The 60,948-nt window shown below is 41.8% G+C and overlaps 1 protein-coding gene across 1 annotated transcript; it reads left to right on the plus strand.

Annotated features, from left to right (window-relative positions):
• The first annotated feature begins 13,644 nt into the window (after positions 1–13,644).
• Positions 13,645–55,906, plus strand: LOC106604929 (alpha-1A adrenergic receptor). Its single transcript, XM_014200069.3, has 3 exons — positions 13,645–14,953; positions 53,983–54,124; positions 54,386–55,906. The coding sequence occupies exons 1-3, from the start codon at positions 14,011–14,013 to the stop codon at positions 54,810–54,812; spliced, it is 1,512 nt and encodes a 503-aa protein (XP_014055544.1). The 5' UTR covers positions 13,645–14,010; the 3' UTR covers positions 54,813–55,906.
• Positions 55,907–60,948: the final 5,042 nt, after the last annotated feature.

Raw genomic sequence — 60,948 nt, forward strand, 5'->3', positions numbered from 1 at the left:
CAGGCAGAAGAATAGGTAGGGAGACAGGGTTTCATAGTATCTCTCTTTCCCTTTTGGTCATCAGAGCTGAATGTTATCCAAGCCCCATTACCAATAACAAAGCTATTCATCCATATTCCTCAGCAGCCAAAACACTGCGGTGTCCTTTCAGCCCTCTCTGGCAGTGGCAAGAAAACAACATGATTGAACTTATTTTCCGGGTCAACCTCCTTCATTATTCTTAGCCTCAGATTCCCTAAAGCCATGATGAAATCAATAGGACAAGGCTGTCTTTAATTTTATCCAAGGCACTGGTCCCAGCTAACCCTCCACTCCGCAGCAGGTCCCACAGTTGTTTTCAACACATCTTCACAGCGGTCATCAACAGTTCAGTACTAGTGGACTCTTAGAAACCAAAAACCAAAAATACAAGTAGTTCTAATTGTTAAATAGCCATATAATCTTAGATAAACTCTGTGAAAGACAAAATGAGCAAACGAGAGAGTTGGAAAAAGGGACAAAGTGAGCGAGACAGACAGACAGACAGACAGACAGACAGACAGACAGACAGACAGACAGACAGACAGACAGACAGACAGACAGACAGACAGACAGACAGACAGACAGACAGACAGACAGACAGACAGACAGACAGACAGACAGACAGACAGACAGACAGACAGACGGGAGTAATTATTGTCTCCCTGAAGTGTGCATGCTGAGCAGACAGAGAAGCCAGAGATGATGGTATTCCCTCTGTTCTGAAAAGTGGCAACAACAGGGCCTCTGGGAGGAAGTTCATGTGGAGCTGTTAATGTGATGAGAACGTCCTGTCTGCACCGTATACCCTTTATAGTGCCCGACTTTTGACCGAGGCGTATAGGGCTTTGGTCAAAAGTAATGCACTATAAAGGGTGCCATTTGGAACGTAGCCTCTGTTAATGTGAGAAGGTCTTAACTGCTAATCTTGGAACAGAAACCTGAGACGCCACTCTGGACTTTAAAACGTCTAAAACACCTGTGATTGACAGGTCCAAAATCGATATTAAACTGGCGAACTAGGGAAAGACTAACATCAATACGTTAAGAGAGCATTGGCTTGGTGCCAATTGTCATAACCGCTTTTTCTTTCCTTATCTCCTTTTCTACATGACCACTGATCCTGTCGGGGATAGGTTAGGATAAGGAGTAAACCCCAATAATCCCTGAAGACGTTTTAGATCTCTAATCAGGAAACAAAAGAGTACAAGGTTAAAACCTGTTGGGGCTACAGGTTAGCAATGAACCCCGAGTCGGGATTGCTAACAAGGCTGGAAATTCAAAACATCAAAAATCTAATAATTTCAATTTCTCAAACAATCAACTATTTTACACAATTTAAAAGATAAACATCTCCTTAATCTAACCACATTGTTCGATTTTCAAAGAGGCTTTACGGCGGCAAAAGCATAAAGTTAGATTATGTTAGGACAGTACATAGCCACAAAAGTACAAACATCCATTTTCAATTCAAGGTCAGGCGTCACCAAAAGCAGAAACCAGCTAGAATTATGCACTAACCTTTGTCAATCTCCATCAGATGACACTCCTAGGACATTATGTTATACAATACATGCATTTTTTGTTCCATCAAGTTCATATTTATATCCAAAAACAGCATTTTACAGTAGCGTGAAATTCAGATTTTTTTCTTCTCTGAAATGCTTCCGGTGAACATAACAAAATTACTATTCGAAAACATTGGTAAATTATAATATTGTCATTCAAAGAATAATATATTATCATCTCGTAATTGCTACCGAATGGCCAGATCTCAAAATAACTTTACTGGGAAATCACATTTTGCAATAAACGGGGTGCTATGCTAAGAACAATAAGCTATGCTATACAGTTAGCATCATCTAATATCGATAATAACATTGTAAATATCCCCTTACCTTTGATTATCTCCATCAGAAGGCAGGCATCCCAGGTCCGGAAGGCATCCCAGGTCTGGAACAAATGTGGTTTCTTTTGACAAAGTTCATAATTTATGTCCAAATAACACCAAGTACTTAGCGTTCATTATGCTCCCACAAAACATGGTGGGGGGGGTGTAAAATCACGCCGAAAAGCAAAAAAAAAACTAGTAAATAATCTATTTACGTTCGTTCAAACATGTCAAATGTTGTTTAGCATTAATCTTTTGGTCCATTTTTAACGTTAAACATCAGTAATATTTTCACACAACCTATCCTATGTCTAGATAAACAATGATGACAAACTCACGCTTCTCAGATTTATGCGCAGGCGCAAAAAATGAAGTGATGACATGTCAACTTCCTTGCATTCTAATTTGCTCTCTGTTTATCATAGACGCTTCAAACAACTTTATAAAGATCGTTGACATCTAGTGGAAGCCGTAGGTGTTGCGAAATGAATCCTTTCTCACTATGGTAACTATAAAACAATGACACTAAATAGTACAGTCACAAAATTCACATTTTTTTGGATCTATTTTTCACAGGTTTTTGCCTGCAATATGAGTTTTGTTATACTTACAGACACCATTCAAACTGTTTTAGAAAATTCAGAGTGTTTTCTATCCGAATGTGTTAATAATATGCATATCCTAGCTTCTGAGTTGGTGTAGGAGGGAGTTAAAAATGGGCACATATTTGTTTCAAAATGTCTCAATACTGCCCCCGAGCCCCAACAGGTTATTAAAGAACTACAGTATATAATACTGCTGACACACTACCGTTCAAAAGCTTGGGGTCACTTAGAAATGTTCTTGTTTTTGAAAGAAAAGCTCATTTTTTTTGTCCATTAAAATAATATCAAATTGATCAGAAATACAGTGTAGACATTGTTAATGTTGTAAATGACTATTGTAGCTGGAAACAGAAGATTTTTTATGGAATATATATACATAGGCGTACAGATGCCTATTACCAGCAACCATCACTCCTGTGTTCCAATGGCACGTTGTGTTAGTTAATTCAAGTTTATCAATTTAAAAGGCTAATTGATCATTAGAAAACCTGTTTGCAATTATGTTAGCACAGCTGAAAACTGTTGTGCTATTTAAAGAAGCAATAAAACTAGTTTAGACTAGTTGAGTATCTGGAGCATCAGCATTTGTGGGTTTGATTACAGGCTCAAAATGGCCAGAAACAAATAACTTTCTTCTGAAACTCGTCAGTCTATTCTTGTTCTGAGAAATGAAGGCTATTCCATGCGAGAAATTGCCAAGAAACTGAAGATATTGGTATTGGTATTATTATATAGTATCTCCAGGGGTACTTCCACATTCATCAGAATAGCCATGAAAATGCAATAACAGTGTTGACTAAGCTGAACGCTTACAGACCACATTAACCACCTGAAATATCAGCATTCTTGTGTTATGAAGAGGGAAAATGTGTTCTATTCAGTGAGGACCATAACATTTTAGCTGAAATACATATTGTATAACTGTCCCTGTAAATGGTGTTACAGCTATTCCATCTCATACCAGTGCTCAATTGCTGGGGAGGTACAGTTGAGGTCGGAAGTTTACATACACTTAGGTTGGAGTCATTAAAACTCGTTTTCAACCACTCCACAAATTTCTTGTTAACAAACTATAACTTTGGCAAGTCGGTTAGGACACCTACTTTGTGCATGACACAAGTCATTTTTCCAAAAATTGTTTACAGACAGATTATTTCACTTATAATTCACTGTACCACAATTACAGTGGGTCAGAAGTTTACATACACTAAGTTGACAGTGCCTTTAAACAGCTTGGAAAATTCCAGAAAATGATGACATGGCTTTAGAAGCTTCTGATAGGGTAATTGACATAATTTGAGTCAATTGGAGGTGTACCTGTAGATGTACTTCAAGGCCTACCTTCAAACTCAGTAACTCTTTGCTTGACATCATGGGAAAATCAAAAGAAATCAGCCAAGACCTCAGAAAAATAATTGTAGCCCACGCAAGTATAAACACCATGAGACCGTGCAGCCGTCAAACCACTCAGGAAGGAGACGCATTCTGTCTCTTAGAGATTAACTTACTTTGGTGCGAAAGGTGAAAATCAATCCCAGAACAACAGCAAAGGACCTTATGAAGATACTGGAGGAAACAGGTACAAAAGTATCTATATCCACAGTAAAACGAGTCCTATATCGACATAACCTGAAAGGCTGCTCAGCAAGGAAGAAGCCACTGCTCCAAAACTGCCATAACAAAAGCCAGACTTCGGTTTGCAACTGTACATGGGAACAAAGATCGTACTTTTTGGAGAAATGTCCTCTGGTCTGATGAAACAAAAATAGAACTGTTTGGCCATAATGACCATCGTTATGTTTGGAGGAAAAAGGGGGAGGCTTGCAAGCCAAAGAACACCATCCCAACCGTGAAGCACGGGGTGGCAGCATCATGTTGTAGGGGTGCTTTGCTGCAGGAGGGACTGGTGCACTTCACAAAATAGATGGCATCATGAGGACGGAAAATTATGTGGATATATTGAAGCAACATCTCAAGACATCAGTCAGGAAGTTAAAGCTTGGTCGCAAATGGGTCTTCCAAATGGACAATGACCCCAAGCATACTTCCAAAGTTGTGGCAAAATGGTTTAAGGACAACAAAGTCAAGGTATTGAAGTGGTCATCATAAAGTCCTGACCTCAATCTTATAGAAAATTTGTAGACAGAACTAAAAAAGCGTGTGTTTCGAGCAAGGAGGCCTACAAACTTGACTCAGTTACACCAGCTCTGTCAGGAGGAATGGGCCAAAATTCACCCAACTTATTGTGGCAAGCTTGTGGAAGGCTACCTGAAACGTTTGACCCAAGTTAAACAATTTAAAGGCAATGCTACCAAATACTAATTGAGTGTATGTAAACTTCTGACCCACTGGTAATGTGATGAAAGAAATAAAAGCTGAAATAAATCATTCTCTCAACTATTATTCTGACATTTCACATTCTTAAAATAAAGTGGTGATATAAATGACCTAAGACAGGGAATTTTACTAGGATTAAATGTCAGGAATTGTGAAAAACTGAGTTTAAATGTTTTTGGCTAAGGTGTATGTAAACTTCCGACTTCAACTATATTTAGAAGCCATTTTCAAGCTGAAAATGCTAGACAAAAATATCTGCATGAAATGAGAAAATAAAAAAAATCATTATTTCCTAAATGAAAGCCATTTAGTTATACAGAGCTGATTCTTTCAGGGATGTGAAACAATGCTGAATGCTCTGTATTATAAGAAACAAAAAATGTCTTAACAATGGTGAAATACCATCATAATGTAACCATTCATGCGATTATTCTCTATAACTGTCACGCCCTGACCTGAGAGAGCCTTTTTTATGTCTCTATTTTGGTTTGGTCAGGGTGTGATTTGGGTGGGCATTCTATGTCCTTTTTTCTATGCTTTGTATTTCTTTGTTTTGGCCTGGTATGGCTCTCAATCAGGGACAGCTGTACATCGTTGTCGCTGATTGGGAGTCATACTTAGGCAGCCTGTTTTCCTTTGGGGTTTGTGGGTAGTTATTTTTTGTTTTGTACATTTTGTAACCTGACAGAACTGTTGGCTGTGTTTCTTATTATTAAATCATTAATATGAACACTCACCACGCTGCGCTTTGGTCACCTTCTTCTACAGACGACAAGCGTTACAATAACGTTATTCTCTCTGCGCCTGTGAAATTATTTCAAATCAAAGCCGCGAACAACGGCCTCAATTCAGTTCCCATTTAAAGTGTCATTCTCAAGACGCAGAGTGAGTAATTCGCATTTCCCTCCCTCTGTCACCTCAAGTCATTCTATAACACAGAAACATTCAACAGGACCCACAATGTCTATCCCTGGAGAGCACAAACTATGCATCCAACTTCCATCAAATCAAAATTCATTTGTCACATGCTTCGTAAACAACAGGTGTAGACTAACAGTGAAATGCTTACTTAAGGGTCCTTTTCCAACAATGCAAAGTTAAGCTAAAAATGTTAAATGTAATAGAAATGGTGACACAGGGAATAAATACACAGTGAAACTTAAAACAATAAACAAACAAAGTGTGTTTAATCTAATAACATACAAATGATTGTATTTTTCTTGTCTATATAGAATACATCATTTAAACATTCACAGTGTAGGTTGGAAAAAGTATGTGAACCCCTAGGCTAATGACCTCTCCAAAAGCTAATTGGAGTCAGGAGTCAGCAAACCTGGAGTCCAGTCAATGAGACAAGATTGGAGATTTTGGTTAAAGCTGCCTTGCTCTATAAAATACACTCACAAAATTTGAGTTTGCTTTTCACAAGAAGCCTTGCCTGATGTGAGCAATGCCTCAAACAAAAGAGATCTCAGAAGATTAAGAATCGTTGACTTGCATAAAGCTGGAAAGGGTTACAAAAGTATCTCGTAAAGTCTTGATGTTCATCAGTGCACGGTAAGACAAATTGCCTGAATATGGAGAAAGTTCAGCACTGTTGCTACTCTCCCTAGGAGTGGCCGTCCTGCAATGATGACTGCAAGAGCTGTGCGCAGAATGCTTAATGAGGTTAAGAAGAATCATAGAGTGTCAGCTAAAGACTTACAGAAATCTCTGGAACATGCTAACATCTCTGTTGACGAGAATACGATACGTAAAACACTAAACAAGAATGGTGTTCATGGGAGGACACCACGGAAGAAGCCACTGCTGTCCAAAAGAAGGTTTGCAAAAGTGCATCTGGATGTTCCACAGTGATTCTGGCAAAATATTCTGGGGACAGATTAAACTACAGTTGAGTTGTTTGGAAGGAGCACACAACACTATGTGTGGAGAGAAAAAAATGCACAGCACACCAACATCAAAACCTCATCCCAACTGTAAAGTATGGTGGAGGGAGCATCATGGTTTAGGGCTGCCTCAGGGCCTGGACAGCTTGCTATCATTGACGGAAAAAATGAATTCCCAAGTTTATCAAGACATTTTGCAGGAGAATATAGGCTATCTGTACGCCAATTGAAGCTCAACAGAAGTTGGGTGATGCAACAGGACAACGACCCAAAACACAGAAGTAAATCAACAACAGAATGGCTTCAACAGAAGAAAGTACACCTTCTGGAGTGGCCCAGACAGAGTCCTGACCTCAACCTGATTGAGATGTTGTGGCATGACCTCAAGAGAGCAGTTCACACCCGACATCACAAGAATATTGCTGAACTGAAACAGTTTTGTGAAGGGGAATGGTTCAAAATTCCTCCTGACCTTTGTACAGGTCTGATCCGCAACTACAGAAAACATTTGGTTGAGGTTATTGCTGCCAAAGGAGGGTCAACCAGTTATTAAATCCAAGGGTTCACATACTTTTTCCACCCTGCACTGTGAATGTTTACACTGTGTTCAATAAAGACATGAAAACATATAATTGTTTGTGTTATTAGTTTAAGCAAACTGTGTTTGTCTAATGTTGTGACCTAGATGAAGTTCAGATCAAATTTTATGACTAATTTATGCAGAAATCCAGGTATTTCCAAAGGGTTCACATACTTTTTCTTGCCACTGTATGTACATATAGGTAGGGGTAAAGTGACTAGGCAGCAAGGATAGATAATAAACAGTTGCAGCAGTGTACGTTGTCTGTGTGTGTGTGGGTCAGCATGCGTGTGTGTGCTATGTGTGGCGTATGTAGTGTGTGTGTGTGTTGGGATGTCAATGTATAAGTATGTGAGAGTGTGTGGGTACAGTGTGTGTGCACAGAGCCAGTGCAAGAGTTCGTGCAAAAAGGGTCAATGCAGATAGTCCGGCTAGCTATTTTATTAGCTATTTAGCAGTCTTGTTTAGCAGTCTTATGGTTTGGGGGTTGAAGCTGTTCAGGGTCCTGTTGGTTCCAAACTTGGTGCACTGGTACGGCTTGCGGTAGCAGAGAAAACAGTCTATGGCAGGGGTCTCCAATAGGTCGATTGCGAGCTACCTGTAGCTCGCAGCCCACCTATGAGTCGCTTTCTGAACAATTTCGAAAATGCATTTATTTTTCAAATGTTCCACCGCAAACTTTCATAAACAAATCTCACAAGTGTCAGATACCTCAAGTTCCCAGCTACTATCCAATCAAATCCACATTGACACTATCCCATCCCTGGTTAGCCACATTTGGCTTAAAAAGACAAACGTAACACAATATCTGCCAATTCATTTCTAGCAGTATTGCCCCTGTATGTCTATGTTTGTCTATCATTCAATTCATGTAGCCATTTAGTGTTAAATATTTCTGTCTTCTGGGTTGACAGACAGAAAGACTTTCCCCAAAACCTTCTCAATGAAATGTTAACTGCAAAGTAGGCTGACCTGGAATAATTATATCATGATTATTTGTATCAATCGGTCTTTTGTTTCACAAACTCTGTCATGACAAGCATCAGCAAAAACATCGCTAGACCAGCAAAGGGGTATTACACAAAAAATCAAAAATGTTCCTTTTTTTCCCCCATGCTCAAAAATGGTCTGCTGATGTGATTTAAGCATTGACATGGACTCACAACATCAGATGTCATGTTTATCTATGAATAATTGTAATTTTGAGTGAAAAACTCAAAAGCCTAGAAAAAATAAAACCAAGAAAAAAAAAATCTGGAAAATACATTGAGTGCCTATCTGAAAGCTCAGTAGCTTGTGACAAGTTTCATCATTTAAAAGATGGTCTCAAGCTAGAAAAAGTTGAAGACCCTTGGTCTATGGTTTGTATGGCTGGAATCTGACCATTTTTCTGGGCCTTCCTCTGACTACGCCTGGTATAGAGGTCCTGGATGGCAGGGAGCTCGGCCCCAGTGATGTACTGGGTTGTATGCATTACCCTCTGTAGGTAGAGCCTTGCGTTCGGGTGCCTTGCAGCTCCCATACCAAGCGGTGATGCAGCCAGTCAAGATGCTCACAATGGCGCAGTTATAGAACTTTTTGAGGCTCTGAGGGCATATGTGTCACGGTGGCATGAAGGATTCGGGAGACAGACGAAGGAATGCGTAATAGGGTTTTTTATTCATCCAAAATGACGGCGTGCCGTGTAAAGGCACGGGGACGAAGACCAAACAAACACGTAACAAAAACACGGGGTTGAAAACCCCCAAAAAAGAGCGAGGAATACCTCAAATAAATAACACACGCGAAGAATGATTAACACACGGGACGAGACCTGTAATCATCTGCGCAATCTACAAGGGCACGAAAGCCCAAAACACACGGCACAGGTACTCACACGCAACAATAATCGACAAGACCATGGACATCAAAGGGCACATATATACAAATACTAATCAGTGGGAATAGGAGACAGGTGTGCGTGATGAAAATTCCGGAGGGATCCGTGACACTATGCCAAATCTTTTCAGCCTCCTGATGGGGAAGAGGCCCTATTCACAACTGTGTAGGTGTGTGTGGACCATGTTAATTCCTTAGTGATGCGGACACAGAGGAACTTGAAGCTCTCGATCCGCTTCACAACAGCCCCATCGACGTGGATAGGGGCGTGCACGCCCCTCTGCTTCCTGTAGTCCACAATCAGCTCCTTTGTCTTGCTGACTTTGAGGGAGAGGCTGTTGTCTTGGCACCAGTCTGCCAGGTCTCTGACCTTCTCCCTATAGGCTGCCTCATTGTCATCAGTGGTCAGTCCTACCACCGTTGCATCATCAGCAAACTTGATGATGGTGTTGGAGTCGCTCTGGATAAGAGCGTCTGCTAAATGACTTAAATGTAAATGTAAATGGAGTCTTGTGTGGTCACATAGTCGTGGGTGAACAGGGAGTACAGGAAGGGACTAAGCACACACCCCTGAGGGGCCCCCGTGCTGATGGTCAGCATGGCGGATGTGTTGTTGCCTAACCTCATCGCCTGGGGGCGGCCCGTCACGAAGTCCACAATCCAGTTGCAGAGGGAGGTGTTCAGTCCCAGGGTCCTGAGCTTGGTGATGAGCTTGGAGGGACTATGGTGTTGAATGCTGAGCTGTAGTCAATGAACAGCATTCTTACAATTATATTATTTGTGTCTATGTGGATGAGGGCAGGTAGCGGCTTGGTCATCTTTTGTAATTCTGACGTTCCACAAGTCTGGCTTCCTCATCGTGGATGGAATAGTTCAATTGTTTAGCTGTTATAGAGTGGTTGACATAGCGATCTGAGGCTGGTGATAGAGGTTTATTAAATGTTTCGAGGTTAGCAAGTGGAGACTTTGGCTCAGGTAAGCTAACGTGGTCTTGAGTTGCGGAATATAATGTACATTACAAACAAAGGTTGTACCCCCCCAACCTACCCCCTATGGCTGAGCTCATGTATGCTGTGTTCTGATGTACAAAACATGAGCGTGGTGAGTGGTGTAGGGTTCTGATTGTTGAGGAGGGTTTATGGAGAGAGCTACAGTATGTGTGGTGGCTAAAATGGCGCCGGAAAAGAAGGCAGAGGTTTTACGTGCCCCCAACCCAAACTAACATGGTCTAAGCACACCAAGACAGTCGTGAAGAGGGCACAACAAAACCTATTCCCCCTCAGGAGACTGAAAAAATTTGGCATGGGTCCTCAGATCCTCAAAAGGTTCTACAGCTGCACCATCGAGATCATCCCGACTGGTTGCATCACTGCCTGAAATGGCAGTTGCTCGGCCACCGACCGCAAGACACTACAGAGGGTAGTGCGAACGGCCCAGTACATCACTGGGGCCAGGCTTCCTGCCATCCAGGACCTCTATACCAGGTGGTGTCAGAGGAAGGCCCTAAAAATTGTCAAAGACTCGGGTATGTTTTTATCCGGCCGTGCAAATACTGCCCCCTAGCCCCAACAGGTTAACAAACTATAGTTTTGGCAAGTCGGTTAGGACATCTACTTTGTGCATGACACAAGTCATTTTTCCAACAATTGTTTACAGACAGATTATTTCACTTATAATTCACTGTATCACAATTCCAGTGGGTCAGAAGTTTACATACACTAAGTTGACTGTGTCTTTAAACAGCTTGGCCAACCTCCAAACTCTGCCTCTTTGCTTGACATCATGGGAAAATCAAAAGAAATCAGCCAAGACCTCAGAAAAACATTGTAGACCTCCACAAGTCTGGTTCATCCTTGGGAGCAATTTCCAAACACCTGACAGTACCACGTTCATCTGTACAAACAATAGTACGCAAGTATAAACACCATGGGACCACGCAGCCGTCATACCACTCAGGAATGAGACACGTTCTGTCTCCGAGAGATGAACATACTTTGGTGCGAAAAGTGCAAATCAATCCCAGAACAACAGCAAAGGACCTTGTGAAGATGCTGGAGGAAACAGGTACAAAAGTATCTATATCCACAGTAAAACGAGTCCTATATCGATATAACCTGAAAGGCCGCTCAGCAAGGAAGAAGCCATTGCTCCAAAACCGCCATAGAAAAGCCAGACTACGGTTTGAAACTGCACATAGGGACAAGGATCATACTTTTTGGAGAAATTTCCTCTGGTCTGATGACACAAAATAGAAAAGTTTGGCCATAATGACCATCGTTATGTTTGGAGGAAAATAACATTTGTGGGCATAACTGAAAAAGCGTGTGCGAGCAAGGAGGCCTACAAACCTGACTCAGTTACACCAGCTCTGTCAGGAGGAATGGGCCAAAATTCACCCAACTTACTGTGGGAAGCTTATGGAAGGCTACCAAAACGTTTGACCCAAGTTAAACAATTTAAAGGCAATGCTACCAAATACTAATTGAGTGTATGTAAAACTTCTGAGCCACTGGGAATGTGATGAAAGAAATAAAAGCTGAAATAAATCATTCTCTCTACTATTATTCTGACATTTCACATTCTTAAAATAAAGTGGTGATCCTAGCTGACCTAAAACAGGGAATTTTTAATCTGATTAAATGTCAGGAATTGTGGAAAAACATAGTTTAAATGTATTTAGCTAAGGTGTATGTAAACTTCCAACTTCAACTGTATCTTATAAAGCTTAAATTCTTGTTCATCTAACTGCACTGTCCAATTTACAGTAGCTATTACAGTGAAAGAATACCATGCTATTGTTTGAGGAGAGTGCACAATTTTTAACATGAAAAGTTATTAATAAACAAAGTAGGCACATTTGGGCAGTCTTGATCAAAAAAATTTAACAGAAATTAAATGGTTCATTGGATCAGTCTAAAGCTTCGCACATACACCGCTGCTGTTTAGTGGCCAAAATCTAAATCGCACCTGGGCTGGAATAATACATTATGGCCTTTCTCTTGCATTTCAAAGATGATGGTACAAAAAAATACAAAAGAACGGTTGGTTTTTTCTTTGTATTATCTTTTACCAGATCTATTGTGTTATATTATCCTACATTCCTTTCACATTTTCACAAACCTCAAAGTGTTTCCTTTCAAATGGTACCAAGAATATGCATATCCTTGCATTATGCCACCCTAGAGGCTAATGCATCATCAGTTTGAAAAATATATTCTGCTTCTGTTACTGATGAGCAAGGATACCAATCAGTCTTGATGGGATACATTTTTACATCTATGCATTGCATACATGTCTTCTACGGTTTCAAACACAGGCCAAATTCCACCATTGATCCTCTTCAACTCTTGACAACGTTTCCGCTCCATTTAACTAAATGACAGATCAAGAGGCACATGCAGTGCTCTATTAAACCCTTATTAAAAAGTTAATCTTTGGAGGAAATATGTGACATTTTCCTCCCATCTTCTCACCTGAGGCACTTTCCACTTGGCAACACACAGTGTTCTAAAGCAGACAAACCTTCACTTTTTTGAATGCCCAAAATATTAAATCTAGCATGATGCCAAGTGGAAAGTCTACCAACCACTAAAATCCAGTTTAGGATATGTAGTGATAGACTTTTAGATGATTTATTTCTGAACATTGTTCATATTACCTGAATATTGTGGAGTTTCTTGGCAGATAGAGATATTGAGGGAATAATACCTACTGAAAACATAGATCGATCCCAAGAAAAATTTGAACGAAACCATTTTTAGATCAGACAGCTATTCCCCAACAAAATGGTCTGTCGACAACACATAAGACGCATGGTCATGATAATGTCCTGAGTGATTTGTTCAAAAAAACGATTTGACAAAAATAGGGATTTGTTGCATAACAGTATCTGCTCTTATTAACGCCCATTATGGACATAAAGGCATAATTGTTTGTTTTTAGGTTGACCCTTGAATGAAAGCTTACTCGTGTTTTATATCCTCTACTCATATTGGGCCAAATTTGTGAGTGAATTTAAGCCTACCCACCCAAAAGGAAATTAAAAAGTATGTGTTAATACTGAGAGGGAACAGCCAGAGCAGAGCTTGAACCAGCAACCCTGTAATTATGGTGCAAATGCCCTACCACCTGCCATGAAACTTCAGACCTCTTGGCAGAGGCAGTAAGTACACAGTCACATAAGGAGGTTGTTGTCTATATAGCATCTCTCTATATATTTTTACCAGGTCATTTGGTCATTATCCGAAGTGGTGGGGGTCAGCCCTGAAAAGTTTCATGTATAAACCTCGCCACAAAACCAACAAAGAAATCCATGCATTTTCTGCAGTGCCAGAGCCATTTTCCCAGTGCGTTATTCTTGAGCTATATATTTTTGTTTGCCAGTATATCTGCCAATTCATACAAGCTGTGTTTAGGAGAGAGCCTCTGTAGCCTATACAGCATTGCGTGCTCCTGTCAAACCTCAGTGAGGTTTGACAGGAGCAAACAGAGGGACGACTGCCCGCCCCCTCCGTACTTTTCAAGCAGACAGTTAAGGGGAAAAACAGAGAAACCAAAAGAAAGCGAGACTGTACTGCAAGTGGACGGATGTGACAAAACCATTATCATACAATTTCATCCAATTGGTTTCATAATTGAAAACGCACCGGTTTGCAAACGGAATTTTAATCCTTGATAACTTCTCCACTAATCATGTAGCCTAACAACACTTGGCCGAATTGAGTAAATGTATTTTGGCATGGTGTTGCTCGTTTTCGTGTGCTACAGCTCCATGTGATTAGAAACCTGCTATGGAGGACCTCTTTAGTCAAAATGAATCTGACCACTGACGATGCGGCACATTTATGGGGAAATTATTCCTTATTGGAACAATACGACGCGACAGTGGGGACACCGTGGTTGTCAGAGTCGCCTGGTGAAGTGGACCTTACCCGTGCCATCCCGCTTGGCTTCGTCCTGGGGGCTTTCATCGTGTTCGCCATTGTGGGCAACATCCTCGTCATTCTAGCGGTGATGACCAATAGGCACCTGCGGACCCCGACCAACTACTTCATTATAAACCTGGCCATCGCTGACCTGCTGCTGGGCACCACAGTGCTGCCGGTGTCTGCCACCCTGGAGATCCTTAACTACTGGGTGTTCGGCCGGATCTTCTGTGACATCTGGGCGGCAGTGGATGTTTTGTGCTGCACAGCGTCCATCATGAGCCTGTGCGTAATTTCTATCGACCGTTACATCGGGGTGAGCTATCCGCTGCAGTACCCGAGCATAGTGACCGAGAAGCGGGCACTGCTGGCCATGCTTGGGGTGTGGGTGCTCTCGGTGGTCATCTCCATTGGACCCCTCCTCGGGTGGAAGCAGCCGCCGTCGCCGGACAACACTGTGTGCCTCATCACCGAGGAACCGTTTTACGCACTATTTTCCTCCCTCGGTTCCTTTTATATACCACTGGTGGTTATCTTGTCCATGTATTTTAGGGTTTATGTAGTCGCCAAACGGACCACCAAGAACTTGGAGGCCGGGGTGATGAGGGAGAGGATGAACACGAGTGAGCTCACGCTCAGGATCCACAAGGGATCTCAGGTGCAGGATGACAGCAGCAGCACTGGGAAGGGCCGTGCAAATCAGGCAAGGAGCTCCCTGACGGTGAAACTTCTGAAATTCTCCCGGGAGAAGAAAGCAGCTAAAACGTTGGGAGTCGTGGTTGGCATGTTTACGCTTTGTTGGCTGCCGTTCTTCCTTGCGTTACCCATTGGTAGGTATATATATATATATATATTTTTAAAAACATATTTTATTGACACCTTTCCAAACGAATATCCAAGACACAGCAGGCCAGCAGTTTTAATGAAATACGATAATAATCCTAATAATAAGCTAATATAGCCAAACATTTAAAACAACGCTCAATATGTGATAAGACACATGATAAAATATTAATATAAATGAATATACATGTTGCTGCCATATTCAATTTAACAAGCCATAATAGGTACAAACCATAATATACCCACACCCAAAACAGAATAGTGGTGCAGGGGATGCTGGAGGCAAAATGCAAAACTGGAGAAAGTCTCAGTGCACTTTCAGTCAGATGCAAATGTATTTTATTTACCAAGGCTGACAAGTGTCTGAGAAGCTTTTTCATGAATATCTGGAAGTAAATCTAAGTGGTCCTTCAGTTTCATAAATTCCATCTCTAGACAGTTGGCACTGATGCAGACAGTGGCATACATATGATAATATTCATCCATTGAATTACTGCCCTGATTTATCAGCATGATGCTGTGTCCCAAATGGTACCTTAGGTGGGGTCCAGTGGGACCCGGTAGGGGCTGGTGGAGGCCGGTAGGGGCTTGTTGGGGCTGGTGGAGTCTGGTAGGGGTCTAGGGGGGCCAGTAGGGGCCCAAGCCAGACTTCACTGACTGACAGCAGTAAAGAGCACACTACCACCGTCATGGCTGTAGAGAAAACATCTCAGAGGAAATGAAACAAAATATGTTGTGGAGAGGGGACTCGTGCTGCTGGGCACGTTGTGGTGAGGGACAGAGCAGTGCAGACCGATGAGGGAGGCTAAGAAAACATGTATCTTTATTTACTGCTGTTGTTTTCAGAGTAGAGCTCGCTGTCTATCACGTTCTCTTGGGCCTCTCTCTAAGAGGTCTGGTCCAGTATGGTATTGTACTGTATTAGTTACCTCTTATAACCCACAATGAACCAAAAATCACTTAAATTCCTTATACATGCATTGGCTTGGGACAGTTGTGAATGCATGCACTAAACCAGATCATGCAGATCTCCATTAGAAAGTATGTAGAGCACCTGAATTGTGAATGAGTTTGTACTTATCCATAGTGTTTTTCATCAAATTGGATGATATTTGGTGGAAACCAGTTCAAAGTAGAGTGACCCAAGTATGAATAATGACTGTATCTGGTACTGCACATTGATAAAGTTTGATCATAAAGTTACTGGTCCCCTCCCCCCATGTCAAAGACTTGGATTTAGGAGGCAGGCATTGTCAAGGATTTACTTCCGGCTTTATGCAACACCACATAAAGCCAGAAATGTAATACGGCAATGATAGCATCTTACTGAACTAATTTAAATATGTACCACCTTAAAACCGTCGTCTCATGTGCCCCTACGCCTTGCTTTGGCTTTGTTTACAAACCTTAAGCTAGCTACTAGTAGCTAGCTCAAGCAGAAGGTATGACCAAAGATACTGCTAACCTTTCATCTGTGGTATGACTGTTAGCTACAGTAGCAAGCTACTTACCAGCATGCCGGCAAAAGCACACTGTGTCGTAACTAGTGTAAAATGTGTGTAAAATGAGTGTAGAATTAACCTTACATAGTGTAACATTAACCTTACACTATTTCCCAAAGAATGAAGACATCCAACAGCAGTGGTTGCTTTTCATTTGTTAGCTAGCTTACACTCGACGGGATGACTGAAAATTACGATCATGTCACGCGTGTGCAGTGCACATTTCGAGTGAAGTTGCTCTATCAATTTGGGGAGAACATTCGATGGGTCTTGCCAGGAAGCTAATCCTTAAGACGGATGCATCATTGACAGTGGATCTTGCAAGCACTGACCATAATGTAAGTATCAGAGTTTGATGAGTGTGACACAGTAGCCAACATTTTTTTTTTTTGGGGGGGGGATCACGTTAGATAATGCAACTGTGGCTGTGACTGCTTTGACTTGTGAACTGTATATTTTCTGTAACACACCTGATAGTCACTATATGGTTTTTGTTCCTTCATCCCTAAGACTCCTACATTGAGTCTTACAACTGCCAGTACACAGCTGACACAAAAGAATGTTGTCCACAAAAGGGGTTGTGTGTGTGTGTAGTATTTGTAATTTACCCCTGTATATATATATATATTTTTTTTTTTACAGTTGTGTAGCTTGTGTCATTGGGACTAATCATGATGATGAGGGGGAATATTATTTCACTTTCCATCTCCTTTTGTCTTTCCAATTTCATCAAGCTGTAATGATAGACATTGTAGAAAAATCAACATCTCTCTGTCTGCACAGCTTCCCAGGCAACTGCAGCAGGATTGATGTGATACAAAATCATCTTTACCAAGGCAAAGAATGGGTGATATGCAGTGAAGTCTGTGAAGACAGACCTAACATACTGTAAGTCATAGTTATTCATTTCAAATCTGCTTTAATTGAGCATTTCAGGCACAAAAAAAGTCAATTAGAACCATTGAAAAGTTTCACAAAAAAGTGCAGAACCAAATATTGCATATTTAAAATTGAATACATCAAAAACACCAGGAAACACATTGTAGAATGAGTAGATAACTACATCAACGAATTGAAGCATCATCTCAGAACAGTAAATAGAAGGAAATTAAATTCACTACCCATTTAACAAACATCTCCCTTTTCAAAAACATTACAGGCTATGTTGACAGGCTCCTGGATCTCCTCTTCAACGAGATCACCCTTGATAGAATCACAGCACGTCTTATTTGTCCCATGCTTCATAAACATCAGGTGTAGACTAACAGTAAAATGCTCCAGCGAAGTATGTGGGGAAGCTGTGCAATCTGTCCATCTCAGGACCGCTGTCTGCCCATTCTGAGAGGCCTGACTAGAAGGAGGAAATGGATTTGTCTCCCACTTCATTCTTGGGGGTGACTGAAGCCAAGTGGGTGACTGACACCTGATTAATTGAAGCAGGGTTTATGGGTCCCCCTCCTCATCAGTCTCTGTAGTTGTTGCATTTCCTAAATTCACTTTTACCTCATACTTTATGATATCACATTGTTTTTTATACCTTTATTTAACTAGGCAAGTCGGTTAAGAACAAATTCTTCTTTACAAGTACAGCCTACCCCGGCCAAACCCTCCCCTAACCCAGACGACGCCGGGCCAATTGTGCACCACCCTATGGGACTCTCGATCACGGCTGGTTGTGATACAGCCCGGGATCAAACCAGGGTCTGTAGTGACACCTCTAACACTGCGATGCAGTGCCTTAGACCACTGAGCTACTCGGGAGTTACTTTGTCTAGTTTCTTTATTCAAGCATTCGGATGGGAGATGAGTGTTACAAATTGTACAAATCAATGGGTCCTGGGACACTGTAGGGTGGCCTAGTGCCTATATTAGGCTTATGGCTGAAGTTTTGTTTTTTAATATCAAACTATTTCTCACCTTTATTTCTCATGATTGTTCATGTTGCTCAATATTTTGGCTAAGCTGGCCTATTGTAAAATATTTAATAAATGTCTGATCAATATACACAATTACAAACATATTGTCATTTCTAATGCTAATTGTCCGGTACACTTATTGTATGCTGTTTTCGTGTACATTCCCTTATATCTAAGCTTCTAAGGTGATTCAGGCTTTACAACATCTTGTGAAGAAGTGTATCAGTTAACTGTATTCTGTAATTAGTTACAAAATAATCAAAATGTTTGTCTGATATCCAACAGTCCATGAACAGCTCTGTTGACCATGAGAGCATTTTGCAGATAAAATGGGTTGAGGCACGCTATTTAGGCTCAGAATGACATGTGGCCCATTGTTTACCTTCTTACCTGGCAATGACCACAAGGGCATTTCAAAGAGCTCAGTTAAGGTGAGCTCATAAATATAAGCTCCCCGCCAACTCAGCCTGTTATTTCAGGCTTCCTGATAGTTAGAGATGAGAGAAAAGGTCAAATGTATTCAATTTGGACCATTTTAATAGCGTAAAAATATTATGGGTGATGTTTTGGTCATTCAAAGGCTATTTTTACTTGGGAAATAGGATGACTGTGTGGGGCCTTTAAGTTGTTTACAGCAGCCATGTGGGAACGTGCTTGGTGACAGGCCAAGTTCTTAGGCCACCCCTCGCCACTACACACACACAGGAACATACTGTACGCAGGCAGGCGCAACCTCACACACACATTCTCTTTCTCTATAAGTCCAGGATATTATTATGAATTTGCAAAGCATGTATTCCTATCTGGGATGAGGTCGCTGGTCACTGAGCAAGGTCGGACAGCAGGAGATTCCTCCAATCGCTCCATGGAACGTTAAATTAGAGAGCAGAAGCATGGAACTCTGGGAACGTTCTGGGGTTGTATTCCGTTGATCGTCAGGGCTCTTTGGAGATGGAGGAGGGGGATGTGAGAATTTGGATGACTCTGGACTCTGTTTATTTAAGACCAATCAACAGAAAACCAAGCGTTCATACTTGCGAACTCTTGAAAAACGTTTTGTGTCTCAAAATCTGCATCAGCCAATTAAAATAATCTACGTAGTTGCAAGTGATATAATGCTACAAGTAAGCTTTTCCCATGAGATAACCTGACACACTTAGCCCTATTGCTAACAAGACCAGCTGGCCATGATTATTTCCTATGACAAATTCCACATCAGTCAATCTTAGACTATATATCCACGAACCAATGTCATTCAAAAAAATGTAAACTTGGCCACCAGAGGGATATGTTAAACCTCCAAATTCAAAGTAGAATTTTTTTGTTGTTGTAACAAGTCAAGTGTCCCAATGTTGCATGATGCATCCTTGACTACGCTACTACTAACATTACACAAGATTCAAAAGGCTCGTTGTCGCACATATGACTAAAAAGTGTAATACACTGTTTATTAAGGGACAATACAATGCAGTGCATCATGCTACTTAACAGTACAACCTTATCCCACCTTACTGCTTACTTTAAGCTGAGCTGCAAGAGGTGTGAATCCAAGCATAAATGTGACCCGTTTCAGGAAGCTAGGTGTATGTCGCACGTCACTACTTCACGGGTGTGGCATTTGAACGCTTTTTTAAAAATTTGATCAAAATGTGTTTTTGGGCAGAAATGCCTTCTGGAACATATGAACCTTCATGTGCCTTAATAACAAATGTGTATGCCATCTGTAAATACTAATACAATTGTTAAATTACAAGTCTAGTTGGTTTAGCCACGGAAAAAGTTAGGAACCTTCCCACCATGATTGGCTGAGAAAATGGCTGGGCTGGACATGCTGAGAGATGAGTTCGGATTGGTCTGTCATGTAGCATGCATCTGTCTATAACATGAGCTGCTCAGTATGTGTAGATAATCCTTACAACCATGGCTTATTTAAAAGATAACTTTAGCCCTGGAGGACTGCAAAAGTTTTGCTACTACTCTCAACAACATTGCTGCCCTGAATTTAGCAGGTGCTATCGACAAAGACCAGTGGGAAAAAGTTTTGATGGACTACTTTCTGCACACGGTCAGTGTGAAAACAAACAAGCTGTACAAACAAAACAGAAACGACACAGGACGTCTTAGTTAAACGGTTTCCAGTCTGCCGTGAAGCGTTCATCCATCTATATGGGTAAGAGTCTAGCTATATTTTCAGATATTATAAGTTTATAATTTTGTCAGAAATTAATGTATGGTGGCTAGCTATAACAATGTGTTTGTGATGCTAGCTAGTGCTGTATGGGTTGGGATTATGGTTAATTATTTAGCTAGCTAGCTACATGTCTAACAAAAGACTCCACTTCACCAGATGATTACATGACCCAAGTTAGCCAGGTGTGTCTGGGAGTGATTACGGCCATCTATTGTATTTCATCAACATGTTTACATGTCTAGACAACAGTGACCCATCCGCTTAGCTAGATGTGTCTGGGGGGTGGTTATAGCATTTCTTTCACATGACCCATCAATTTAGACGTGTGTCTGGGTAAGTGTCATCTAATAATTATAAAAAAAATTGTCTGGATACTTTCTATTTTTGATATTGCTACTATGCAAATATGCAAGTAACCATTTCACTGTACCGTTTACACGTTCTGTATCCTGTGCATGTGACAAATACATTTTGATTTTATTTGATATAGTGTGTGTTTACCAGAGAAGGCAATGTGAAGAACAACATGACCTACACCAAATTCAGATTAGGGTATAGGCGAAGGACTAGATCGTGTATTTTTACCTGGAGTTTTTCTTTTGTAGGCTACTACTTTCACCACTTTTAGTCTTGAACTCTTGTTCACTACACTACCTTATTCACTCTGTTTAGCACATGGCCTCACGTGAATCCTTAAAGAGATGGGTGGGACTAAGGCTTAAGAGGGTGTGAATGATGCTGAATAGGTGTAGACAAAGAAGAGCTCTCCACTAGGTGTACCAAAACATTCAAAGGCAATTTTCTCAAAAGTGGAGTTACAAGTTTATCAACTTTCAAAGCAGAATTACTTTCCCATTGTTCCTCAACTGCAGTGTATGATATGCCATTTTGTAGCTTTAAGTCTCTACTTTTATCTAATGTAAAAAAAACTAATGTTGCAACAAAAGACCGAATAGTGGTGGTCACACATACAGTACGAATAGTGGACCACATGCATCCATATTGTTTACATACTCAATTTTTTTTTTAATATCCAGTATATTATGACAATCCCATAGGCTTTTCCTCACCCATGCTTCCTCTATTCTTCCTATCCCATAGTCTGAAAATTGAGGGTTAAGGATGGGTTGTCATTTAAAAATAAAATAAGCTCCTGATCCTAATAAGCTCCTGCTTCTTTTCTGAGCCCTGCTTAAATGTCTTGCTCATTGGCTCAATGTCTAAGCCCCAGTAATAGGAGCCTGATAGGAGCAGACAGACAGACACGCACGCACGCACACACCACACTCACACACACACACACACATCCTCTCCCTCCCAGCCCTGCTCCCACAGCCTTCTTCAGCCTCCGTCAACCCACTGTGGGGGATTTCCTGTGAGCCGCTCATTTCACCCAACCGTCCCCCCCAACGCATACAATATCTGCCCAATGTTATGTCTGAGTACATTCAGTTGGATAACAAATAACAAAGCAAGCACTCTATCATGTAGGAACTATTTTCCTTTATTTGCAATCAGTGAAAGCCTTACCATGGTGATTTAAATGAGTTGATACACTCTATGTTAGCATTCCAGAACACGTCAATACACTCCAGCAGCTGTTATACGCTGACTGCACTGACTGCTTTCTAATTTTACAGAATAAAATATTGACTTTTCACTACGTTCAGACCACATAATAGGGCAACAATATGTGATTATACTGATATACTAATCACAATATTTCACATTGTTCGTCTGCTTAATTGAAATCTAACATTCATTTTGCATAAGACAAAGTCCACTTGATCAATAGTTACGTAGATACTTCGGGATTTTTGCAATGAGGCCCTTTATCTACTTCCTCAGCATTTTTATGACACTGTGTGCAGTTTGAAGGAAGTTGCTAAGTAGTGCTAGCGCAATTGCTAACTAGCGTTAGTGCTATTACTTCCAGTCCTTGCACTAAAGCTAGTTAGCATTGGCTCGTGAAACTACATTAACTTCCTTCATACTGGACAAAAAATGGTATCCATTACTTCATCTGACTCTGGGGAAGTAGTTCAATGGCCTCATTTTCAAAATCCCGAAGTATCTCTTTAACCAAATGGGAATTTACAACATACAACTGGGTCAAATCTACTTGAACTGCTCTCCAACTGGTAATTACTAGTGGGAATCTCATCCAAAGATTGTGGGTAAATGAAGATGGTTCACTCAGGCTGTTTACCATTGAACAAAATGGTCAGTTCCAGTCTACTTAACGGGGTGGGTCTCCCATAGACACCAATGCAATAGCAGCTGGGTCTGGTCTACTTAGTTAATTGACTTTCATTGAACCAGAAAAAAAACAGCGAGTGGAGTGTCTGGCTTCCTCTTCCGTCTCTGACTCATCTATCATCCTGAGCTCCCACTTCTCCCACATGATGACCTCTGATGTCACCGACTAAGGAAATGACCTTGATAACAGCATTTTTGACAGTTAAATGCAACAACAAAACATCATTTAAAAAAAGCATCCATGAATATGTTTTCTGAACACTATCATTTGTTTACAAACATGTACTTTTAATTTATGGTTTACGCAGCTTGTTGGCCATTAGCCAATCAGCGTTTCTCAACGGGTTCAAATCGCATGAATGCGTCCAATTGGTATTTACGACTTCACAACTGCTAAATAGACACCTCCCACTTGGTTATGACTGCAGTATTATTGCCATAGTTTTCTATGGTGCCAATGACATCTATAGTGGCATCAACTGGTCTGGTGCAGCCATCTATGGTTGCAGTAACTTTATATGCACACAGATTCTAAGGACATATAGATACATAAAAAATGTCATGGCCCCATGTCCATCGGTTCAGTTCTAGTAGTCAGTTGTTGTTGCCCATAGTGGAATCATCTAACCCGCTGGTTCCTTAAGCCTACATGATCTCCCGAGTCTACAAGCAGTCTAGCTAACGCGTTAACTAGCTAGGGTCGTAAATGTGCATTTCTCTAGCAAGCTGGGCTGTTTTACAAGTAAACGGCTGAAATGACTCAAACACTTGTAGCTAGATAGCAAGCCCTTTGCGGAAATGTTATTGGTGCACGGGTATGTTCGATTTTTACATTTATTTTAACTGTCATTACGATGGCTTTCAGCTCCAAAGCGTGAGAAACTGTCCACCATTATTTGTGTTTTGGTAAGGGCTCGGAGTGATGACACTCACTGAAGAATCCTCAACAAATCACCCGACAGATATTAATGACTTCCGGGTACTTTTAGATTTTTTAAGTGAATTGTTAATAGTTTCCTTATTTTTTAAGGTATCAATGCCAAACTTAAAGGGGAACTTCACCCTGGGGAACCCTGGGTTTGTTTTGATCATGTCTGAGGGATTTCTAGGTCAGTGAGATGTGTTTCACACATAATTGGCCATGAAGAGGGCTTCACGTGCCGAACGGTACACCCTATGATGACTTCCGGTGTATTGAGAGGGGGTTGCGAGATCTGAAAATAAATGTAGTCCTGCTTTGTGGCATTTCGCTAAGCCTTTATGTTATACCGATTGCACTATGCAGTTTGTGTAGATATGGTTTTCCTTGTTTGATCGAGCCATTGGACGTCTTTCAGCGATGTTCCTATCGGCGGAGTCATTGCTAAGTCAAATCAAATCAAATTTATTTATATAGCCCTTCTTACATCAGCTGATATCTCAAAGTGCTGTACAGAAACCCAGCCTAAAACCCCAAACAGCAAGCAATGCAGGTGTAGAAGCACGGTGGCTAGGAAAAACTCCCTAGAAAGGCCAAAACCTAGGAAGAAACCTAGAGAGGAACCAGGCTATGAGGGGTGGCCAGTCCTCTTCTGGCTGTGCCGGGTGGAGATTATAACAGCACATGGCCTAGATGTTCAAATGTTCATAAATGACCAGCATTGTCAAATAATAATAATCATAGTAGTTGTCGAGGGTGCAACAAGTCAGTAACACAAGAGTAAGTGTCAGTTGGCTTTTTCATAGCCGATCTTTGAGAGTATCTCTACCGCTCCTGCTGTCTCTAGAGTTGAAAACAGCAGGTCTGGGACAGGTAGCACGTCCGGTGAATAGGTCAGGGTTCCAGCAGGTCTGGGACAACAGGTCTGGGACAGGTAGCACGTCCGGCGAACAGGTCAGGGTTCCATAGCTGCAGGCAGAACAGTTGGAACTGGAGAAGCAGCACGGCCAGGTGAACTGGGGACAGCAAGGAGTCATCAAGCCAGGTAGTCCTGATGCATGGTCCTAGGGCTCAGGTCCTCCGAGAGAGAGAAAGAGAAAGAGAGAATTAGAGAGAGCATATTTAAATTCACACAGGACACCGGAAAAGACAAGAGAAATACTCCAGATGTGACAGACTGACCCTAGCCCCCCAACACATAAACTACTGCAGCATAAATACTGGAGGCTGAGACAGGAGGGGTCAGGAGACACTGTGGCCCCATCCGATGAAACCCCCGGACAGGGCCAAACAGGTAGGATATAACCCCACCCACTTTGCCAAAGCACAGCCTCCACACCACTGGAGGGAAAGCTCCAACCACCAACATACCATCCCGGGACAAGGCCGAGTATAGCCCACAAAGATCTCCGCCATGGCACAGCCCAAGGGGGGACGCCAACCCAGACAGGAAGACCACGTCAGTGACTCAACCCACTCAAGTGACGCACCCCTCCCAGGGACGGCATGGAAGAACACCAGTAAGCCAGTGACTCAGCCCCCGTAATAGGGGTAGAGGCAGAGAATCCCAGTGGAAAGAGGGGAAACCGGCCAGGCAGAGACAGCAAGGGCGGTTCGTTGTTCCAGCCTTTCCGTTCACCTTCACACCCCTGGGCCAGACTACACTTAATCATAGGACCTACTGAAGAGATGTGTCTTCAGTAAAGACTTAAAGGTTGAGACTGAGTCTGCGTCTCTCACATGGTTAGGCAGACTATTCCATAAAAATGGAGCTCTATATGAGAAAGCCCTGCCTCCAGCTGTTTGCTTAGAAATTCTAGGAACAATTAGGAGGCCCGCGTCTTGTGACCGTAGCGTACGTGTAGGTATGTACGGCAGGACCAAATCGGAAAGATAGGTAGGAGCAAGCCCATGTAATGCTTTGTAGGTTAGCAGTAAAACCTTGAAATCAGCCCTTGCCTTAACAGGAAGCCAGTGTAGGGAGGCTAGCACTGGGAGGCTATACAAGGTGACACATTCTTTCCAATCTCTGAAATACTACAACTCGTGTGGGGTGGTGCTTCCTGCTCTGACCTAGTCTCTGCTTAATGCAGGCTTTTTTGAAAGAGAGGCGGACACAAAACAAAATCCTCTGGGCAAAACTGAAAGAACTGACCAGACCTCAATGGCTTCAAGTGAATCCTCTCATCAACACGAATTTGACTTTGAAGCATTTTTTAAAATGTTTTATTAACTAGCAACATGGGGACATTCAACCATGTACGTTTCAATCGGAATATAGCAAAGAGTATTCGAAACAAAGCTTTGAATTTAGCTAGAACTCAGCTACAGCTGATGCCAGCACCAAGAGGGCAGATAACAGGTACGGTAGTTAGCTAACTTTAGTTTATTTATTGAAACCCATATTGTGTATTGCTGGCTAATATTCTACTGTGTTACAGTGGGGGTACGTTTATCTCTTTGCTAACTTACGTAGCTAGTTAGCTAGGTAGCTAGCTAGCTAAGTTAGCTAGACAGCTACTGGTAGACATCTATATGACAAAAAATATAAGACGTTTTACAATTGAAGATTTATTGTACCTCGATTGTAAAACCTCAACTTGTTAGCAAATTAGTAAAATAAGCAACTGTAAGTCATTTTACTCTCTAGCTAGCTATGTAACTCAATTTTTACAAAAGTTGACATTTAAATGCATCCACTGTCATAATCATAACCAATCTGACAACATTACAGGCATGACACAAGGTAGGATTTCAAAAAGATGCAAATAACAATTATTGGCAATCCAGCAAGCTAGCTAGCTAGCTAAGTTTGCCTACCTGTCTGCCTACCTAGGTAAATTTGTACGGTCTGGTCACTGTGAAAACAATGAGGTTTGTGCCTTATTTACTTATTTATATTAGGCTAAATATTGTTATAAATGTAATCTTTGTGCATGTGCACATGTATGCATATTCAATTAGCCTACACTAATGTTGATGTTATGCTGGCACAGTTCAACTGTAGTTCAAACTGTACAATAGAGTATAATTTAGTATATGTTTTGTCTTAGAGACAATACCATGTGGAGCCTGAGGTTCTTCCTGCAGTGGACTCTAGTTGGAAAGAAACATAATTCCTTTGCCTGCGTGCGACATTGAAGCAGAGCTGTATCCTGTGAACTGTATCCCTATCGATGAATTGGACATTATGCTGGAACAAGCAGCAGGCCTAGATGACTCAAGAGGAGCTGCATGGCAGTTTGATCATGACAACACCCATCCCATAATGTGCTGATCAACAGATGTCTATACTTTACATCTCAGACACACACAATATATTCCCTGAACTTTAATACACGGATCACACTATTTTCTTACTGTATGTTTCTTTGTGAATGGCAATTTCATCATGACCACTTCTTTCATCATCTGCTGATCACTAGTTCTCTGCACTTTACTACTCCTGAGACAAACTGAACTGTACTATATTGTTCATACTATATTTGTTTTGTATGTTACTTTTACCATATAACATTCTTGTTAAATATGTAGTTCTGGTTTTGAATCAACATTAAATAGTTTACACTCCCCTGTATGTTAGAATGACAAATAAACATTATTTGAATATATCTGAATTTCTAACACCTGTTTGATGCTACAGAGCCCTGTACAGCATACATACATATCTTCTGTGGGTACATAAAGGGAGACAAATGTAGAAGTTTGATAGAAAATATCCCTATTTATTTTATGGTTGTTCTGCATGGTCTTATGTTCAGCCACACTGTCCTTTATCTGGCTTCGGTAGACTGGCAATGGTGTTTGGTATGGTGGGCAGGGGAAGCTGAGACTCTTTGTGCTTGTGGCGAATGGTCTTGTCCTGTCTGCGGTGTATGGCCAGCTGGATAAGACTCTGACGGAAGTGGTGAGTGCAGGGCTCGTAGACCTTCTTAACCACTAACTTCCTTAACCTCTTGCAGAAGATTTGCTGGTGGAAAGACATGGTTCTGGTGTTAAAATTTTACACTCAATTGGGGAAGGGGCGTAGTGAAACACGCTTTTGATGGTGAAGGTGTCAACCAGTCAACAAAGTCAATTGGGGGAATGCAGAAGGTGTGGAAAGTCTTAGGAGGACAATTCTTACTCAGTATGTATTGGTGTGTATGGGAAATTAAGGAGAAATGGCACATCAATCAGTATCATATACAACAATACATTTCCTGTCTTTAAGCACAAACCTGCTCAACCAAAACTCCCTTCATCATCTCAAAGAGCTGTCTGTAAACCTCACTCAGCCCATTGACTTTGAAAGATCATTCTTGTCAATAGTAACCCTTGGCAGGGGATTTTTGTAGACATGTCTTTGTATTACACTACTGTTCAAAAGTTTGGGATCACTTAGAAAGGACCTTGTTTTTGAAAGAAAAGCACATTTTGTCCATTAAAATAACATCAAATTGATCAGAAATACAGTGTAGACATTGTTAATGTTGTAAATGACCAATAAATAGTACCCGTAAACACCAGTCTCAATGTCAACAGTGAAGAGGCGACTCCGGGATGCTGGGCTTCTAGGCAGAGTTCCTCTGTCCAGTGTTTGTGTTCTTTTGCCCATCTTAATCTTTTATTTTTATTGGCCAGTCTGAGATATGGCTTCTTCTTTGCAACTCTGCCTAGAAGGCCAGCATCCCAGAGTCGCCTCTTCACTGTTGACATTGAGACTGGTGTTTTGCAGGTACTATTTAATGAAGCTGCCAGTTGAGGACTTGTGAGGCGTCTGTTCTCAAACTAGACACTCTAATGTACTTGTCCTTGTCACAGCTGTCGTCATGGAGAGAAGTGGACCAAGGTGCAGCGGAGTTAGTGTTCATAATTTTAATTCAAAAACGATCACTGGAACACTACAAAAACAAGAAAATACCGACAGCTAAACAGTACTGACAGCATATCACACTGAACAGAAACAATTACCCACAACCCCAAAGAAAAACACACACTACTATATAGGACTCCCAATCAAAGGCAACTCAACACACCTGCCTTCAATTGGGAGTCCAACCTCAATTAACTAAACACATGACACAAAAACATCTCTGCCACGTCCTGACCAAAACCAATACAATTGCTCCCTCTGCTGGTCAGGACGTGACAGTACCCCCCCCCCCCTAAAGGTGCAGACCCCGGAATGCACCTAAAAGAAAAAACAAACCCCCAAACAACAAAAAATATCCCCCTAAACAATAAGGGAGGGAAGGGAGGGTGGCTGCCGTCAACAACGGCACTGTGCTACACCCCCCCTCCCCAACCCACCTATATAGGAGGCGGCTCTGGTGCTGGACGTGGACCTTGCTCCACCTTCGGCGTCGCCCACTTCGGTGGCGCCGATAGCTGCGCCTGGCAGACGGACCACTCGGGCTGGGCCGGAGGACAGGCGGGCCACTCGGGCTGGGCCGGAGGACAGGCGGGCCACTCGGGCTGGGCCGGAGGACAGGCGGGCCACTCGGGCTGGGCCGGAGGACAGGCGGGCCACTCGGGCTGGGCCGGAGGACGGGCGGGCCACTCGGGCTGGGCCGGAGGACGGGCTGGGCCGGAGGACAGGCGGGCCGCTCGGGCTGGGCCGGAGGACAGGCGGGCCGCTCGGGCTGGGCCGGAGGACAGGCGGGCCGCTCGGGCTGGGCCGGAGGACAGGCGGGCCGCTCGGGCTGGGCCGGAGGACAGGCGGGCCGCTCGGGCTGGGCCGGAGGACAGGCGGGCCGCTCTGGCAGACCCGGGCAGTCGGGCCGCTCTGGCAGACCCGGGCAGTCGGGCCGCTCTGGCAGACCCGGGCAGTCGGGCCGCTCTGGCAGACCCGGGCAGTCGGGCCGCTCTGGCAGACCCGGGCAGTCGGGCCGCTCTGGCAGACCCGGGCAGTCGGGCAGCTCTGGCGACTCCTGACTGGCAGGCAGCTCTGGCGACTCCTGACTGGCAGGCAGCTCTGGCGACTCCTGACTGGCAGGCAGCTCTGGCGACTCCTGACTGGCAGGCAGCTCTGGCGACTCCTGACTGGCAGGCAGCTCTGGCGACTCCTGACTGGCGAGGCTGGGCTGACACACTAGACACCTGATGCGTGGGGCTGGTACTGGACGTGCCAGCCTGGAGACACGCACCTCCATGCTAGTGCGGGGAGCTGGCCTGGGGCTCCATTCTTGCCCCGCAAAACTGCCCTTGTGCCCCCCCCAAAAAAAATCTTGGGGCTGCCTCTCGAGTTTCCTAAACTCTTCCATCGCCCTGGAAACGCTCCTCCTTAGCTCTGCCCACGTCCATCCTTCCTCCTCGTTCCTCTGCTGCTTGGTCCTGGTTTGGTGGGTAATTCTGTCACAGCTGTCGTCATGGAGAGAAGTGGAACAAGGTGCAGCGGAGTTAGTGTTCATAATTTTAATTCAAAAACGATCACTGGAACACTACAAAAACAAGAAAATACCGACAGCTAAACAGTACTGACAGCATATCACACTGAACAGAAACAATTACTCACAACCCCAAAGAAAAACACACACTACTATATAGGACTCCCAATCAAAGGCAACTCAACACACCTGCCTTCAATTGGGAGTCCAACCTCAATTAACTAAACACATGACACAAAAACATCCCTGCCACGTCCTGACCAAAACCAATACAATTGCTCCCTCTGCTGGTCAGGACGTGACAGTCCTCTTGCTCAGTTGTGCACCGGGGCCTCCCAGTCCTCTTTCTATTCTGGTTAGAGCCACTTTGAGCTGTTCTGTGAAAGGAGTTGTACACAGCGTTGTATGAGATCTTCAGTACCTTGGCAATTTTTTGTATGGAATAGCCTTCATTTCTCAGAACAAGAATAGACTGACGAGTTTCAGAAGAAAGTGCTTTGCTTCTGGCCATCTTGAGCCTGTAATCGAACCCACAAATGCTGATGCTCCAGATACTCAACTAGTCTAAGAAGGCCAGTTTTATTGCTTCTTTAAACAGCACAACCGTTTTCAGTTGTGCTAACATAATTGCAAACAGGTTTTCAAATGATCAATTAGCCTTTTCAAATATTAACCTTGGATTAGCTAACACAACGTGCCATTGGAACACAGGAGTGATGGTTGCTGACAATGGGCCTCTACACCTATGTAGATATTCCATTAAATAAATCAGCCGTTTCCAGCTACAATAGTCATTTACAACATGAACAATGTCTACACTGTATTTCTGATCAATTTGATGTTATTTTAATGGACAAAAATTTGCTTTTCTTTCAAAAACAAGGATATTTCTAAGTTACTCCAAACTTCTGAATGGTAGTGTATGTTTTGAGACTGCAGAGAGAATAATTAGGTGGTTGTGTCAAAACTGTTGTAGTCTTGATTTTATACCTTTCAGTGTCCCTTGCTGGTTTCTGCCCCACAACTACAAGGTGTGTCCGCTCCCTCATGCTTGTGTATTTTTACAAAGAGAAAATGTAAAAAGAGAAAAAGGGGTAGACTAAATTGATTACATGGTCTGGAAAGCACATTGTGGTCCACAGGCTACCTCTAACCACTTGTAACCTCATAACACAGACACAAACCCGTACAAACACTAGCCAATTCATGTTAATACTATGCTTACTGTAAATTGAGCCATCTTAGCCCTCAGCTTGCAAATATTTTTGCCAACTTACCTTCACCTTGTGCAGAGCTAGGGGTTGGACGCACTTGCTAGTGGAATCAGATTCTGTACCACCTACAACAAAATACACAATTTAACCAATTGATCTCTATTTGACTGGCTATTTTAGCACACCTAACATGGAAATTCCAATGTTGTCACCTTGCATTTAGGTAGCTAGCGTCACTAAATTGTCAGTAAGATTGCTAGCCAGCTGATTACTAACCAACCATAGATGATTTATACACATTCATTATTGCTACCAACACACAGACTGAGTTAGCTGTATCGGCAAATATATGTTTCAGTAATGGTGTGATTTTCAGACAAGAGTCGAATAGACGGTTACCACATTGAGCTACTCTTATTTGCTAATGTTAGCTAGCTTACGTTAGCTAACGTTTGTCAAAGATAGAACAAACAAATATGTTTGCTATGCTGAAGGTAGCTACCAGACTATAAGTGACCATGGCATAGGCGAAATTGATTGACAGTCTGTATCCCAAAGACTTTCAGAGTTCCACTCAGGACTGTAGCTAGCTAACTTAGTCCAGCTAACGCTAGGTTACCTCTAATATCAAATCTTCTGTTTTATTGTGAAGAAAAAAAAAGTGTGGTATCTCTTCTCAGCTGGCGTCAAAATGGATTCCCCATCAGTTCAGCCTGAAAATCCCTCTAGTAATCTTTGGTCACATCGGGGTAAATCTCTGGTATGCAGAACAGTGAAAGATAACGCCTTTTTGCACTTGTTTGTAATTAACACAGCCAGGCAAAGAACACAACACAGGCATGATGATAAACATGAAAAGAAATGTAAAAAAAAAAAAAAATCCCTAGAGAAGTTATGAGATTACTGTGTGTTGTTCAGCAGAAGTAAACAATGCCATCTAAATCCAAGTTTGTGGGCACGCCTCATCTACCTAGCAGGGCGGTATCTGCATTTGCTATCAATGCCGAACTTTGTGGTTTATTATGAGCATACAAATACACAGGCAGTCTGTTCTCGCTCTGCGCTCGTTCTAGCTTGTAGTGTGGATAATTGTTATGTTTATGACAAAAAGGTAACATTGTTAATATTGCCATGACTATATGCAGTGGCAGGGTGAAATTTCCGTTTAACATGTCTCATCATGGTAATGTCTTTTATGACCCTAAAAAGTTTCAAATTGATAGGCCATTGTGAAGTGGATTTACAACTCGGCCATTATAACTGGACCATCTTTTAACTAATCCCTTAGATTTTCTAAAACGGTAAATTTAAGAGCTGTACTATGGGCCTACATACCAGATGTTGCGTTATCTGTAGTTATGTTTCATGATAATATGTTTTTCAAAGGTTTTCCAAAAGGAAAATCTATCCTGGTAGACCATATTGTTCATTGAGGCATATGTGTTGAGCATAAAGAAAGAAAGACACCTATTTACAAAGTCTAGGTCAAATGGGGCGGCAGATATGAGAGTTTAAGTGAGACTGCTATAACAGCGCGACCTATAGGCCAATCTCTGCCATTCTTTTTGACCAAGTTACTCATGGCCTCTAGTTTCTGTGTGCCAAATTAGAAAAAAAAGCTACCAATCTATGCTCCAGTTATTTGGCTTCGCTGTGAATCCCATATAAATTCAACAGTCGGACAATGAATGAAGACACTCCAAGTATTTCATTATTTTTTTTAATCATTCAGATATTGACTGAATTGTAGCACATATGATTGTACTAGCAAGGACAAATAATGAATGGAGTTCATGCATTTGTGGGAATTCAGGTTTTCAATTTATTATAAAATTGTACTTTTTTTCTTAAATAAAAATGTTCTTAATATATCAGATATTTTTTGTATACATTAATGAAATAAAGAAAATAATATGTGCCTCATTTGCATAATATACACTGGATGTATTTGCACACATTAATCTAATAAGGGTAGAACAGGGCTACAACTGCGCTGTCTCTTGGCCTATCTGCGCTCAACTGCGGTGTCTAGACTGCATTATTAATTATTCATTACTGTTGTCATGTTCTCTTGCATAATTCAACAAGTGTGTCAAGCGAAGTATAACCATGTGATTTCATATCAAAATCCTTGGCTCTAGATTACACCTATCTGTACATATCGTTTGTGAGATTAAACATAATATTACAAGTGTTCCAAGTGTTCATTTTCGGGAAGGTACTTTCATTTCAGGGCATCTAATTTGTAAATTTTTCAACTGTATTAAACAGATTTTTTTTTCAATTGTACACCAAATCAACACCCGTCAAAAGAAAGTTATTTCAACTCTTTCTTGTGATGTAACTGTCGAGACCGTGCGTTAAATCCCCCTGACGCAGCATTGGTGTTTTTATACATGCAATGGAAAGCCAATGTATTCCACTGTGTTTACCAGGTCATTACAAACGTTTCAGCTGTCGTTACGTTAACAGGAAAAAACGAATGGCACAAGCAGGGGTTGGAACAGAAATCATTTTCCAATCGTTTCTTTCTGAACGGAACCATCATTTTTTTCTTTACATTCCAGTGTTCCAACCAGCAAAATAATGCTCTGAACCGTTTCGAACCCCCCCAAAACGAATGGTTTATATCGTTCCTTTCCGTTCATTTTTAAACCTCTGAAATGAAAATAGTTTGTAAGACATAGCTTGACATGAAATTACTTCACCAATATCAGTGTGGATAGAGAAGCCTGTTATGGAGTGGGTGAGCGATTTCATCTGTATAAGAAAGTCATTAAGAGCACATTGTATTTTACCGTAACAGCATGGTTTAATCATTATGAAAGAAACAGACTGTACTGCCAGTCAAAACAAATCAAATTGTATTGGTCGCATTCACATGTTTAGCAGATGTTATTGTGAGTGTTGCGAAATGATTGTCTTCCTAGCTCCAACAGTGCAGTAATATCTAACAATGCGCAACAATAAACACAAATCTAAAAGTAAAATAATGGAATTCTAGGAAGAGCAATGTCGGAGTCCGGAGTATAAATATATTTATATATATATACGAACCAAAATATAAACGCAACATGCAGCAATTTCATTGATTTTACAGAGTTACAGTTCATATGAAGAAATCAGTTAATTGAAATAAATGATTAGGACCTAATGTATGGATTACACATGACTGGGAATACAGATATGCATCTGTTGGTCACAGATACCTTTAAAAAATGGGCCTCAGGATATTGTCACGTTATTTTTGCGCATTCAAATTGCCATCGATAAAAATGCATTTGTGTATGCATGGCCTTACCATAACCCCACCGGCACCATGGGGCAACATTGACATCGGCAAACCGCTCGCCCACACGACGCCATACACGTGGTCTGCGGTTGAGACAGGTTGAACATACTGCCAAATTCTCAACAAAGACATTGGAGGTGGCTTATGTTAGAGAAATAAACATTAAAGTATCTGGCAAAAGCTCTGGTGGATTGCACGCTCACTCAAAGCTCTGGCCAATTGCAGCTCCCTCAAAACTTGAGACATCTGTGACATTGTGTTGTGTGACAAAACTACACATTTTAAAGTGACTTTTTATTATTCCCAACACAAGGTGCACCTGTGTAATAATTATGCTGTCAGGTGGATGGATTATCTTGGCAAACGACATGTAAAGTAATTTGTACACATAATTTGAGAGAAGTAAGCTTCTTGCGTATATGGAGAATTTCTGAATATTTTATTTCATCTCATGAAACGTGGGACCAACACTTTACATGTTGCTTTTATATTTTTGTTCAGGATATATATATATATGACGGGTTGTATTGACATTATGTGGATAGAATCAGTCACAGTGTAGTGCGTGAGATGCAACTGCAATTTTGCTGGTGAGGAGAGGATGGAGGAAGCTTGCCTTGAAGCCCTGAGCATCTTGATATGACATGAATTATCTGAATTATGCCCACAGAATTATACCTACGGAGGAGCGGCTTCTATTGAGGAACTTTGAAAGTCTTTGAACTTGAGAGTTGGTTTAACTTTGGACCAGAGCAAATGTCAAGGATTTTCCTGTATTTGGCTCCATTCATTGTTCCCTCTATCCTTACCGCTTAAAAGTTTCCCCATAGCATGATGCTGCCACCACCATGCTTCACGGTAGGGATGGTGTTTGATGGGTGATGAGTCTGGCCAAAGAGTTAGATTTTTGTCTCAGCAGACCACATATTATTTTGCCTTATGCTCTCAGTCTTTTACATGCCTTTTTACAAACACCAGTCGTGTTGTCATGTGCCTTTTTCTTAAGAGTGGCTTTCGTCTGACCACTCTCTCATAAAGCCCAAATTGGTGAAGTGCTGTAGAGACTGCTGTCCCTCTGGCAGGTTCTTCCACCTCAGCCAATTAACTCTTTAGCTCTGTACAATATTTTCACATTATCTTAAAAAAAATATTCAAGCTCTGTCAAGTTGGTTGTTGATCATTGCTAGTCTTGCCATAGATTCAAGCCAATTTAAGTTAGAACTGTAACTAGGCCACTCAGGAACATTCAATGTTGTCTTGGTAAGCAACTCCAGTGTATATTTGGCCTTGTGTTTTAAGTCATTGTCCTGCTGAAAGGTGAAATTGTCTTCCAGTGTCTGTTTGAAAGCAGACTGAACCAGGTTTTCCTCTAGGATTTTGCTTGTGCTTAGCTCTATTCCATTTCTTTATACAAAAAAATCCCCTAGTCCTTGCCGATGACAAGCATACCCATAACATGATGCAGCCACCAACATGCTTGAAAATATGAAGAGTGGTACTCAGTGATGTGTTGTGTTGGATTTCCCACAAACATAACGCTCTGTGTTCTGGACATAAAGTTAATTTCTTTACAACATTTTTTGCAGTTTTACTTAAGGCCTTATTGAAAACAGGATGAATGTTTTGGAATATTTTTTATTCTATACAGGCTTCCTTTTTTCACTCTGTCATTTAGGTTAGTATTGTGGAGTAACTACACTGTTGTTGATGTATCCTAATTTTTCTCCTACCGCAGCCATTAAACTTGTTTTTAAGTCACCATTGGTCTCATGGTGAAATCCCTGAGCGGTTTCCTTCCTCTCCAGCAACTGAGTTAGGAAGGACGCCTGTATCTTTGTAGTGACTGGGTGTATTGATACACCATCCAAAGTGTAATTAATAACTTCACCATGCTCAAGGGATATTCAATGTCTACTTTTTATTTTACCCATCTACCAAAAGGTGCCCTTCTTTGTGAAGCATTGGAAAACCTCCCTGGTCTTTGTGGTTTAATCTTTGTTTGAAATCCACTGCTCGATTGAGGGACATTACAAATAATTGTATGTATGTGAGGGATACAGTCATTCAAAAATCATGTTAAACACTTTTATTCCATACAACTTATTATGTGACATGTTAAGCAAATGTTTACTACTGAACATACTTAGGCATGCCATAACAAAGGGGTTGAATACTTATTGACTCAAGACATTTCAGCTTTTCATTTTTTATTAATTTGTACAAAATTCTAAAAACATAATTCCACTTTGACATTATGGGGTATTGTGTGTAGGCCTGTGACGCAATAATAATAAAAAACAATTCAGGCTGTAACACAACAAAATGTGGAAAAAGTTGAGCGGTGTGAATACTTTCTCTGTGTCCCTCATCACAATTATATCTCAGAGATTTAGGGACAGTTCCTTAGGCTTCATGGTATAGTTTCTGCTCTGACATGCACTGTCAACAGTGGGACCTTATATAGACAGGTGTGTTTCTTTCTAAATCCTGTCCAAACAATTGAATTGTCCATAGGTGGACTCCAATTAAGTGTAGCGACATCTGAAGGATTATCAAAGGAAATTGGATACACCGGAGCTCAATTTCGATTGTAATGGGAATGTAAATTAGATATTTATGTATTTAATATATCTCTATATATATTTTAAATGTTTAAAAACATGCTTTCACTTTGGCATCATGGGGTATTGCCTGTAGATGGGTGAAAGATTTTATTTTTATTTAAGCCATTTTGAATTCAGGCTGTAACACAACAAAATGTGGAATAAGTCAAGGAGTATGAATACTTTCTGAAGGCACTGTATATATTACCACTAGTTTATCACCGTAAGTATTTATATATCCCTGCTACCAGTCACTTTTCATCCCTGTTTACATGTACTGTCACTATGGCACCCACCCACCCACCCACACACAGCACCATGACAAATCCACCCACCACTTATGCTGCTGCTGTACTGTTTACTATTATTATTATTATTATTATTATTAACCCTGCTACCAGTCACTTTCTCCTAATCCCCACCTACAGGTACACACAGTATCTACCTCAAATACTCCAGCAGTCTTTTTAGACCTTATCAATAGCCAAGTAAATTTTATCTTGCTTATAGACTACGTTTGGCATGTCCATGTCTAGACTGCAATTTACAGTAGGCCTAGCCCCTTTATTAGTAGGCAATCTGTAGCTTATTTTTAACAATGTATTTCCATATTGAAGCAATGCAATTATAACATTGTGGACTGCAAAAATGTTCAAAATATTGGGCAGGTTATTTAACCAACTAGGCTATAATGGACTAACATTCGAATTAGAGCTGATGACAATGCAATACATAAAAGACTGTAAATACGCAACTTGAAGAAACTACATTTCTCCAGCCATGGAGTATGTTCTGATTGGTCAGTGAGTAGCCAAGTCACGACACACCCACAACTTGTTTATTCATCAAAACCCAGTCACTGCCAGCTACTGCACCCACAATTTTGGTTGTGAAAATAGCAAAAATACAACGCTACTACCAGCACTAAGATTTACATTTGCGTTAGGTTTGTTAAAATGGAGCCCAGTATGTAAAAAATGTCACCTCTCAATCGCTCTAATACACAACAATACATGTCTTTAAACACAATCCTGCACAACATAAACCTCCCTTCCTCATCTCAAATACCTATCTGTAAACCTTCCTTAGCCCATTGACAGATCAGTAGCCCTTAGCAGTGGGACTTTTGTAGACATGTCTTTGTATTGTGTTTTGAGAATCTGCAGAGAGAAGAATGAGGTGGTTGTGTCGTTACTGTTGTAGTCTTGATGCCATACCTTTCAGTATCCCTCACCGTTTTTTGTCCCACAATGTTGTTGTGCTCCATAACGGCAAGTTGTGTCCACTCCCTCATGCACGTGTACCTAAAATACAACCGCTTTAGGGTATATTTCAGCAGGGCACTGTGGAAGGACTCCAGATAAACCAAGTTTTACAAAGAGAAAAGGGGTAGACTAAATTGATTACATGGTCTGGAAGGTACTCTATGGTTCACAGGCTACCTCTAACCACCTGTAACCCCATATCACAAACCATTACAAACACTACCCAATTCATGTAAATTGAGCTATCAGGTCATAAATATTTTTGCCAACTTACCTTCACCTTGTGCAGAGCTAGGGGTTGGAAGCACATTCTGATGGAATAAGATTCTGTATCACCTACAACAAAATACACAACAATATACAATTTAACCAATTGATTTCTATTAGACTGGCTAGTTTAGCACACCTAAGATGGACATTTCAATATTGTCAGCTTGCTGTTAGCAAGATTGCTAGCCAACTGAGAACCAACTAACCAATCATAGACGATTTCAACAAATTCCTCATTGCTACCAACACACAAACAGAGTGAGCTAGCTTTCTCGGCCATTCTATTTTTAGTAGCAGTGTTTTCAAGGTAAGAGTGGAATAGATGACTACCAGATTGAGCTACTCTTATTTGCTAACATTAGCTCACTTATGTGAGCTAACGTTAGAACAAACAAACAAAGTTTACTCTGCTGAAGTTGGCATTGGCGAAATTGATTGACAGTGTGTATCCAAAAGACCGCTATATGATTTTGTTGACGGCTTTCAGAGTACAATACAGGACTGTATCTAGCTGGTCCAGCTAGGCTAGCTAACTTTAGGTTACATCTAATAGAGAATCTTCCATTTTGTTGTGAAAGAAAAAAAATAGATGGTTTCGCATCACTTCTCAGCTAGTGTCGAAATGGATTCCTCATCAGTTCAGCCTAAAAATCCCTTTGATCATCTTTAGTCACTGTAAGCATAATTCTTGATAGCAGCAAGCAGGTTAGCTTTTTTCGTCATGAATCTTGTTCTGAACGCCGCTCTGCAGAGTGGTCACTAGTTAGCACAGCCACAAAGACAAAACATCAGATTTTAAACATAACACTAACCACACTAACCATAATGCCTAACCTTAAATTAAGACCAAAAAGCTTATTTTTTTCATGAATTTTTACAATATAGCCAATTTTGAATTTGCTGCTGCCTTATTTAAAACCTGTTGGGGCTACAGGTTAGCAATGAACCCCGAGTCGGGATTGCTAACAAGGCTGGAAATTCAAAACATCAAAAATCTAATAATTTCAATTTCTCAAACAATCAACTATTTTACACAATTTAAAAGATAAACATCTCCTTAATCTAACCACATTGTTCGATTTTCAAAGAGGCTTTACGGCAAAAGCATAAAGTTAGATTATGTTAGGACAGTACATAGCCACAAAAGTACAAACATCCATTTTCAATTCAAGGTCAGGCGTCACCAAAAGCAGAAACCAGCTAGAATTATGTACTAACCTTTGTCAATCTCCATCAGATGACACTCCTAGGACATTATGTTATACAATACATGCATTTTTTGTTCCATCAAGTTCATATTTATATCCAAAAACAGCATTTTACAGTAGCGTGAAATTCAGATTTTTTTCTTCTCTGAAATGCTTCCGGTGAACATAACAAAATTACTATTCGAAAACATTGGTAAATTATAATATTGTCATTCAAAGAATAATATATTATCATCTCGTAATTGCTACCGAATGACCAGATCTCAAAATAACTTTACTGGGAAATCACATTTTGCAATAAACGGGGTGCTATGCTAAGAACAACAAGCTATGCTATACAGTTAGCATCATCTAATATCGATAATAACATTGTAAATATCCCCTTACCTTTGATTATCTCCATCAGAAGGCACTGCCAGGATTTCCCAGGTCCGGAACAAATGTGGTTTCTTTTGACAAAGTTCATAATTTATATCCAAATAACACCAAGCAGTTAGCGTTCATTATGCTCCCACAAAACGTGGTGGGGGGGGTTGTAAAATCACGCCGAAAAGCTAAAAAAAACTAGTAAATAATCTATTTACGTTCGTTCAAACATGTCAAACCTTGTTTAGCATTAATCTTTTGGTCCATTTTTAACGTTAAACATCAGTAATATTTTCACACAACCTATCCTATGTCTTGATAAACAATTAATGACGAACTCACGCTTCTCAGATTTATGCGCAGGCGCAAAAAAATGAAGTGATGACATGTCAACTTCCCTGCATTCTAATTTGCTCTCTGTTTATCATAGACGCTTCAAACAACTTTATAAAGATCGTTGACATCTAGTGGAAGCCGTAGGTGTTGCGAAATGAATCCTTTCTCACTATGGTATCTATAAAACAATGACACTAAATAGTACAGTCACAAAATTCACATTTTTTTAAATCTATTTTTCACAGGTTTTTGCCTGCAATATGAGTTTTGTTATACTTACAGACACCATTCAAACTGTTTTAGAAAATTCAGAGTGTTTTCTATCCGAATGTGTTAATAATATGCATATCCTAGCTTCTGAGTTGGTGTAGGAGGCAGTTAAAAATGGGCACATTTCAAAATTTCTCAATACTGCCCCCGAGCCCCAACAGGGGGAATCATTCAGTTCTGCCTCCAGGATAAGACTCATGGCAATACACATCAACATGCTAGCAGCAAGGCCACGGGAAGCATCATGGAAAATATCAGGTCGGTAGAATGGTGAATGATAACTCCTTTTGCACTTGTTTGTAATTAGCACAGCCAGGCACAGCACATCACACGGGCACGATGACAAACGTTAATGAAAAAGAAATGTAAAAAAGATATTGCCTAGAGAAGTTCTGAGATTTCTGTGTGTTGTTCGTTTGAAGTAAACAATGCCATCTAAATCCAAGTTTGTGGGCACACCTCATCTACCTAGTGGGGCGGTATCTGCATTCGCTGTGAATGCCAGACTTTGTGGTTCACTATGAGCAGATGAATACACAGAAAGTCGAAACTTCCTGAATCTACCAGTTAAATTAAAATGCACTCTTACCAGCTTGTGGTTTGTGTAATTTTTATGTATGACAAAAATGCAATGTTGTTAATATAGTAATGACTACATGCAGTGGCAGAGCCAGGGTGAATTTCCCTTTAAAGCTAAAGATCACAAATTCCTGAAACCTGGATTCATCAATTACAAAATGTAATGTTCCATGCATTCCAACACCTAGCTGGACAGCAAGATTAGCATGGATTCTCAAACACTTTTCCTAAGTAAGCTAATGAGTGCAGCTGGTTTGTGTTATGTTGTCACACTCCCCACTGTGCACTCCTTCCTGCTACCGTCAAGCATCGCTGGTGAGAGGGAATCTCATAGGCTAATGAGGTGAGAGTGGACGCTAGGAGCTACGCCTTAGGAATGAAAACACTGAGTTGCGAATCAGACAGGAAGTATGGAATAAGTGGGCTGTGTATTTGTGTGTGTTGGGTTTACACAGTTGCTGTGTGTATTGATTCAGGCACTGACCCATGGTCATGGCCCCCAGGGGCCTCTCTCTGTGTGTAGGGCCCAGTCCTGAGGGAGAGGCGGAGAGGCACACAGCTGTGTTGGCCCGGGCAAATGCCAGCTTTACGGCCCCTCTGAGGCTCTGTGCAGGAAGCAAAGCTTCCCAGTACACACTGGTCCCCCTCTCAGTCCCAGTACACTGCTCCTTTCATTTGGCACAAAATCTTTAGCTCAGGCCAAGGTGGCACAGAGAGAGAGGGCTGGAGAGGAAGAGATAGACCAGCTACCAGCAATTCTCTATGTGTGGCAAGGAAGACATGGCTGCAGTGTTTACAGTGAGGCTTGAGTTGCAGGTGGCACAATGCATTTGCAATTAAGGTAATGTCCCTACATGTGTGTTTTGGTCTGACAGACTGAGAGTGAGAGAGAGATAATGTTCTCTGTCCGTGTCTTGGCCTCCTGTTCAGTAGATGAATGGCCCAGTGCTTAGTGGTTGGTATTTTCACATGCTATTTTCAACCCTAGACATCAACCCTAAATGGGATTACGTAACCTAGAGTTGATGCAGAGTAGGACTGCTTGAGATGCAGAATAGGTTGGGATTTAATATCTCTCCTCTCTCTCCTGCTCCCAGAGAGGCAGATTAATACCACTCAGAGCTAATTGTCTAGTGGATGCCATGTATCTGGGACTGGTAGCGTACAGTATTATGGAAAAAGACAGTATGTCTGGGCCCAAAGTCGGATCTGGGGTAAGAGTTGGACTGGATCCCCTTGACAGGGTCCAGTCTGGGGTAAAATATGAATTGTGTCCTACCACTGTGCACTTTCTCAGAGTCCAGATCCTAGAGGGTACCTACAGTAGCTAGAGTGAAATAATACCATGCTATTGTTTGAGGAAAGGGCACAGTTTTGAACTTAAAGTTATTAATAAACTAATTAGACACATTTGGGCAGTCTTGATACAACATTTTGAACAGAAATACAATGGTTCATTGGATCAGGCTAAAACTTTGCACCTGCACTGCTGCCATCTAGTGGCCAAAATCTAAATTGCACCTGGGCTGGAATAATACATTATGTCCTTTCTCTTGCACTTCAGACTTGCACTTTCTTTCAAATGGTATCAAGAATATGCATATCCTTGCTTCAGGTCTTGAGCTAGAGGCAGTTAGATTTGCTTATTTTTTCGTAGCTTTGTCATGCGCTATGAAGTGGTAGAATTTTGTGTAACTATACTCTAAATGCTTCACTCAGTTGTAGTTCGAAGACAAGTTACCACTAACAGATGCCCTCGCCTTGATATTGCACTGTAAAAAATATCTAGTCGTTTTAACTCATTATTATTATTATTATTAAGTAAGCGGTTCCACAGCCTTTGATTTCTTTTTTTTTTACTCAACTTTTCGGTCCAAGTGTTACCTGAACTCAAAACAATTTGTGCCCAAACTTAGTTCCAACTTGAGAACATAAAATGTGTTTGCTGGAATTGTCTCATATGTTTAACTAGAAATTAATATGTTGGCATCTTAACTCGGCTGTGGAACTAGTTACACACACACACACACACACACACACACACACACACACACACACACACACACACACACACACACACACAAAGTGCTTTTAACATACAATGTTTTCAACTTACATATGACACATGTTGACAGACACTGAGTATACAAAACATTAAGAACACCTTTTCTTTCAATGACATGGAAAGGTGAATCCAGGTGAAAGCTATGATCCATTATTGATGTCACTTGTTAAATCCACTTCAATCAGAATGAGACAGGTTAAAGAAGGATTTGTATGCATTGAGACGTGGATTGTGTATGTGTGCCATTGAGGGTGAATGGGCAAGACAAAAGATTGAAATGCCTTTGAATGGAGTATGGTAGTAGGTGCCAGGCGCACCAGTTTGTGTCAAGAACTGCAATGCTACTGGGTTTTTCACGTTTAACAATTTACCGTGTATCAAGAATGGGTGGTGGACCAAAGGACATCCAGCCAACTTGACACAACTGTGGGAAACATTGGAGTCAACTTCCCTGTGGACCGCTTTCGAGGTTGCAACTCAATTTTAGGAAGGTGTTCCTAATGGTTGATATACTCAGTGGACATGATAGCATTGTGCATGTTCATGTATATAGCACTTAATATTTATCTTAGCCCTGTTAAAAGTACACCCAAGAAAAACTATTTTTGTCATTTTAAGGAGTAATATGCCCCACCAACATTGGACAACAACACAGATAATCCTCAAATTGCTAAAATAAGTAAAATAAATCAATGATAAGAGAATAGTCAGATTAACTGGTAAATGACACAGACATGGTGACGTGGCAGGAAGATCAGAATTCCATAAACCAAGAGGTTGTGAGATAAAACCATGTTCAATAATTAATGTATAAATGAAGATGCACAAAGTAAACATGTGTCATGTAGAAAATAGTAAAAATGCATAAAAACCCTGGAATGAATAGGTGTTCAGACTTTTGACTGGTACTGAATGTTGAAAACATTGTATGTTAAAAGCACCGTGTGTGTGTGTGTGTAGCCAGTTGCCTTTTTTCTTAAGATGCCCAAATAATAATTTTAGTTGAATGAACATATGACACAAGTTGAGCAAACACATACTTGTAAGTTTGGGCCAGCAATTTTATTTTGTCCAGGGAACACATGTCCCGATTAATTGAGTTAACAAAAAAAGGCTGTGGAACCAGTTACTTAATAATAATTAGTTGAAACAAGTAGATATGTTTTACAGTGTGGTGTCCTGGAAGAGGTTACCCAAAACTTTTCTCTAGGAACAGAGGTCTCCATCTGGCCTGGCAGATATTATGTCCTAACAGAGGTAATTTCACACACGATTGCCTGGGATTATATGAGACCATCCACAATCTCGCCAGGAATGTGTTACTAATTTGGGCCATTCTTCTCTTTAGAGACCAAGTGTGGCTTACATACAAACACACATGTTCACACACACAGAGAAATACACAGCCCTGCTATTCAATACCTTCCAGTTTGTGATTCATAACTCAGTGTTTTCATTCCTAAGGCGTAGCTCCTTGTGCATAGCCGTGTGAAATATGGGTGCTAAGGGGACTGCAGCACTCCCTGAAAAATTGGAATAAATGTTTTTATTGAAAAATATACATATAAAAAAATCTCAAAACAGTAGTGCACTGGGCCTTTACTAGTCCTGTATTAGCGGACCAATATAGTCGTCTGTAGCACGCCAGTGCACAGTGGGGAGTGTGACACAACATAACACAGACCAGCTGCACTCATTAGCTTACATAAAAAAGTGTTTGATGAGAATCCATGCTATTTAGTAAGGAAATGCATGTGGTCTCCCTTTCGCACTTCTTCTTCCACACCCTCTCTCTCTCTTATCCCTTAATCCCTCTCCCATTCTATTTCTATCTGTTTCCTTCCCACCAGTGCTGGAATCTTCTAGGTTTAGTGTACTGGTACTGACATCAACTTGAGACTTTGCAGATTTGCTGATTTGCTATTTCAAGTGGAAAGCACTCTGGGCAGAGACAGTCACCCCTGGTAGGCATGACTGGGTCCAGGAGCAATGTTAAGACATTTATTAGGTTATGTAGCCTAGGGCACATACCAATTACTATTTTTGAAGAGTTGCATCTCGTCCGGAACGCATCTGTCTTTCATCGGAATGTTGGGTCATCCCACGCCCTCGTAGTGCTGTTGTGTCTGTTCCAAGTGGCTAGGATGATGTCCACCAGCCAGGGCTGCTAGTCACATACCTGGGACTAGTGTGGGGTCATTGTCAGGATAAATAAAATCAAGCAGTACCCCAACCTTACGGGCGGTAAGTAATTGGAAATTAATAATTTCATTCAATACAATTCTGCTCTCCTGCAAATCAAAAAGGTGTTCATTTGTGCAGTTTTTTGGTCTTTAGATATACTAATATTCTCAATTCCAGAGCATTTAAAAAACTCCCATAGGCCTATTTCCCATGAGATTATGGCACTCATTTCTTTAAAAAAATGCAATGTTATGATTGGCCTAACATGAACCCATGTCATCCATTAAACTGTATATGTGGGCTCCAGACTAACCTTTTCCCCTGGTGGCACTGGTGCCATTAACATTTTCAGATGGTGGCACCAGCCCATGATTCGGTTAGACCAACATTTTGTCACAGCGTCACACAATAGAAAATGTTTGTAATAATGTTACACACTCTTAGAAAAAAGGGTTCCAAAAGGGTTCTTCGGCTGTCCCCATAAGATAAGCCTTTTTGATTCCAGGTAGAACCCTTTTTTGTTCCATGTAGAACCCTCTTTGGAAAGGTTTCTAATGGAATCCAAAAAGGTTCTAACTGGAACCGAAAAGGGATTTACCTGGAACCAAAAAGGGTTATTTTATGGGGACAGACAAGAACCCTTTTAGGTTCTAGATGGCACCTTGTTTTGTAAGTGTAAAGTCATTCACAGTGCTATTGGTATGGTAAATGGTATGATTCAAGAAATAAGTTGCATCTAACATTTCCAAGCAGGAATGCATGATAAAGATATTTTGATGTGCAACATCTAAACCAGTACATTTTGGGTTGACAATTAGGCCATTGTGTCATACCCTAATCTGTTTCACCTGTTTTTGTGCTTGTCTCCACCCCTCTCCAGGTGTCACCTATCTTTCTCATTATCCCCAGTGTATTTACACCTGTGTTCTGTTTACCTGTTGCCAGTTTGTCTTGTTAGGTCTTACCAGTGTGTTTCCGCTAATAACTGCGGGAAGGGAAACTCGAAACCAAAACAGGCTACTGTTTTTTTGTTGTGTGATTTCAATTTTGAAATTTGCGCAATAAGTATGCATTTTTCTTTACCTCCCCTTCACTCCATCTAGGCTACTCAGAGTACACAGGGACAAACAGGGTCAGGGCAAACACTTTCATTCAGGATGCTACTGTTTGACTAAATCATGGTTTTAGCTGCCCCACAAATATAACGTTTTGAGCAAAGTGACCAGCTAATTTTCAACTCTCAAGTTTGTTCTACTAGCTCACGTTTGTTGCCTATAATTTAGGCCTAGTGCTTATTTGACACATTATATATGCCTACCTTGCTTTATTTACATCATTATTTGAAAGGATTTGAGGGATGGTTTAAGAGTTAAGACAGCTTCATGTTCCTTTGTGTCCACATCACTGAGGACTTATCATTGTCCTCTCACACCAGCACAGTCATAAAGACATGGTAGTGCCTCTTCTGTCTCAGGAGGCTGAAACAATTTGGCATGGCCCCTCAGATCCTTAGGAACTTTTACAGCTGCGCCATCGACAGCATCCTGACTGGTTGTATCACCGTATGGTATGGCAACTGCACCGCCTTCGACCGGAAGGCCCTACAGAGGGTGGTGCAGATGGCCCAGCGGATCACTGGGAGTGAGCTCCCATGTACATGCCAGACGGCATCAGAGAAAGGCCCGAAACATTGCCAAAGACTTCAGCCACCCGAGACGTGGACTGTTCTCCATGCTCCTGTCCAGCAGATGGTACTGGTGCATCAAGGCTCAGGCCAAAACTCCTAAACAGCTTCTTTCCCCTGGCCATAAGACTGTTAAATGGCTAACAAATACTGCTCCCACTCACACCTGCTACTAAAATGATTATTGATTAGATTTATTACTACCACTATGCTGCTGTTCATTGATTGTCGTTAGTACCCATCTCATTATCCTGCTGCTGGTCACTATTACTCCTGTTTACATGTACAGTGCCTTCAGAAAGTATTCACACCACTTGACTTTTTCCACATTTTGTTGTTACAGCTGACCGCAGTCAAATTCCACATGGTAACTAGGCTTGTCCAAGCTCTGATGCTGCTGATTGATGGTCATTAGTAGCCTACCAAACCTGCTAACTGCCTGGTACTCAGCACTTTATTGTCCCTATAATCACTCTGTCGTCATTGCAAATGTATTCTGAAATCTAATCAAATACTTCATGAAGCGCAACAATCTATAGGCTATACAATTGCGTGAGAACTGTTTTGATGACCTCTACTAAAAAGAGGAGGATAACATCAGCTTTCTATAGGCTAGGCCTACAATATTTATTTCTCAGGTGCATGATAATGGTCCATTCTTAATCAAAACACATTTCACACATATACTAAATAATATATGTAAAGACAAGATTAAATCAAGAATAATCTGATGGATGACAATATTAGCCTATCACTTGTGAATGATGCCCATCTTGTGTGCAGTAAGGCAAGAAACAGTGCATGCCTTTTTTTGCGACTTTTTCAAAATCATAGTCACACACCTCATGTAGTAGGCTACATGAGGTGTGTGACTATGATGGTTGTATTAATTTGGGATCTATCGCATCCCACAACTGTCCCAGACTACATTTGGAATATTTATTTATTGAATAGGTAAACTTTTGCACTATGGGGGATAGTAGAATGACATAGGCTAGTGCTTTTGCTGTTCATTAGGCCTACTCATCTTGTTGGCTGACAAAGTTCTTCCAATATCTTCAATATGCACCTCGGAATTGGATAAGGACGTGCGCAGTTGCGTCCCCGATGTGTCGGTCTTCACTTGTAGCCTGTGAGAAAGACCTGATTACATGACAGGCATTAGCTTAATTCTTAGTAGCCATCTGAGAGAGCCATGTGAGTGAGACGTGCTTCGGGAGAAGGGAATTATAATTATTATATTCAGCCCAAGGGCACAATGGCCACTGCCCGCCAAAGGAATGGATTTTTTTTAGGGCGCATTACGGCCACACAAAGGGGATGCCGCCGGGAAATTTGAGGCATTATGAAAGGCTTATCAAATTGTGAATGAGAGACTGAAGTGTGTGCAGCCTGCCCAAAGAAAACAAAGCCGAGCTCATGCCTTTCATGCAACTTTTTTCAAATCATCATTAGAGTTGCATCATGCAGCCTTTAGAATGTATTAAAAGTCAAAACATATAGCCCAATGTTTGTATCCCAGCTAAAGTTGCATAAATAACTGTAAATTAAGCATATGGGAGAACCTGTTTCTTTGTTAACCACTCAACACAGAATAGCCACATGTGCACACTCCCTAAAATCGTTTGGAGAAGATATACTTTCTTTTTTATTCAGCTATGTTCAATTGTATTCTTCATACTATAAATTAATATAAAATAATGCCATGGAATTCTAAGCAAATCTTGTCTGCTAAATTAACTAATGTAGCCCATAGCCATATGGCAAAGCCTTCCCTGTAGCTCAGTTGGTAGAGCATGGTGTTTGCAACGCCAGGGTTGTGGGTTCGATTCCCACGGGGGGCCAGCACAGAAAATGTTTTATGAAATGTATGCATTCACTACTGTAAGTCGCTCTGGATAAGAACGTCTGCTAAATGACTAAAATGTAAAAAAATCAGGACCTAACATAAGGACAACTCAGAGTATGCTATTCTGTAAGTTATTCTCACATCTAAACGCTCTCCTCCCCTCCCCTTTTCCCTTCGCTACTGGAGTTCAGTGCACAACACATCAGCTGTCTGTGACTAGGCAAAAAAAAACTTTCCAAGCCAAACCTTCATATCATAACCGCTACACACAGCCTACATCATTATCATCATATTATAACATCATAGTCAAAATAGCTACCAGAACTAATGCATTAGTAAACCCACTACAACGATGCAGTACAGTCAGCAAGGAGCTTAGCAGTTAAAGATTACCTTGACTTGGAAGAGTTCCAGTGTTGGATAGCCATAGCCAGCTAGCTAACATAGCATCCCTATCTGTTTGAGCATGCTAAACTAGCTAGCTGCATTCGCTAGCTAAGAAAGTGAAATACATATAGCTAGCTCTCTCTCTCGCGCACGCTTCTCCTTCATTTTTCAAGAAATTGATTTGTTCAGAACTGTTCAACTATTGTCTTTCTCACTCTTTGAGTCGACTACTCATGACATTTTATGCACTGCAGTGCTAGCTAGCTGTAGATTATTATTTCAGTACTAGATTCATTCTCTGATCCTTTGATTGGGTGTACAACAAGTCAGTTCATTCAACAAGAGCTCTGATAGGTTGGAGTACATGCTCTGGAAGTTGTCATAATTACTATGTTAGTCTGAATTGAAGTCAATGTACCCAGAAGAGGACGGAAACTAGCTGTCCTCCGGCTACACCATGGTGCTACCCTACAGAGTGCTGTTGAGGCTACTGTAGACCTTCACTGCAAAACAGTGTGTTTTAATCAATTATTTGGTGACGTGTTGGATTCTAGCTTGAAATTTGTTCACGTTACCATGCTAGAACTTATTGATTACTTTACATGTATGTTGGGGTCAATGGAGGGTGGATAAGAACTAGGTGTATGGAAAGTTACTGAGTGAGACAATGGGGGGGAGGCAGGAAGTTTACATTCTGTTGAACATGTTATTGTTAAATCTCATTGGTCCTATGGAGGGAGGCAAAGGGCAACAGCCTGGTTTCAGTCACTGATAAAGTAGGATAGCTGTAGATTAGGGAGGAGTGAGGAATTTGGCCTGAGGTCAGGTCAGATGAAGTGAGAAGGAACAGTCCTGTTACACACATACTTACATGCCCAAGAAGGTTATAACAGGAGGTGGGCCATGACTACGCCAGTGAGAGGAACCAATTAAGTTCATGAATAGCAACAGAGATGTGTTGGCTATCTAGATGTGCAAGGAGGTGACTCCTCCTAGGAGGACGGTATAAATATATGTGCTTGTGTAAATATGTGTTTGTCTTTTGCAGCTGTTTGACCCAGTGGGTGAATAAACTTGGTTTGAGTTTTTACTAGTTGTCCGTGAGTTATTTATTCTGTCAGAACCAAACTCATGTGAATATATTTAGTATAGTTTGATCTAAAAAGGATAACTAATGTTATCACTATTTAAATGTTTCAGAAATTCACTGAGGATTACGGTCCTCCCCTGAGGAGCCACCACTGATGTGCAATAATAGCGTTTAACATGATTTTTGAATGACTACCTCATTTCTGTAGCCCACACATACAATTACCTTTAAGCTCCCTCAGTTGAGCAGTGAATTTAAAACACAGATTCAACCACAAAGACCAGGGAGGTTTTCCAATGCCTCGCAAAGAAGGGCAACTTTTGTTAGATGGGTAAAATAAAAAGTAGACATAGAATAAACCCTTGAGCATGGTGAAGTTATTAATTACACTTTGGATGGTGTATCAATACACCGTCACTACAAAGATACAGGCGTCCTTCCTAACTCAATTGCTGGAGAGGAAGGAAACCGCTCAGGGATTTCACCATAAGGCCAATGGTGACTTTTTAAAACAGTTAGAGTTTAATAGCTCTTATAAGAGACAACTGAGGATGGATCAACATTGTAGTTACTCCACAATACTAACCTAAGAGTAAAAAGAAGGAAGCTTGTACAGAATAAAAATATTCCAAAACATGCATGCTATTTGCACCAAGCCACTTAATACTGCAAAAAATGTGGCAAAGCAATTCATCTTTTTGTCCTGAATACAAAGTGTTATGTTTTGGTCAAATCCAATACAACACATTGCTGAGAACCACTCTACATATTTTCAAGCACAGTGGTGACTGCATCATGTTATGGGTATGCTTGTTATCATTAAAATCCTAGAGGAAAACCTGGTACAGTCTGCTTTCCACCAGACACTGGGAGATTAATTCACTTTTCAGCAGGACAATAACCTAAAACACAAGGCCAAATCTACACTAGAGTTGCTTACAAAGAAGAAAGTGAATGTGAATGTTCCTGAGTGGTCACGTTACAGTTTTGACCTAGTCCTACTTGTAAATCTATGCCAAGACATGAAAATGATTGTCTAGCAATGATCAACAACCAATTTGACTGCGCTTGAAGAATTTTGCAAAGAGTAAGTGGCAAATGTTGCGCAATCCAGGCATTTGAAAGCTCTTAGACTTACCAGAAAGACTCAGTTGTAATCGCTGCCAAAGGTGCTTCCTCAAAATCTATTTAAGCCATTTAGAATTCAGGCTGTAACAAAACAAAATGTGGAATAAGTCAATGGGTATGAATACCTTCTAAAGGCACTGTATATATTACTGCTAGTTTATTAACATAAGTATCTCTATATCCCTGTTTACATGTACAGTACCAGTCAAATGTTTGGACACCTACTCATTTAAGGGTTTTTCTTTATTTTTACTATTTTCCAAATTGTAGAGTAATAGTGAAGACATCAAAACTATGAAATAACACATGGAATCATGTAGTAAACAAAAGCGTTAACAAATCAAAATATATTTTATATTCTTCAAAGTAGCCGCACTTTACCTTGACAGCTTTGCATAGTCTTGGCATTCTCTCAACCAGCTTCACCTGGAATGATTTTCCAACAGTCCTGAAGGAGTTCCCACATATTCTGAGCACTTGTTGGCTGCTTTTCCTTCACTCTGCGGTCCAACTCATCCCAAACCATCTCAATTGGGTTGAGGTCAGGTGATTGTGGAGGCCAGGTCATCTGATGCAGCACTCCATCACTCTCCTTGGTCAAATAGCCCTTACATAGCCTGGAGGTGTGTTGGGTCATTGTCCTGTTGATTAACAAATGATAGTGGGACAGAGCGCAAACCAGATGGGATGGCATATCGCTGCAGAATGCCGAGGTAGCCATGCTGGTTACGTGGGACTTGAATTCTAAATAAATCACAGACAGTATCACTAGCAAAGCACCATCACACCTCCTCCTCTGTGCTTCACGGTGTGAACTACACATGCGGATATCATCCGTTCACCTACTCTGCGTCTCACAAGGACACGGCGGTTGCAACCAAAAATCTCACATTTGGACTCAGACCAAAGGACAGATTTCCACCAGTCTAATGTCCATCGCTCGTGTTTCTTGGCCCAAGCAAGTCTCTTCTTATTGGTGTCCTTTTAGTAGTTTCTTTGCAGCAGTTCGACCATGAAGGCCTGATTCACGCAGTCTCCTCTGAACAGTTGATGTTGAGATGTGTCTGTTACTTGAACTCTGTGAAGCATTTATTTGGGCTGCATTTTCTGAGGCTGGTAACTAATGAACTTATCCTCTGCAGCAGAGGTAACTGTGGCGGTCCTCATGAGAGCCAGTTTCATCATAGCGCTTGATAGTTTTTGCGACTGCACTTGAAGAAACTGTCAAAGTTCTTGAAATGTTCCGGATTGACTGACCTCCATGTCTTAAAGTAATGATGGACTGTCGTTTCTCTTTGCTTATTTGAGCTGTTGCCATAATATGGACTTGGGCTATCTTCTGTATATCACCCCTAACTGGTTGGCTCAAACGCATTTAGATGGAAAGAAATTCCACAAATGCACTTTTAACAAGGCACACCTGTTAATTGAAATGCATTCCAGGTGACTACCTCATGAAGATGGTTGATAGAATGCCAAGAGTGTGCAAAGCTGTCATCAAGGCAAAGGTTGTCTACTATGAAGAATCTCAACTATATTTTGATTTGTTAAATACATGTTTGGTTACTACATGATTCCATATGCATTATTTCATAGTTTTGATGTCTTCACTATTATTCTACAATGTAGAAAATAGTAAAAATAAAGATCCTCTTTATCTTTTTACTGGTCTATCACACCTACACTGTCACTATGGCGCACACACACACACACCTACATGTACACACTCAGCACCACGCACAAATCCGCCCACCATTTATGCTGCTGCCGTACTGTAAACCGTAACAGGGCTGACAATTTATTCTTAAATCAGCCATGAGTGGAAACTTGCTGTGTGCAACAGTGAGTGGCAATTGATGGCAAGCTGTTAAAACATTTCTAGCATGTCTGGGTAACAGGTTTGATGTGTTACGCTCAGTTTTCCACCACAGAACACCAGAAAATGGGCAGAAACATTACAACCAGCTCACCTGCTTTTACTGTTTTTATTTTTATATATATATATATTTTTTATATTATTTTTAAAGGAATATAAAAATGTATAACCTTTATCTGTTCCTGTCCCCCCCAGGGTCTTTCAATCCAGACTTCCGCCCTCCTGAGACACTGTTCAAGGTGATCTTCTGGCTGGGCTACTTCAACTCCTGTCTCAACCCCATAATCTACCCCTGCTACAGCCGACAGTTCAAACTGGCCTTCATACGCATCCTCAGGTTGGTCTATTACTTTACTACCTATCATATTACTGTACTCCTTAATTCCTCTGCATCTTCAGATTGGTCTTTCATATTACAATTTACTCCGAGAGTGGCCAAGTATTATTCGTAGTAGCCTTTTGTGTGTCTAAAGTTCTGTACATTGTGGTTGTTGTTCTGAGCCATGTAGAAGCCAAATTCAAATCTCCACTTTTACCCTAATGTACAATAAAGCGTTTTAATTTGGACTTGATCCTTCCCCCACCTCCCCATCCTCAGATGCCAGTGCCACCATAGGAGACGCCCAGGCTGGCATGCCTACAACTACCGTACCTCCCACTTCAATTCCGCCAGCCACTCACGAAAAAACTCGGCTGAGTCTGGCCACTCACAGAAGAACCCTGCCTGCCTAAACGGGAGCCAGCGCACCCTGTCCTCCTCAGCCAGCCCCAGCCCGAGCTACCTGCTGGCTTGCCCAGAGGGGGAGGCCCTCTACACCTGCTGGGCCTCCGCCGCCTCCAGGTCGCCCTCCTTGCTGCCTGGGAGTCCTGCTAGCTGCCAGCTGGGAACACTGAGGGGGGGTGTGGGCAGTGGAGGGACCCATGGGGGGATGTCTCACAGGGAGTCCGGTCAGGGGGTGTTCTTGTTCCCCTGTGGGGGGCAGAATGGGGAGTGTGGAGGGGACATACCTGAGGATAAGGTGTGACTGTCTGGTAGTCTTACAGACTCATGAGTTGTTGTTGAATGATTCCTGATGGGGATTTGAATCATGTTTAGTCCCTGACTGATGATGGGGAGTGATGTATGGTTCCATTCACTGTCAGTGGTTCAAGTCAAGTGATCCTCGAACGGTCAATGGTTTCGTATTGTTGGTATGGGAAATGGTTGAAGATGCCCTCTGCTGTATGTTAGCCGGCTTTACTGAGCATCAGGATCAATCCAGCATCTGTTAAATCGAACTATAACTATCACTGTCAGAGGAAAATGACTACAGATGAGGCTGTACTGTATTTCTCAGACAGGATCAAGGGCAATAGTGAAATAATGTTATAAACCACAAACTGTACACTATGGATTTGACAGAAACAAATTCATGACACCTTGGGACTACGTGTGGAACTGCAACCTAAGCTGTCATCCTTCCTCTTTCAGTTTATCCTGATCTGTGAATGCCTCTTCTCTGCTGGGTGTGTGGTCAGTCAGAGAATGGGTTTGTGTTACATGTAAAGATCTGATGATCACGTTTCTGTTACTGTCACTTGATATCTGTATGGAATGTTTGTAAATAAAGTATAACCTGGTTATTTAGTGTACTCATCATAAATCTAGTGGTTAAAAAGATAAAGGAGAAAAAAAAGAGTAGCAGGAACATAGAGTTGTGCTTTGATTTAAGAGGAGATGATAAAACCACTGCTACTGTTACACGCACTACCCCATCTATGTAAAATGTGATACACTCCATAAATAAATGTATTTTCAAACATTACTCAAACAGTCATTCATATGTCAAAGATACTGTATATAGCGTACTTAGGTTAAGGGCTTCATTCAAGCCGTAGCGTGGAAGAACTGTGTTGTAGCACACTTGACATTTAAGGTAATTTCCAATTGAGCCGACATTTGCAGCGGTTACTGTGAATGCAGTCTTGTGAGCGAGGTAATGTTGCCTTAAATTGTAATTCGGGCTACAGCGCAGATCCATCACGGTACGGATTGAATCGAGCCCTTAACACTTCAACTGTCGTATGCCAATGGCCACTGATTTTCGATTTAAATAAAACAAATGTCTATATTGTACAATACGTGTGTCTCAGTGTGCCTATACCGTTTTTTTCCTTCTTCTATGGATGACATGGGTTCATGGTAGGCCTATCATCTGATGCAGCACTCCATCACTCTCCTTCTTGGTAAAATAGCCCTTACACAGCCTGGAGCTATGTTGGGTCATTGTCCTGTAGAAAAACAAATGATAGTCCCACTAAGCGCAAACCAGATGGCATGGCGTATCGCTGCAGAATGCTGTTGTAGCCATGCTGGTTAAGTGTGCCTTGAATTGTAAATAAATCACAGACAGTGTCATCAGCAAAGCACCCCCACACCATAACACTTCCTCCTCCATGCTTTACGGTGGGAAATACACACGTGGAGATCATCCGTTCATCCACACCACGTCTCACAAAGACACGGCTGTTGGAACCAAAAATGTCCAATTTGGACTCCCGCCTAAAGGACAAATTTCCACCGGTCTAATGTCCATTGCTCGTGTTTCTTGGCCCAAGCAAGTCTCTTCTTATTGATGTTCTTTAGTAGTGGTTTCTTTGCAGCAATTCGACCATGAAGGCCTGATTCACGCAGTCTCCTCTGAACAGTTGATCTTGAGATGTGGCTGTTACTTTATTTTGGCTGCAATTTTTGAAGCTGGTAACTCTAATGAACTTATCCTCTGCAGCAGAGGTAACTCTGGGTCTTTCATTCATGTGGCGGTCCTCATGAGAGCCAGTTTCCTCAGCGCTTGATGGTTTTTGCCACTGTACTTGAAGAAACATTCAAAGTTCTTGAAATGTTCCGTATTGACTGACCTTCATGTCTTAAAGTAATAATGTACTGTCATTTCTCTTTGCTTATTTGAGCTGTTCTTGCCATAATATGGACTTGGTATTTTACCAAATAACCCTATTTGGTAGAATACTAAGCCCTATCTTCTGTATATCCCCCTACCTTGTCACAACACAACTGATTGGCTCAAACACACTAAGAAGGAAAGAAATTCCACAAATGAAGTTTTAAGAAGGCACACCTGTTAATTGAAATGCATGAAGATAGTTAAAAGAATGCCAAGAGTATGCAAAGGCAAAGGGTGGCTATTTGAAGAAAACACTTTTTTGGTTACTACATGATTCCATATGTGTTATTTCATCGTTTGATTTATTCACTATTATTCAACAATGTAGAAAATAGTAAAAATTAAGAAAAACCCTTGAATGAGTATGTGTTCTAAAACCTTTGACCGGTAGTGTACACATGAAATGAGTAAAGCGGTATGTAAACATTATTAAAGTGACTAGTGTACCATTGATTCCATTTCTTTGTACGTAGGGCAGCAGCCTCTAAGGCGCAGGTTTGAGTTACCAGGTGGTAACCGACTATTGATGGCTATTTAACAGTCTGATGGCCTTGCCATGTGTACTCCGAGGAACTTAAAGCCTTTCACCTTCTCCACTGCTGTCCCTTCGATGTGGATAGGGGCATGCTCCCTCTGTGCTGTCTCCTGAAGTCCACAATCAGCGCCTTAGTTTTGTTGATGTTGAGGGAGAGGTTATTTTCCTGGCACCACTCCGCCAAAGGCCCTCACCTCGTCCCTGTACGCTGTCTCGCATTTGTTGGTGATCAGGCCTACTATGGTTGTGTCGTCTGCAAACTTGATGACTGAGTTGGAGGCGTGGGTGAACAAGGAGTACAGGAGGGGGCTGAGCACGCACCCTTATTGGCCCCTGTGTTGAGGATCAGCGTAGTGGAGGTGTTGTTTCCTGCCTTCAACACCTGGGGGTCAGTGGCGGTCAGTGCCGATTTTCTTTCATGAGCATGGCCTTATTTCTATTACAGCATATCGGATGACTCTCATTCCTATTCCATTCACCCAGTTCAATGTAACAGCGATAGGTTTAGGGTACTACATGATACTCAAATTTTCCCTACACCCATCATGAGGTTGCTACAACCTAGCCTATGAATGAAAGTTTACAACGTAGGTGTACACAGGTGGAGAGACAAATTTGAGGTGACAGAGAGTGACATTCAATGCCGACTTACACACTTGCCTGCATCTAGCTCGGCAAGACGGAGCTGCTCTTCCTCCCGGGGAAGGACTGCCCGTTCCATGATCTCGCCATCACGGTTGACAACTCCCTTGTGTCCTCCTCCCAGAGTGCTAAGAACCTTGGCGTGATCCTGGACAACACCCTGTCGTTCTCCACTAACATCAAGGCGGTGACCCGATCCTGTAGGTTCATGCTCTACAACATTCGCAGAGTACGACCCTGCCTCACACAGGAAGCGGCGCAGGTCCTAATCCAGGCACTTGTCATCTCCCGTCTGGATTACTGCAACTCGCTGTTGGCTGGGCTCCCTGCCTGTGCCATTAAACCCCTACAACTCATCCAGAACGCCGCAGCCCGTCTGGTGTTCAACCTTCCCAAGTTCTCTCACGTCACCCCGCTCCTCCGCTCTCTCCACTGGCTTCCAGTTGAAGCTCGCATCCGCTACAAGACCATGGTGATTGCCTACGGAGCTGTGAAGGGAACGGCACCTCCATACCTTCAGGCTCTGATCAGGCCCTACACCCAAACAAGGGCACTGCGTTCATCCACCACTGGCCTGCTGGCCCCCCTACCTCTGAGGAAGCACAGTTCCCGCTCAGCCCAGTCAAAACTGTTCGCTGCTCTGGCACCCCAATGGTGGAACAAGCTCCCTCACGACGCCAGGACAGCGGAGTCAATCACCACCTTCCGGAGACACCTGAAACCCCACCTCTTTAAGGAATACCTAGGATAGGATAAAGTAATCCTTCTAACCCCCCCCCCCCCCCCCCCCCCCCTTAAAATATTTAGATGCACTATTGTAAAGTGGTTGTTCCACTGGATATCATAAGGTGAATGCACCATTTTGTAAGTCGCTCTGGATAAGAGCGTCTGCTAAATGACTTAAATGTAATGTAAAATGTAAATCTAGCTGATATAGGGTGTAATCACTTGTCCAACAGTTGTAAACGAGAGTTTTTATTGGACAAATCCTTTCCAAGCCAAACTACTACATCATTGTCACCATATTAGCTAAAGTAACGTCATAATCATCATAGCAAACAGAACTAATGCGTTAGTAAATCCACTACAATCATGCCGTAATGTTAGTGTACAGTGAGTAAGCAGTTACACCGGCGGGCACCGGTAGCAATTATTTAGTAAAAACAGGTCAACATACACAAGGCTGCGGGGCCAGATGGATTACCAGGATGTGTGCTCCGGGCATGTGCTGATCAACTGGCAGGTGTCTTCACTGACATTTTCAACATGTCCCTGATTGAGTCTGTAATACCAACATGTTTCAAGCAGACCACCTTAGTCCCTGTGCCCAAGAACACAAAGGCAACCTGCCTAAATGGTCCGTAGCACTCACGCCCGTAGCCATGAAGTGCTTTGAAAGGCTGGTAATGGCTCACATCAACACCATTATCCCAGAAACCCTAGACCCACTCCAATTTGCAAACCGCCCAAACAGATCCACAGATGATGCAATCTCTATTGCACTCCACACTGCCCTTTCCCACCTGGACAAAAGGAACACTTATGTGAGAAGGCTATTCATTGACTACACTCGGCGTTCAACACCATAGTACCCTCAAAGCTCATCACTAAGCTAAGGAACCTTGGACTAAACACCTCCCTTTGCAACTGGATCCTGGACTTCCTGACGGGCCACCCCCAGGTGGTGGGGGTAGGTAGCAACACATCTGCCACGCTGATCCTCAACACTGGAGCTCCCCAGGGGAGCGTGCTCAGTCCAATCCTGTACTCCCTGTTCACCCACGAATGCATGGCCAGTCATGACTCCAACACCATCATTAAGTTTGCAGACGACACAACAGTGGTAGGCCTGATCACCGACAACGACAAGACAGCCTATAGGGAGGAGGTCAGAGACCTGGCCGGGTGGTGCCAGAATAGCAACCTATCCCTCAACGTAACCAAGACAAAGGAGATGATTGTGGACTACAGGAAAAGGAGCACCGAGCATGCCCCCATTCTCATCGACTGGGCTGTTTTAGCGGAGCAGGTTGAGAGCTTCAAGTTCCTTGGTGTCCACGTCAACAACAAACTAGAATGGTCCAAACACACCAAAACAGACGTTTTCCCCCACAGGAATCTAAAAAGATTTGTCATGGGTCCTGAGATCCTCAAAAGGTTCTACAGCTGCAACATCGAGAGCATCCTGACCGGTTGCATCACTACCTGGTACGGCAATTGCTCGGCCTCCGATCGCAAGGCACTTCAGAGGGTAGTGCGTACGGCCCACTACATCACTGGGGCAAAGCTGCCTGCCATCCAGGACCTCTACACCAGACGGTGTCAGAGGAAGGCCCTAAAAATTGTCAAAGACCCCAGCCACCCCAGTCATAGACTGTTCTCTCTACTACCGCATGGCAAGCGGTACCGGAGTGCCAAGTCTAGGACAAAAAGGCTTCTCAACAGTTTTTACCCCCAAGCCATGAGACTCCTGAACAGGTAATCAAATGGTTACCTGTAAGTAAGCATTTCACTGTAAGGTCTACACCTTTTGTATTCGGCGCACGTGACAAATAAACTTTGATTTGATTAGTAATAACAAAAGCTTACCTTGACTTAGAAGAGTTCCATGTGACGATATGAGGTTGGACCCAGGGGCGGAGAAGAGACCAGACGAGGAATCAGTGGTTAAGGATGAATGAAAGTACCTTACTGAGAACGGTAACAGAAGGATCACAGTAACACTGGGAAAACAACAAACACTACGGCTAGGAACTCACTCAGGAGACAAACGCACAGTGAGTGAACGAATCAAGCTACTGCAAAGGGAAAGAAAACACACCTCTCTTAAAGTGAAATCATAATTGGTGATTATTGATCATTACTTTCTCTAGGTCACTCTCTGCCACCCTCTGGTGACATTTGGAACCATGACAGTACCCTTCCATTCTAACTGCGTCTCCAGCCGTGGAGCCAGGGCGACCACCATGTATTTGGTTGAAGTCTCGAACAGATCACGGATCCAGGATGTCCTGGGCAGGCACAAACGCCCGCTCCTCTGTG

The sequence above is a fragment of the Salmo salar genome, chromosome 05 (assembly GCF_965601325.2).
Source record: "Salmo salar chromosome 05, fSalSal1, whole genome shotgun sequence".
Taxonomy (NCBI): Eukaryota; Metazoa; Chordata; class Actinopteri; order Salmoniformes; family Salmonidae; genus Salmo; species Salmo salar.

Bases quoted from the DNA above. Each gene is read 5' to 3' on its own strand.
- LOC106604929 (XM_014200069.3), top strand. From the start codon at position 14,011: ATGAATCTGACCACTGACGATGCGGCACATTTATGGGGAAATTATTCC. The intron at 14,954-53,982 runs GTAGGTATATAT...TGTCCCCCCCAG, and splicing joins CTTCCTTGCGTTACCCATTG to GGTCTTTCAATCCAGACTTC. The intron at 54,125-54,385 runs GTTGGTCTATTA...CCCCATCCTCAG, and splicing joins GCCTTCATACGCATCCTCAG to ATGCCAGTGCCACCATAGGA.